This window comes from Colius striatus, chromosome 6 (assembly GCF_028858725.1).
Source record: "Colius striatus isolate bColStr4 chromosome 6, bColStr4.1.hap1, whole genome shotgun sequence".
Taxonomy (NCBI): Eukaryota; Metazoa; Chordata; class Aves; order Coliiformes; family Coliidae; genus Colius; species Colius striatus.
The window spans coordinates 21,428,354-21,496,919 of NC_084764.1; the positions used below are offsets into that span (position 1 = coordinate 21,428,354).

The window sequence follows — 68,566 nt, forward strand, 5'->3', positions numbered from 1 at the left end:
CAGTTTTTATTTGTTCTGCGTTTGTTCTTGTCATATTAGCATTATCACATCCTATATCCATCTACAGTGCAACATATGGTGGAAGGATAATGCGAAAATGCCCAGTTTCTCTGACTTCTATAGTTCACCAGTGCTACCCAAAGTTAAAGAACATAGCTAAAATAAAACCATACTGGGAGACACTTCTGTTCAAAGTGGTTTTCCCCATATGGGATTTGAAGGTACATAGACAGAAGCTGCATGAACGTAGGGAGGAGCTTCATAAACATAGGCAAGAGCTGTGTGGCCACTTCCATTGGGGGAACATGCACAGGAGACCAAGATGAGTGAGGTTGTGCTAGAAGGATCCATAAGCCATTGTGAAGGACATGGAAGAGCACAGGGACATCAAGTCTGTAACCTGTCAGCGTGAGTCCACTGAAGTTTGGCTAGACAAAGGGTAAGGCGGCTTTGAACCAGGTGCTGAAAGAAATTACACGCAGTATATTAATGTGATAGAAATGGAAAAGTGACCCTTCTCTGCAGACTAAGGGAGTGCTGGCAAACACTGCTTCTGCTGGGATTCAAGATGTCCATGGACACAGAAGGGAGCTGGGAGAAAGTCAAGACTGGATGAAGAACCAAGTCAGTATGTGGGCTCTGGATGAAGGACAGATTTATGAACAGCAATGGGAGAGGTGGAAAAGTTCAGCATCAAGGATGAGGCAGCAGAACAATGGAAGAAGGCATGGGATGGTCTGGATCAGGGAAATATGAGAGGATCTGAGGTTGCTGAGGTTCCTTTCCCCAGGAGAGCATCTGAGCCATTTAGCTGAGGAGAGCTCAGATAAAGTCAGAATTTCCTCTGGTCAAGAGAGGTTGAAAATGTTGCCAGAGATTGGCTACGGAGGTATTGAAATATAGATAACTATTGAAATATAAATTCAGTTTCCTAATCACAAAAGCATGCAGAGAGGCAAGGAGAAACGACAGAAGGCAGGAAAAAAACAGATAGCCAAGCACTGAGTTTTGCAGCTCAGTAACCAGAGACTCGCTAAGAACTTGGTAGAAGGGGGCAGAGCTGTCCTCACAGCTTTGGAGGCATGGTCAGGACAACAGAGGGCCCTCTGGCACCTCCAGGAGAAATGTGATATGCAGGGTGCTGTTGAGTGATATTCCACTGCAAAGTCAGCAGGACACCCCAGTGGGTGGCTGAATATTTTTTTGGAGCAAAGCAATGGAAACATCAAGAGGTTCCAGTGTATATCTGCAAGATCCTACATTTGGGTGGACCTGCTTCCGCAGGGGGGTTGGACTAGATGATCTCTAGAGGTCCCTTCCAACCCCTACCAAGGGGTTGGAATTCTATGATCTTAGCTTAGTGTGAGCTACAGTGCTTGCTTCAAATCACCAGCCAAGAAGGCACAGGAATATCAAGGTGACACATACTGTAGAGGGGACCACAAGCTGACAAGCTCTGATGAGCTTGTCAAGTTGAGCTCTGTGGCAGTACTGCTTGAGGCAGAAAATGTTGTGACACCCAAATAAACCACACCCTTGTCCCTGACCTTGTGTAGATCTTCAGAGCTAGGTCTGAAGGGGAAATGGGAGGAAGGATGGTGCTCAAAGAGCAATGAGAACACAGGCCCAACAAGAGGAGCACAGGTGCTGTGCATCTGTACACCATGTAGCCTTGGCTGATTCTTGAGTCAGAGCCACAGTGTGCTTGTACCAATGTTGAGACCAAACAGGTAGATGCAACGTTTCAGAGGGCTTCAGACATGGTGGTCTTGTTCTACAGCAGACTGTAGCCTGGAGCCCCGTAACCCAGATAATGCAGTGCTGCATCACATATGTGGGGAGAAGCTGCTTCTGTGTAAATATGAATCAGTTCCTGGAGGACTGGAGAATTAGTGTAATCATAATTCTAAATAGTTCTAAATAGTTAACTGCAACCTGGCAGCTTGAATTTTTACCCTAACAGACCCAGTTGTGCTGAGGTAGTGCTTGTGTAACTCCAGGATGAATGCTGGGGAAGGAAATTGTGTGCCATAGCCGGGGAGCCCCAGCGGGCTTGAACAGAGGGCAAACCATGCAACAGCTAGAGCAGACAAGACACTACAAAGATCTGAGGTGATCTGAGGCCTGTCATGGTTTATGCCCAGCCAGCAGCTAAGCTCCACACACTCAATCGCTCACTCCTCCTGCCTCGCAATGGGATGGGGAGGAGAATCATGAAAAATAACCAACATGGGTACAACTCATGGGTTGGGATAAGAACAGTTTAATAACTAGAATGAGATGAAATATAATAAAAACAGCAATAGGACAAGATATAATAATAATTGTAATGAAAAGGCAAATAACAAGAAAGAGAGAAATAAAACACAAAGTGATGCCCAATGCAATTGCTCATCATCCACTGACCCATATCTTAGCAGGGATCTGCCCCTCCTGGCCAACTCTCTCCAGTTTCTATTCTGGGAACGAAAACTATTGTATGGAATATCCCTTCGGCTTATTCGATTCAGCCGCCCTGGCCATGCTCCCTCCCAGCCCCTTGTGCACCTGCTTGCCAGCAGAGCACGGGAAACTGAAAAATCTTTAACTCAAGATAAGCACTAATTAGCAGCAACTGATAACCAAAACATCAGTGTGATAGCAACAGTATTTTCATGCTAAATCCAAAACACAATACTGTTCTGTCTACCAGGAATAAAATTAGCTTTAACCCAAATGAAACCAGGATATGTGGAGACCCTGTCAGAGCCCATAGTGGAACCTCTCCACCTTCTAGGAGCAAAGCTCAAGGTCAGCTCACTGATAGAGGCTGCTGTAGGACTTGGAGGGAGTCTCAGCAGGGGTTCCTCCCTCCTTTCCTTGGCAGCTGTTTTACGCTGTGGGTCTCCTTTCTGGCTCCTGCCTGAGCTCCACTGCAGCCACCCCTGTACCTGGCCATGTGCCTCACTCATCTGGACCTCAAAACGGGGACTTGACTACTCAGCTTGAACTCATACCTGCCTCACCCTCATCAGCTTGTCTGGTGATCTAGACTGGAGGCTGAGCCTGGCCACTGCCCACAGACTGCTCTGCTTGCCTTGCTCGGGTATGGTGGGACAGGGCCCTGGCTGAGGGGTCTTGGCCAGGTGGCTGTGTTATAAGTCTTGTCTCCCTTAGGGAGCAGATGACCCTCACCGTGCCCTGACAGACTTCATTCACCTCTCATGAATCATTTCCATCACTGTGGAGACAGTGATGTTGCTTTACAATCTTGGCTAAGAATATCTGAAACACTGAGTGAGTACATGACTCTCTCACAACTCTGACAGGAGGTGCCACTTTGGGTGCAGGTGTCCTCAATTTGCTCAGGGAAGGTGTGATATTCAACATCTGCAGCAGCCCAAAGCAGGACAAGACTATAAATCAGGATTCACAAAGCACACAGGAGATGGCCCATGGGCAATCCAAAACACCTGTGGCCATCCTGGACAGTTCTCAGTCCTTGCTCTGCCATCATGCACCAGGCACTGCAAGAGCTTCCTCCAGAGACCAGGAGAGCCTCCCATTCACTGGAAGGCAGCAGACATTTGGCCTGATGGACCACCCCAGAGACCTGCAAAGCTGGGAAGGGGAGGGATGGAGAGCTGCTTCCCATTGGAGCTGAGGTGGAAGATGGGCTTTTTATGTTGATCTGGAGCTGCAGTCCCAGCCCTAGCTTGGTGTTATGCTGATTAACAGACCCTCATGAACAGACTCTTAAAAGAACTCTTAAAAGAGCCACACTGTGGATTATTTACCACTGTCAGGGTACTGTGGTGGAGGTGCTGCCTCAAGTTGATTGAAACAGGGGGTGCCTTAGGCTTTCTCTAGTTGAATGTCTTTGGTTGGGGCAGGGCTGTCAGAGTTGTGGCATGTGGTATCTTGCCTGTCGCTGGTGAAAGACGTTCTCAGTCAAGAACCATGTGGCTCAGAAGCCATGCTGATGGGTACAGAGTCCAAGCAACTATTTCACCACCTCTGATGGTGTGAAGCCAGAAGTTTCTCCAATACATGATACTTCCAGCTCCCCATTTTGAAGGAAAGCTGGTTGGCTATAATACTTAGGTTTCCTCCATGCACCCCGATTTCCCTGCTGACTGCATACCTATTTCAGAACGTGTGATGAGCAAGAAAGCTGAGGAGCCCAGTGCTTTCCTGCACGGCTGCTTGGCGTGTTTCTCCTCCTGGGCCGGTGCCCCACGCTGTACACGGTCAGGCTGGAGCCGTGTTTCTGAAAGCTCGGATGCCTCCCTACATCCCTCCCTAACCCCACCTTCCGCGACAGCGCTGGAGGCGAAGCGGGGCCGGGAGCTGCCCCGCCGGGGCGGCCCTTCACGGCGCGGGGGTGGGCGGCGGCCGCAGCCCACCGCGGGCACCGGCCTCAGCCCGCCGAACAGCGGCCCCGCCGCCGCCGATGCCGGCTTTTTGGCATCCCTAATCGCGACTGGCCCCTGTGATTGGCTGCGCGGTTCTGACCCCGCTCGGGCTCCCGGCTGGGCGGATAAAAGGGGCCTGAGCCGGGGGCTCCCAGGCATTCCCGGAGCGGGCACCAGGGACCGCCGGCCGCAGGATGACGGGCAAAGCGGGCGCGGCGCTGGCCCCCAGCCTGCCCGGTAAGCCCAAGCCCGACGGCGCGGCCGCCGCCCCTGCCGCCCCGCCGCCTCCGCCGCCCCCCGTGGCGGGGGCCAAGCCCGGCTCCGGGCCCACCCCTCCCCGTTGCACCGGCTTCGGTATCCAGGAGATCCTGGGCTTGAACAAGGAGCCACCGTCGCACCCTCGGGCCGCCCTGGACTCGCTGCCCGCCGGGCACCTGCTAGCGGCCCGCTCCGTGCTCAGCCCCGCCGGGGTGGGCGGCGTGGGCATGGGGCTGCTGGGGGCGGGCGGCATCCCCGGCTTCTACACCCAGCCCACCTTCCTGGAGGTGCTCTCCGACCCCCAGAGCGTCCACTTGCAGCCCCTGGCCCGGGCCCCCGGGCAGCTGGACAGCAGCCAGACGGCCAGCTCAGGTAAGCACGTCCCCGGCCCCCGGGGACCCGCCGCGCCCCGCCAGCGCCGTGGTCCGCCCCGGCAGTCGCCGGCACCCCTGGGCCCGGGCGGGAGGCCTCGTGTCTGGCGGCGGGAAGGCAATTTCGTTTCGGTCCCGAAGAAGAGGAGTAGTCGGGCAGTTCCATATTCCGTCTCCGTCCGGGGCCGCGGTGGTGGTGTGATGGCGCGGTCGGAGACGCTCGGGCCGGAGATGCGCGGGGCCCCGGCAGAGCGGCCGTCCCGCGGTCCCAGCGGCCCCAACTCGTTGCCGGGGAATTAGGGGCCGCTCGGCATCCCTTTCCTAGACGGCAGCAGCCGCTCACAACCCTGGCGGCAGGCCTCGCTCTCAGGCCGCCGCGGGTTCCCACGGAGAGGCCGGCAACAGCACCCGGTCCCGGGGATGACCCCCAGTCTCCTCCCGGGCGCGGTCGGAGCCGTCCGACGTGGTGCCCGGCCCCGGCGGTGCCTACCGCTCTTGGCCGCAGCGGAGCCCGCCGGGCAGCACGGCGGTGGGGCCGAGCGGCTGGCGGGGGCCGCGGGCCGGAGAGGGCTCGGAATGGGGCCAGAAGGAGGCCGGAGCGCGGAGCCAGCCCCGGGCGCCGTGGGGCACAGCGACGCGTATAGAAATGCGGGTCCCGGTTGTGTCCCCCGGCGCCTCTCTGCCCTGAAACACCCCCGGCCAGAGCACCCCTGGGGAGCGGGGAGCTGCGGATAGGCACTGGCTCTGCCCGGGATTTTTTGTTTGTTTGTTTTTCTGGTAGCTTCATAAGGCTCATTTTTTCTCTCCCCGTTCCGAGGTTTTTGCAGAGAAGTCGGGATGCTGGGGCTGGGGCGGGCGGCCGCGGGTGCCCGGCCACGGGGAACGGGCTGCAGCTCCCCCATTTTCCAACCGTTTTGTTGCGCTTCCCGGGCTCTGCATTTTAACAGCGCGACAACAGCAGCCCTAGCAAACGACCCTGGGAGAAAGAGGAGAGAACGAGAGCCTGGTTCCGGCCTGGAGCCTCCCTTGACGAGGGCGGATCGCCCCGAGCCTCCTGGACCGGCACCGGCGTCGGGACCGGGAACAGCGGCGGGGCCGGAGCTGGGGAGTGCCGGGCTGGAGGGAGCGGCCGGCGGCGCGTCCCGACCGCGGCGTGATCGCAACGAAAGCTCCGGCCGGAGCCGCCGGCGAGAGCGGAGCCGCCGGGCCTGACCCTTCCCGGGGGTCCCCGGCGCGGAGAGAGCCCGAGCCCACGGCCGCTGCCTGTCTCTCCGCAGATTCCGAGGATGTCTCATCCAGCGACCGGAAAATGTCCAAATCCTCACTAAACCAGAGCAAGAAACGAAAGAAGAGGCGGCACAGGTAAGCGAGCGGCCGCCACCCCGCCGGCTCCCGCCACCCTCTTCCTCAGGGCACCGGGCGTCGGCGAGTCCCCTCGGGCCCGAGCCCTCCGGCCAGGGCCGAAATACTCGTTATGGCACCGGCCGACGGAGAGCCCCGGCGACTTCTCCACCGGCTCTTTTACTTTTTTCCCTACTCCTGGTCCAAAATAAATCAGATCTCGGGATGTGCCATTAGGGAGCGGGGCGATCGGCCACAGGTGTCGTTTTGTCTCGTTTTTCTGGCTGCGCCCCTGATATGCCGATTCTCAAACCCCAACGGCCCGCGAGCATCTGGGTGGAATCCGGATCACCGGCGTTCAGAGAGGGAAAAATCGTCAACCTATTCGAAGCTGGAGCAGTTAAACAATCAAAGCCGTTCCCTGTTCCACAGATAGCAAACTTAATATTAGCCGTCAACAGGGGACAGCTTCTAGCAACGATTTAAGTATTTTATTACTTATAAATAAACGTTTTACAATTAGATTAAGTGGTTTGGAATCGGATACAGCCTTCAGAGAAGTTGAAGAAGGCTAGAGAATTGGTTAAGGGAACGCAGATCCGCTGTGGGAGCTCTGGAGAGGACTTGGTTTCCCCTCGGGCACGGTCAGGGTAGCAGACTTTGCGTGACTTCTGCCACAGTTAAAATGCAGTTGGGCTGTCTGCGCCTTATAACCGGAAAGGCAAAATCCCGTGCTGGCATTGCTACAGCCAGAGAGCCAGGACAAAGGGAGACCAGGCACCATCCACCGAGGGTGATTTAGGAATAATTAAATCAATCCTGCCACGATGCAGGAAGGGTGGATTAAAAGATGTCCCAGTGAAAGCTCAGCAGGATGTGGGGTGGAAGGAGATGGACTGTCCCCGAGAGACATCCTGCAATGCGTGCAACTAGGCTTGGAGGGCTCATGCCAAACCCGTAGTCCTTCCCCAGGCAAATGCTCCCAGTTTGGGTGCTCTGGAGTAAATATGAGTTCTTCTGCTTTGTGGGGTCCGATCAGGAACGGGTGTACAGGTTGCAATTAAAACAAAATAAAACAAAATTCGGGGTGGGTTTTTTTCGGTTTGTTTTCAGATCTAGACAGAAACAGACTTGCAACATTTAGGTGTAGTTGTGTATTCTCTACCAAACGGTTAAGACCTCTAATTGTACCAAGAAAAGATTGGGACCTGACAGGCCGATAGTCTGCAAACAGCTGCAGGATAGAAACGCCAAAAGGGACGGTGGATCGTGCATTGCAAAAGGGATAGGGGCTGCTCAGGGATGATTGCTAGAAAGAGAAAACTTCATCTGAGTGCCAGGCAGAAGGCTCCTGCCGGTGAGCCTTGCTGGGCTTCGATGCTCTTGGAGGAGGAGGATAGAGAGGAGTGCTTGAAACCTGAACTTGGTCAAAATAAGAATATTTTTTTCCTGTGGTCCCAGAGAGAAAAAATAATGTGCCTCTGCCATCTCTAGAGCTGAAGGGAAACTGTTTGAAAAGACAGTGCGTTTAGGAGTGAATTTAAACACGGGTCTGGTTGCAGGCAGACTCCTTGCATTTGCATGCTGCTTTTGTTAGTAATGTGATCGATCTGGTGGAATTCTTCCAATTCTGAATAGTGGAGGATATTTCTGAGATTTTCTGCTGCTGCTCTCTGCAGTTGTAGGGCTTCTCTGAAATTCAGATGTTTAGAAAAAGCCCTTTTCCCCTCCCTCCTCTTTCCTTCATTCTTCTGGGAGATATGTTTCTTAGTTTGACAGCATATTTATGTTTACTCTGAACAAAGGCTGTAATTCCTTGTTGAGTTTTGTTCGGATTTTTGGTTGGTTTTGTTTGTTTTTCCATTTTTGTGTGTTTGTTTTGTTTTTTTTAAAATCCAAAAATTCGTTTTGCCTGGAGGAGGGTTGTAAGGTGGGAGTTTTAACCCTCGGGGGAGTGGAGACCTCTCACCCCTCCTCTGGAAAAGGGCTTTCATCCATCTCAGCTTTCCAGCTGCTGATTTTTCAATCTGGTTGTCCCGAGCTGAGAACTGGCTGTGCAGAGGCAGGTTGGGCTGCTGCCCGCCCAGGGCGGTCCAGAAGGATTTCCAGAGGATAATGGGGTAATGCAAACTGGCAGGGAGCAGCTAATGGGATATCAGAATGGAAGCAATCAGGGTAAAGGCAGAGGAAGGGAGCTGGCACTGTCTCTCTGGGTGAAAAGCAGTGGAGAGCAGAGTGGATAAAACCTTTGGAAGATCCAGACAAGGATTGAGACTTCAGGAGAGGATTATTTGGTCACGTAGACTGAAGAGGCTAAGGATCAGTGGCTGAGGCAAAATTCATCATCTCTCCAGACGGGATGCTGAGGGAATGCTGCATTAACTCAGCCTGACTATCAAAGAGTTAAGAAACATCTGGATGTAAGAGAAAGAGGAGGGTGGTTTTAAGCCAGACTAGGGGTGAATGTGATGTTTTAGGGGGCTGAGGGATAGGGACACCCCCAAGATCTGCACAAGACGCAGCAGAGTCTGAGATATAAGGGCAGCTTTCATTGCTGCTGGCTGCAGGTGCACTGTTGAGGGACAGTGAGAAGGTGATTTGTAACAAAGGGAAGGTGATTTGTATCTGTTTCAAGCGCTGTCTTCTGACATTTTCTAGTTCTCCTTTCACCCTGGCACCTGACCTTTTGTGCACAGAAGCACAGGAGATGGGGGAAAAGCTATGTGTTAGCAGGTTACCCATGTTTCTGTGGCTTCTGTGTCCATTTCTCTGATTCTTCATCATATTTGCTTCTTCTTATGTTTTTTGATCAAAGAGTTTTACTCCCTTCAGGACAATCTTCACATCCTACCAACTGGAGGAGCTGGAAAAGGCCTTCAATGAGGCCCACTATCCTGACGTATATGCTAGAGAGATGTTGGCCATGAAAACAGAGTTGCCAGAAGACAGGATACAGGTAATCACATCTCATGGACCCTCTTATCCTGCACATCTCAGACACGTTCATCCTTCTCTGAAGAAAAGGTAGTGGCGTGGGAAAGCTGGCATTGCTCTGAATAAGCCTCCCCAGGCTGTCCACTTCCCTGCTCTCTATGGGTAGGGAGCCAGATCAGTTGTTCTTGGCAGATGTTTATTTGGTGTTTGTGTGTCAAGATGTGCTGTATGTGGCGTGTTGTACTAGTGGCTTGGGGTGTGTGTCAGAGAGGAAATCCTTAATCATTGAAAGGGAACTTGTGTGCAAAGAAGGCCGTGGTGTTTTGAGGTCTTGGTGGTACAGGCAAGAAGAGAGTCCCTGGAGACCAGGTCCGGGTGGGCAGTGTGGGAAGGAAAGAGTGATCTCTGCTACTTTGGGCACAGGAGGATGTACATGGATGTTGTAGGCAGCTAGTGCCACTGTAGAACTGCAATGTGGGAATGGTGTGTGAGTCTCAAGAAGGTGTTTTTACCATCTCTGCTCTTTTCACTGCATTCATCTCTTCAAGTGAGGCTTCCCTGAAAGTTTCTGGGGATAATTTTTTGTTATGCTTTTTAATGTTTGGGATTTAGCTGCATGCCAGTGCTGTTGTGCCACTGTGAGGTGGAACAAGGTTGTGTGGAGTATTGTTGTTGTGAGGGGAATCCTCTGGTGGTAAAGAGCAGCCTGAGCCACAGGACTGGGCCGGCACCAGCCCTCACCATGCATGGCAGCCAGTGTGCAAGCACTCACCACAGCCCCAAAAGCTGAAGACTCACAGCCAGTGTGTACAGCATGGGAGGCACAATGTGCTCGGCCAGATCAAACGTGACCTTCACAAGGGTGGGCTCCAGCAGCTTAAGCTGCCTCAGTCCTTTCTGTGCCTGCTCCCAAGGTTGCTACACAAGGCACAGGGCTCTAATGGCCAAGCCTTGAACCCATTTTTGCTGGTACAGGTGATATTTCTTGGCTGTCTGGGGGTTAAACTGGCCTGGTCCCCCACACAGTGGCAGTGGCTGCCTCTGTATCTGATGCATGGCAGTTTCTACAAGAATTATTGGCCTGAGTGCTATGTGGTGTTGGGAGAGTCCTGGTTTCCCTCATGCATGCCCAGCACCATCCAATCTCTTCCTTCATCCTGTGCTGTCTCTTTGCTGGAGAAACAGTTCAGGAGACTGTTCCCTTGTGTGTCTGGAAGGTAGTTCAGAGGGCAGTTAGCAAGATAACACTGATGCTGGAAGCTGCAGAGGCATGATGCTGTGCAGAGTCAGGGACATTCTCCCAGACAAAAATGCATCCCCCTTTCCCTCAGTCTTGAGCCTCCCTCACTGCTCTTATTTTGCGATGTTTTTATTAAAGTGAGTTGCACTTCTTATCCTGGTTGTGCTGTCAGATCTCCTGCTGACTCAACAGCTTGTAGATAACCTGTCTCCTGATAGAATTCCCACTCAAATAATGGTGTATCATCTGAAATCCTACCCGACACATTAGGATTTTGCTCTGAGCAACAGGCCCTGATGCTTTGCCTCCAGAGAGAGTGAGCTGGATGGAAAGTCATTTCTCTATTTGTGACCCAGTAGGACACCAAGACAAGAGAAGAGAGACATGTCAGGAGTGTAGTGTTGTCTGCAGTTACCATCTGACGCTGACCTGGGAAAAGACCCCTTGATTTCCCAGAAAGGGCCTTTTCAAGGAAGAGATTCATCTGTTGGCACAGTGTATGTTGAACTGCAGAGACATCATTTCTCTGGCTGGAGCTTTGCTGTGGATGAGGCAGAGGGAAATGTATTGGTAGTGCAGAGTTGGACACTTCAGCATCTGGAGCATCCTTCTAGTGCTGAGACTCAGTGGTTTATCTGATAAAAAGGTGAAACAGTGGCTAACATATCTTAGCTATCACTGACTTGCTGCCAGCAGGTCATTCTGAGGCTGGCTAATGAACAACTGCCTACTCCTGTACTACAGAGTTTTTGAACCTAGGGGAGCTCCACACTGTGACCCCTGTGCTCTAGACAATAGGTTAACTTGGACAGCAGAAGCACCCCTTCATACAGCTCTTCTGTACATCAAGTGTTGCTAATGGCATGTGTACTCCAGGAGAAAGTGCTTGTGAGTAAAAGAAGCCATAATAAGAAGATTCCCAGTCCTGGTCATTCTTCATGATGTTTCACCTCATGTTCCTTTTCAATTTTAGCCCCTTTTGTAAGAGCCTAATTCTTTCCCTCTTGTTGTGACGTTCACACTCTCTAAATAAATCTAATTCTTCTCCTGGCTGCCACTTTTGGTTGTCATCATCGCTTAAACAAGCTGTGAAGATCTTTTCTTAAACCATTCTTCATGAATCACACACTAGTCTCTTAATCACGTAGCTGCTCTTTGAAGCCTGTGCTGCCTGTTGGTCTTCCCGGAGATGAGGGTTCATATGGCTGCAGCTGCACACTGGGTGCATGCATGTCAATTCAGCTGGACTTCTGAGTCCTTGCAGAAACAGTTTCCCATTACCACTGATCTGCTTGCTTCCTACTGCAGTCACTTCAAGTTTTCTTTAGACAGGATTTTCCCTTCAGTGTTCTAGGTTTCACATGGCATTTTTTCAAAACTCTGACTAGCAATAACAGCCCTAACCAGCTGTGACACTGGCAAGAGGCGGAGCATGAGAGCAGAGCAGCTATCTAGTGATACTCACTGAGTACTTTGACAGCCTCCTGGGATTTTGAGCACATGTCAATATCTTCATATCCTGCAGCAAGAGGTTCTGCTACAGAGTGAAGTAAATCCTCTTTTGAATCTATTAGCATCATTTAATGACCCTTGGAAGAGAAAGCTGACAATGAATCTTATTCCCTTCTTCATAATATTTGTAATTATATGTCATATTTTTTGCCTTGCATGGGATTCTAACTGCTCAAGGCAGCTCTATATTTTTGCATTTTCATTGTAGCTTGCAGTTTCTCCCATCTCTCAACATTGTTCTCTTCCTCTTGTAGGTCATTAATGAGAGTGTTTTCTAAGATTGTTGTGAGCATCACATGCTGTGGACTTTCAGAGCGTTTCATGTGGATTCCCACTGGATCCACACCTAAGAGTGATATCTACCCCTTATTTTCATTCATGGAATTATTTCTCAGGAGGTAGTAGTCAAACAGAAAGTAAATCACCTATGAAATTCAATATGAAAGTGAAATTCAAAGCATACAATTGAGAGAACAATATATAGGAACCACTTGCATGTGAAACCTTCAGCAGCACACCTACAAATAACCATCAGAGGCCAAGAGAGATATTGGTTTAAGAGAACATGGAATTCAGCAAAAAAAGGGTTCAAATCCTCCATTTAAAGTGAAGATGAATGTGTACTGTTTTTCAAGGCAGCACTCTTTCACATTTCATGCATCTTCCTCCCATATCAATCTGGCCGCTCCTAGAAGGAATGTGAGCATCCTCCTGACAAGCAACATGTGAAAATAATGTAGTTTTCCTAGTGAGATGCTTTGCACAAGTCAGACCAGATGCCACTGTGACCATTTTGCATGTTACTTGAAAAAGAAGTCAAGCTGAAAGATACTCTGACGCCTGACTTAAATCAACATGTTTTTGGTAATATATTCTCTTAAATGTAAGGTGTAGATTTTTAGATAAGTTATCCATATTGAATTTATTAATATGTGACAGTTCCAAGCCTTAAACAGCAGTATCTACAATATTAAAGTTCAGTAACAGTTGGAATTGGGATTATTGAAATGACCATGTATATTTATCATTACAGCATGTCTCTTAATGAACAAACAAATTGATTAATCAGTTCAGTATTTCCAAAAAAGAACACCCTGACTGCCATTGTGGAGACACCAGATTCACCTCTTAAGGAGAAATAATTACAGTGAGAATAAAGTGCTAAAAGTTGTCAGTTCTTGTTATGAAATTACTGTACGGTAGTTACACAGATGGAAAAAATGTGGACAAATAAAATTGCCCATGTAAGCAAAAGAATCCCCAAGGGGAAACTGGTGGCATGTGTGAGGAGCGGGGATTGTCTGTGCATCCAGCAAGCTTTGCCAGGCAGCTATGGGGTCAATTTTGTCCAAAACAAAACCAAAGCCAACTAAAACGCTAAATGAAAATGTATTGTTTCAGCTGCTATCAGATTACCACATTTCAGTATCACTGTGTAGCTCTTTTTGAATGCAGATGGAGGAATCAGGAGAGGTAGTAATTTGAAGAGAAGTATTTATAGCAAGAGTATTTTGCCAGAACAAGAGCCTTACCTTGCTTAAGTTTTGCAAAAACACTCTGTATTTAGAGATGAGCATAATTTGGAAAGGTCTGAAAAACATGCCTTGTATTGGGCAGGAGTTCAGGAGTGAGCCCATGGAGTCCTCTCAAGAAACATCATGGAAATTGTGAAGGGAAAATTGGCTTTATGTACCTTGAGCAGCTCTGGCTTCTCCTTCTCCCACCAGCTTTTCCTGCTTGCTGCAAAGCGTTGAATTGCAGTCCTCATCACATGGTGGAAGTGTGGAGTGAGGATGATTGCTCCACGCAGGCGCTGACCTCTCCTGAAGCTGTGCCTGGAATGGCCACCAAGGGATTACTTAGTGCTGCAGAAAGCAGTGGTGGTGTTGGTTTCTCCAAGCTTATGCTTGTCACCATTGCTATTGATAAATGAGGACTTTTCTCACTAAAACTTCAGGTGCCTCTCTACACTCAGAAAGTAGAAAGGCCAGCATGAGACACAGTGACAGTAGCATCCTACCTTTATCTCTCTCTCGACAGCATGGTCATGGAGATCAGGTAGCTGGAGGGAAATTGCCAAAGCAATTAGAGTGATTGGAGATAGATTATGAAGGTAATGGAGAAGCTGAAAGTGTTGCTGCTATGTGAGCCAAACATTTCAATATCTTAATTTTTTTAAGAACCCTGCAATCTCTGCAAGAAGTTAATCATGAAACAGGGCTGAACAGCTAGTGCTGGCTACCTTTGCCAATAATTCCTGAACACTGGGGCAAGCCACAGCAGTGTGATACCAGATAAGGGTCATTAACTTCCCTCATGCTTTTAGAAATGTAGGAAGTGTACAAGTGAGAGTAATAAAACTCATCAAACTTACTAGCTTGGCGAGAATATTATTATGATTGTTTCTCATGGCGTATGGTGCATTGCTGCCTCCATGTCTTTAATTGGTGTGTGAGGAGTTCATCCACTTTGCTGCCTCTTCAATAACATGCTTGTTTGGTTGATCTAAATTTATATTAATTTCCATTTTTCAATTAAGGGTTGTTTAATTTGGCCCTTTCTGTAATGGAGCGTTTTCATTACCCTTTATCTATGGACCGTTTTCAGTCCATGTGCTAGAACTTCGTTTACAAGTTAATTACCAAAGCTGCAAACAGAGAGGCTGGGTGATAGGCAGGAGCTGGGGCCCAGGCAAGCCTTCCCAAAGGGATTACTGCCTGAAAAGTCTTACACTGCATGCCCTTGGTCAGAATAAGACAATGTGGCAGGAGACAGGAAGGAAAATAGAAGGCCTGGGAACATCTCTTCCTCTTACTGTGAAGTGTGGACTATCCTGCTTGTTGGAGACCATGCAAGTCACCTGCCCAGCTTGTGGGATTTAACCCGCTGCTGTAGGTGCACTTTAAAAGGTGTGGTTTTTTTGCCTGGAGATGGAGATGTAAAATTAGGAATATTTTGCATACTCACATACTGCTTTATCCCTCTATGTTCTGTCCCTGAATGACTTCAGCCTCTGATTATTTCTCCAAATGGGACTGAAAAACAAATAAAACTCAAACTTGCCTGTCCTTGGCTTCTGCTCTATTCCTTGCAAGATGTTCATGGCTGTCACGGCATAAGGGACAGTGTGGTCTGTTGTGCTCCTCCACAGTACCGGGAGGGAAATCAGGCTTTGCAGTGACAGGCCCTTCCTTGTATTCTCCATGCTTTGGAGATACCATCACAAGAATCAGATACCTTCAATTGCTGGGACATTTAAGCTCCCTGCAAGAGGACAGACAGAGAGGCAACAAAATGTTCTGTAGCCCGTTGCTGTCGAGTGCCTTGGCAAGGACCTTCCCAGTTGTGGCTAGGACAATGAGGAATGGCTCTGCAGGCTTAATGTCAGGCAGTGGCAGCTCAAGCTGTCTTCCCTGTGTTTATCCCTCTGTTTTCTGAACACCAGTAGTTTAAGAGTAACACTTCTCTGAGTTCGCCTAGGTTCCTTGGTCACTTCAGTTCTTCTGGAAATGCCACCTTAAATCTCTGTGCTGGGAACACTTTCAGGCACGCCTTCTTTTAATGATGAGCTTTCTTTTCTCTCCTCTGATACCAACACAGTTTTCCACAAGTGATTTATTAAAAAATAACTGGGCAGCCCAGCAAGGTCAATAGTTAATTCCCTTCCAGCCTTAAGATGCTTGGCAGAGGGATCAGCTGATGGCTGTGTTTTCAGGATTTCCTTTAATGACCCTTTATCATAAAGTTTTCCTCCTTTCCCGACTTTGAATAGAGATTTTTTTAACAGTTCAATAACACAGGCACTTTAGAGACACAGTTAATTTACTCTCCCCTTTATTTCTTAATGGATCTATTTTTCTCTGTACTGTTTATCTTTTATCTTGAGAGATCTCAGTAAGTTCTACTCATTCTTCTCTGGCAGGGTGGACCTTCTCTGCCTTTTCATTGAGAGTGTTCTGTAAGCCAGGTTTTGCACAGGCCTGTGCAGAAATAGAAAAAAATACTTCCATTTGCCTTCTGCACCAAGTTGTTGAGAAATCTAGTCCACAACAGGCATATGAGTAACCCCCATCTCCCTGTGTGTGAAGCTGGCAGGTCCTTCTGTGGAGCAGAAAAGAGAAACTAAGTTGGAAGGCAAATTGTGCCTACAATATCCTACAGCAAAGGTGGCTTTCAGAGACCACCATCATCAGAGGCTGTGAGAAAGCATTAGGCACTCTTCTGTCTACCCCAAGCAGCACTGTCCTGAGAGCAGCAAGAGGTTTTCAGCTTAGGACCTGCCTGGTGTGAGAAGCACAGTTCTCTCCCTATTTTCTCTTTCTGTTAGACTCCTAACTGTCTGTACAAAGGCAGAGCTGGAATTTTGGCTTACAGTTAGGAGAGCTTTCAGCTGCAGCTTTCTTTCCAAATTCATAGCAAGGGAATGTAAGTGAAGCATTGCTTATACCTGGTCACCTTTCTGTAAGTTATATGAAGGCCCATGGTATGTATGTTACATATTCATAAATATAAGGATTATATCCCCCCTGTGGTCTAGAAGTAACTCACTGACTCCTGCCTGGCTGTTGGAGCTGGCCTGCTACAATGCAGATAAGCAGTAGCGCTTTGCCAGGCTGGGCTAGCTTGTACCCATGTTGTTTAGCCAGCTTGTCCATCTGTACCTCTGGGGACCTCTGGCGCAGCTGCAGGGCCCACAGACTGCAACACTAGGGAAAATACTTTCTCATCTTTGCTACCCTTTCCTCTCTTAAGGCACTGCTTGGCTCACCCAGAGGGAGGCTGGACTGTGAGTGTTGCTGGGAAACAACTCTCTGGAAGGATTTATCTAACCCCTCCATGAAAATGTGACTGATGAGTCCCTGTCCATTACTCTCAGTCAGACATGCTGCTGATGGCCATTCCAACACAACTTGTTTTATGTCTGTTGAGGTTTTTTTTTTTCTGATACCTCTAAGTCCCTTCATATCTTTGGCTTCACTGCTATCCTTCCAACTCAGAGTCTTCCATGATTGTCCTCACGGCACCCTGACACTTGTTAGTTGACTGGAGACACTCACTGAGGTTATATGATGGTCAAGAGGCTGAGGTCAAGGTTTCAGTAGCTATGTGACAACTGAGGGAGGGTCCCTGCCTGGGAAATCTTAGCTTGGGTGGGCTAAGCATGAGGCATATCTGGGAATGTCCTGGTGAGCTCAGATGTTCTGCCCTGTGTGAGCAGCATCCATGAGTGGGTTGCATATGGCCACTTGTGCAGGTCAAACCATTAGCCATACTGTGTGCTAGCCCAAGCTGACAATGTCAGCTGCAGGCGTCAGGGGCACAGCAGCAGCCAGCACCTGCAGCATGAGTCTTCTGCAGCTGTAAGGTGGCATGTGAAAACTCCTGGAGTTGTGAATTACTCAAAGGAGGTTAAGGGTACACAGAAATGAGAGAAACATAGAGCCAGGACAGACACTGGTAGGAGTGTTGAAGGGTCACCAAGTGCAGCCAGCAGGACTGCCCATCCTGCCCTCTTGGGTGGTGGGCAGGGGGCAGACTACTTCTTTGGCTCTGGTGATCCTTCTTCTTCCTCAGATTCAAGAGAGCACAGTGAAAGATTTGCTGAGGTTGGATGAATTGTTATCTCTTATTACACGGGGCAGGGACTTTAAAACATTGTCCTCAGCATGGATCTTCCTAAGCGAGGATTGTAAATAACTGCAACTTTTTCCCTGTGGTGTTCCCTCCAAACTACTGCATGGAAAATTCTATAATACAGAATATGGATGCATTGAGTGTGGCCAGCAGGTCAAGGGAGGTTCTTCTCCCCCTCTGCTCTGCCCTGGTGAGGCCTCATTTGGAGTCCTGTGTCCAGTCTGGGCTCTCCAGCTCAAGAGGCACAGGGAAGTGCTGGAGAGAGTCCAGCGCAGGGCCACCAAGATGATCAGGGGAATGGAACATCTTTCATACAAGGAAAGGCTGCGGGAACTGGGGCTGTTTAGTCTGGAGAAGAGGAGACTGAGGGGAGATCTTATTAACATTTACAAATATCTACAAGGTGGGTGTCAGGAGGTTGGGACGTCCCTTTTTTCTATTGTAGCTAGCAACAGGACAAGGGGTAATGGGATGAAGGAACACAAAAAGTTCAACTTAAAATATAAGAAAAAACTATTTCACCGTGAGGGTGACGGAGCCCTGGCACAGGCTGCCCAGAGGGGTTGTGGAGTCTCCTTCCTTGGAGGTCTTCAAGACCCGCCTGGACATGTTCCTATGCGACCTGATCTAGGTGAACCTGCTTCTGCAGGGGGGGTTGGACTAAGTGATCTCTAAAGGTCCCTTCCAACCCCTACCATTCTGTGGTTCTGTGAACATGTTTATGTAGATGTCATCCAGATAATGCTTCAATGCACCAAGAGTTTCCCTGCACTGGAGACCTCAGCAGGGGCTTTGGAGGCTGTCTCCACACATGCCAGGATGGGCTTGAGCCATATCTTGGGAAGCAGTGGGCACTAGGTAGTGCTGCAGACACCCCCTCCTGCTGGTGCATGGCCTCTGACTCCTATGGGATTTTTTTCTGGATCAGACCAGAGTGCAGCTTTGCACTGTGCTTTGTGTGTACTGATAAAGGAAAGGGCAACAAGGGCAGCTGCTGCTGACGTGTGAGAGGCAGCCCCAGAGCACAGGCAGTGCCCCACAGCCTCTGAGGAGGGCTGGCATCCCAAGCACTAGTTTTGGTGCCCACTGAAGGGCATCATGAAGGGGATGTAACATTTCCCCTCCAGTTGCCCTGGCTCACCTTGCTCTAACAGGAAGGTGATGATATGATGACCCCCTGTATGTTCACAGAGTACATTACTTACGGATTTTTGTGTTTATGAAGGCCTATGCCAGAGAACCTGCACAGCAATGTTAGTGGGGGAAAAGGAGGCAACATTAAATTATACAGGCTGGTTAACAGAGCCAGGCACTGTGAGCACCCAAAGGATGGATGTGCAGTATAAGCCTTTGTGATGATGACAAATATCTCCCCCGATTTGTGCAGACTGGGATGATGGCTGCACTCCTGCAAGCTTTCTTATGACTATCATGCATCCAGGGCACTGATGTTTTTCTTGTTTTTCATTCAGCTTGTTAGGAAAAGTGGAATTTGTGTGTTTATCTGCCATGTCCAGAATCTGGCAGCTTATATGGCCTGTAGGTGCAGCAAAGCTGCTGATCAGCTGGCATCATGGTCTGGCCACAATGAAGTCAATGTCTCAGGGATGCATTTGCTGTGCAGATCTGTTGCACAGATCAAGTGTGTGCTCAACCACTGATCTCATGATACCTACCATGCACATCATGTGCATGCTTGATATTTTTGACAGAAAATGGGAGGCCTGAACCTGATGAACATCTCCACTTCTTAAAGGTTAAAAGTGAGGAAACGTCACCACATCAAGTGGCAAGGCTAAGGTGAAACCTCCGAGTTTGCCAAGGGGACACAGCTTAAGGCATCTTTAATCTTGCTGTTAAGAGCAGGATTCAGAGGCAGGCCTGAATATTAATGCATACATTAAGCCTGTATTCAAATGTGTGCCCTGTGTCAGTTTAGCTCAGAGGATACCCAAGCTTGGATGAACTGTTGTGTCTTTGCTTGAGAGGGGTAAGTACTGTCTCACAGCTCATCTCAGTACGTCTGGTTGGACGTGTCAGCCAAGTGACATGACTCCAGATGTTACCAGGAAGGAGTCTTGCTATGCTGTGTGCAGGAATTGGTCTTTCTAATGTGAACTCAGAAAGTTCATTCCCAGCGTTTAGTAAGAGGAGGGATGATGAGCCCTGTGATCAGCCATGCAGCCCATGTGCAACCTTTACTGCTCTCATTTAACTTCATACTCACTTTATACCAGCCATAGAAAGTGATGTCATCATAAACTGTGACAATCATTTTGACATTACATTTGAAAAGACAGCAATAAACCGTTTCCAGGCTTACACAAGCGGTGCAGTCTCCACTAGCAGCCTGGGGATAGGATGCTTCCTTGGGGGAACGGCTAGAGGGGGGGGGTTTGGGAAAGTCCTAGAATTCAGTCAGATCTTACACTCTTGTGGTAATTCATTCTAAAGCCTCAGAGCCCATGAGTGTGGGTGAGAAAGATATGAGGCTGTTCTTTGCAGTTCTCACATCCACAGATTGAACCCAGCCAGGACCACAGTCCCTGTCTGATCCAAGGGGGAGTATGTCCCTGTTTTCTCAGAAGAGGTTTTCATTTTGACTACTCTCATTGTAGAGTCTTGGGTTGGAAAAGAAGAAAGTAGGAAGGCAGATGCATTGTTAGCAGGAGGAACTGAGTGCTGGTATGGCAGCAGGGCCTTGGCATGGGGGTGAGACAGAGGTGTTCTCTGTCTGCTGCTGGACCCAGAAAAGGGCTTCCAGTGGGAAGTGACAGATGTGTCGCTGGGCATGACTTTGGGACCAGCATTCTGCTGTGAGAGGGATAGCAGACCTGACCAGCTTTTTCTAGCCCAGAAGAGGTGAAACCAGTAGGCAGGCAGAGGCGTGAAGACCTTGCACCAAGAAACAGAGCTTCTCTCTGTCAATGCTTTGCTGTGCATACAGTGAGGTGATGGGATCAGTCCAGAGTAGCATGGTGGTGAAAGGAACATAAGCAACTACTGGGTGTTGGTGTAGACGGCAGGATGTTTCTCATGACAGTAAGTGCCACAGATGGAAGAGATCTAGTGGATGGGTGTGAGGAAGCTGAGCTTCTGACCAGCTTAGTCTGAGATGGCTGCATCTCTGGGAGATGAGCGTGGCACTGGATGCACACGAGTGTGTTGGGTGAGAAGGCCTCAGCACCATCACGTCAGGTGGGACTGTGACAGCAGTTTACAACCCAAGGCAATGTCATAGAAGTCCAGAAACCTCCCAGGCTGCCTGGCTGGGCAGGACAAGGTTTCCCTGACTCATCCTCATTTGAAGAGCTCAGTATCAGAAATTACTTCTTTGCAGGTGTCTTACACAGCAACTGTTTGGCTCCCTGGGGCTGAAGGTTTGTGCCAGCATTAATCGTCAGAGAGCAGAGGCAAAGAAGATGGTCTCAGCATTGCTGCTGGGGGTACTTAGCATTTTGTCCCTTGCCTTCGTTGCTGGTTTGCCAACAGGCATGTGCGGGCGCTTCCTGCAGCCCGGCCCAAGCCCGGGCCGGTGGGACGGGTGCCGGTGTGTCTGTCTGTGCTGTGTCTGTCCGGCTGGTGTCTGCGGCGGGCGTTTGCTGGTGGCCATCTAGTGGCCGTTCCAGCCTGCGCTGCCCTGGGCTGGGACCATCTTGTGCTCCATACAGCTCCTTAATTGAAATAGTCCTAGTAAAATGCTGTGACCAAGGTAGTATGTGAGATTTGGTGAAGCAAAACTTCCCCATTATCTAACCTGGAATTTCCTTTAAGAGATGAGGAATACTTGGGCAGGGAAAATAACATTTCTTTATTAGAAAAACAAAAAAGGCCACCACCAATTTTCCTTTCTGTGTGCCTCAGCTTGGAAAGTAGCAGGGAAGAAAATGAGTGTAGCCAGTGAAAATTTTAGGTTGAAAATATGCAGAACAAATACATAGTAACCCTAGATGCCTTAAAATATCCCTTTGCTAATTCGGATTCCTGGCTCATGGCCAGCCTCAGGGAGATTTCTCTCTTTAGCAGACGGTGTTTCAGGAGCTGATTAGGTAAACAAACTAACTAATATGATGAATGCGGATAACAAGGACACATCGAGCCTCACATCCCTTTGCAAAATGAGCAATTCCTCCTACTACAATTTGCTTTTCTACATCATCAATAATCTGAGAAGTATCAGTCATCATTTGTGATTCAGAAGAGGAAACTTGGCAAGAATAACCTTGCCAGTCTTGACTCCGAAACACTGCAACCCTCTGGACAAGCACAGAGTGCCTTAGCTTTTACTGCTTTGGGCAGTGGGCACTGAGGGTGAGATTTGGATGGTGTTTAAGTTAGAAAAATCACCATTTGTAAGGCTTTGCATTATTTTGCTGATTTTTGGATCCAGGACATGATAGTGAAGGTGCTGGCATTCGCTGCTATCTTGGTTTGTAGGCTGTGGATACTCTTGGAGAAGCTGTGTTGGTGTGATGTACCCAGTGGGGTTAGAGAGTGTGTGATGCTCAGCTGTGACCAAATGGTAAGGATTGAATTGATGTGCAGATCCTCTCTGAACAAGGTGTTATGTCACCACCCTCTAATTGCCTGCTTCGTATTGAAAGCAGGTTTTGCAAGGTGGTGGGTTTGGTCTTGCATCTTTCCTACGCCTAGAGGATCAAACCCCATGGATATGGAAGAGCCTGCAGCTTCTGCAGGGTGTGAAGCTATACCCAACCTGCAGCATGCAATAAGCAGCCATCACCATCATCTCCTGCTGCCAGTGCACGGAGGGTGTCTGCAGCTTTGTCACACATACATGCTGAGGGCAGCACTTGTGGAGCCTCAAGAGCAGCCCAAGAGAGGGCTTTGGGCTGCTAAACTTTAAATGTGCATTGCATGGGCTGAGCTTAGGTACTAATGTGTCTGGTTGGCAAGACAAACCTGCCCTCTTTACTCTGTTATCTACTCTTTGAGGATACAGTTCCTGGAACAAGCTTCCAGTGTTTCACAGAGGGTGCTTGTGTATAAATTATCTTAAGGTGTAGCACATTGGTCCAAAGGACACCTCTGTGCATCAGATTGTGATGGCTTTGCACAAGCATCTGCCATGCTTCAGCTGAAAATTAATGAGAGGTTTTCACCACTGCTCATGAAGTGTGGAAGCACAAACCCAGCCTTTTCACCATGCCCTGAGCTGTGCAACAGAGAACCAGGTGGAAGAGAGAAGGAAGGTTTGTGGTGCACAGCCATGTCAACAAAATGTTTCACAAAGCTGCATGTGATGGGAAGAGACAAAGAGGAAATGTGGACAAACTTAAATATTGCTTGAACAAGATTTAAACTTACAGAGCTGGAGGAAGTTGCAGATTAGATATGTCCAAGTAAAGACAATAAACAGCCAAAGAAGAGAGGGAATAGCAAAACCGCGAGTAAATTTAAGGGTGGAACTCCCTAGGAACAGAGGTGCCAATAACTGCATATTTGGAAGCTGTGGCTGATGTAGCAACGTGGCTGAAAATACCACAGAATTATGAAAACTGGTGCATAATTCAGCTCAGAAACAACACACAGGAAAATGTCAGTAATATATCAAGAAATGTAAGGCAGGCAGTGAGATTTTCTCCCAGAAGAAATCCCACTGATGAAGCCATCTGAATAAGGGTAAAATCCCAAGAATATGCCATGGGGAATAATTCTGCTGATCTGTAATCACCAGTGCCATGTACCACCAGTACCATGCCAGAGATCTTCCCTCTGTGTCCCTTGGGATGGGTGTGTGGCAGAGGGGCTGGGCTGCGTTCTGCTCCCAGAGGTATTCCTTATTGAGCACAATTGGTTTTACTCGACTTCATGCCTGAGATGAAGATATGGCTCCTAGTATTGCAGCAAGATAGTCCTTTCAATTTGTTTTCTGCTAGAAATGCAGGGATTTCAAACTTTCCTTTTCCTACTCAAAACCAGAAGTAAATTCCCATCAAATGACAAACATTGGTTTGGGAAATCTCAGAATGATCTTACTGAGATGTTTTGATTTTTCTGTTCAGCTTTAAAGCATACATTTTGCATGTCTTAGGTGGCTGAGATTAAAATACAGCGTTCAGAAGGCGGCCATAGATAAATCTGATTACACTTCCCTGGCCGATGCAGTTCCCGTGTGATTGAATCAGCATCTTTTGATTGAAAGTTTTCCACCATTTTTAGTCAAAACTGAGCTGCCAGCTGCCAAACTTGTGCTGGCTCTGGCATTTGCATGGCCCTGCCATGGGAAAGGGATGCTCCAGGGTAACAGGTTTGGTGGCAGTGGGTAGCACTGGGGCAGTCAGACGTTGCCAGGGAGAAGGGCAGGGGAGCATGAAGTATGGAGGAAGATATCTGGGGCATCAAGAGAGGAGAGAAGCGAAAGGGAGAGGTGGTAAAATCATCAGTGAAGAGTCACCTGGATAAAAGAGGATTGAGGAGAGTTTAAAAAGTTGCCCACTTGGTACTTGATCTGTTCCTGGCTGAGATCCCAGGTGAGGCAATTGGTGACAAGAATAGCTGTGCACAGCAGAGCCCTGCAAGCTGCTCTGGATACAGGGAAAGACGTCACTGCAGCCCCAAATTAAGGCAGGTTTGCAGGCTGTGTGGGAATTTCTCCCTGAAGCCATGGGAGATAGAGAGGAGCTCTGTTGCAAGGGCTGTAATTGTACTGGTTTGCCCAGGGCAGAAAAGGCAGGACCCCTGTGATTCCAGTAGGTCGAGCTGCCTCCTCACAGCACAGAGGTGTCGGGAGTGGCTGCCCCCTGCCCTGGTCTGGTGGGTGAGAAGGAACCACAAGCTTTGTGCTGAAGCTGGAGAGGGAGGGAGTGTGTGCCTTTCAGCTCTGCCCTTCAGGCCCTGGGAATAGAAGTTGCATGTGAAGCAAGAGAGACTCTGCCATCATCCTGCACCACTGAGCAAAGCCGTGTGACACGCAGGCATGGATGCCTCCTCCGCAGGGAGCTGGGTGCTCCTGAGGGTCCTTGCTCAGGCGCCCGTGGATTCACAGCCATCCATGGTCCAGGAGTTACATATTGGCAGTACAAAAGTGTAAATCAGCCTGTTTATCATGCAGAGGAGATGACGTGTGGTGTAACAGCCCGGCTGTAAAATCCCCTCTGACACGCACAGAGTGTCTTCTGCTGGGAGACGCTGGGATCACCGCCGCTGGGACCACCCCGCACCCTGATGAGCGGGGCCGGGCCGGGGCCGGCCGTCACCAAGGGCCACCGAGCCATCTGCCTGCCCTGCAGCCCCGTTCTGGCAAGGCTTCGGTGCCGGGCAGTTCCCCTCGGCACGGGGAGGGGAGGTGAGCTTGCCTTGCCAGCTGAGCGCAGGACCTTGCTGGCAGCATCCCTCCCGTGGTGCTCACGGCAGAGCTGGGGGTCTGCCCCAGGACCCCCAGCTCTGCCCACCGCAGCCTGAGCTCCCCCACCGCTACGGGGACAAGAGAGGGTTAAGCTGTCAGCTCTGTAATGTTAAACAGGTGTCAAAGGCACCTCCATATATCTGCAGATTGAAATCAAATTCTTTGCAGTATAAAAAGATAAATTACCCAGGCGATTCCCGCCTCATCCCACTCATCAGGCCAGCGCCAGACGGCAAGCAATTTTTTTTTTTAATGTGCTAACGACCTAATCAAGCAATCAAGTCGGAGAAGATTGCGGAGTGACCCCGAGCATCCATCTGCCAGCGAGACCCCGCCATTCATTTCCATTCTGCCGCGCGCTTTCCGGCAAAGGGAGGGGAAAAATAGATAAGAAGAAAAAAAAAAATCCTAAACAAATTAACACCCAATTTTCTGTGAGTCTAATTAGTTAAATGAGGAGGTGTTCGGGGTGTCCGCGGGGAGGGAGGGGCTGCCTCTCGGAGAGGGGCCCGGTAACTCCATGGCATTAATTAGCGCAGGTCAATGGCGTGGTTCCCTGGGGACCAGCTGCTTTAATTTCCCGTGATATTTCAGTGCCTGAGGCCCATCGATTCAAACTGAAATTAACTTATTTTTCAATCAGGCCTGGGTTGCCCCTGGGGCTGACTCTTCCTTTGCCTCCTTCTGAATAGACCTCGAGCAATTTTTCATCTAAAGCTGATGCTTCTTCTCGGAGGGAAGGGAGGGGAGCCGGGGAGGGAGCAGGGTGAGGGAGACAAGAGGAATGGAAATCAGAGAGAGCGCGCTAATAGATTTCTGTGAGCACCCCCCTCCCCTTTTCCCCCTAGCCATCGCCACCCGCCTCTCTGCTCGCTGCCCCCCAGGTCACAGCTCAGAGATTATTCTGCCAATTTTCTGAGAAGATGAGGGGCTTTTCAAACTGGGAATTCAGGGCGAAGCACACAGATAAAGCTTCCCCCTCTGCCGAGCACCCGCCCCCATCGCAGCCCTGCCTGCAGGCACCGCCGCCCGCAGCCGCAGCCCAGACACCCGGGAAATAATGAAACAAAATCCCGGGCACGAGAGCCAAAAGCCGCTAGAAAAAGATGCCGCAATGGCAAATTAATTACATCCTGCCGAGAGGGATATGACCTGCTCTGAGGCTTGGCCCTCGCTGCTTCTGCAAGTGGGAGGAGGGAGGGAGAGAGGGGGATACCCAGCGGCTGCTGCACGGAGGGAAGAGCTCGCAGTGCTCTCAGGAAGAGCATCCACGTGCCTGCCTTCACACGCTGCACAAGCGTGTGTGTTCCTGCGCGGGAAGGGGACTGACGTGCCTCTCCACTCAAAAAACACATGTCCCCCCTTGTGTCCCGCTCCAGGTTTGGTTCCAGAACCGCCGGGCCAAATGGCGGAAGAGGGAGAAGTGCTGGGGCAGGAGCAGCGTGATGGCTGAGTACGGGCTCTATGGTGCCATGGTGCGTCACTCCATCCCGCTGCCCGAGTCCATCCTCAAGTCTGCCAAGGACGGCATCATGGAGTCCTGCGCCCCTTGGCTCCTGGGTAAGAGAGCGGCCACTTTCGTGGGGGATGGTGAGTGGGTCGAGATGAAGGGGGTGAGGGTGTAAGGAAGAAATTGGAGCCATGTCAAAAATATGGTTGGAGGGTGGTGGAGTGAGGTTCCCCCTCCTACCACCCTCCACCACCCTGTCTCCTAAAGCCCTTGTCAACAGAGTCTGACTGCTCATCCCAAATCCCTGCTGGTCCATCCTTGGGTCCTGACCTACAGGATCTATCCGGTGCAGTAGTTTGTCTCCCATGCTCAGGCTCGTGTTAGCCTTCAACTCCTGGGGAGTAAGCATGCCTCATGCAGCAGGTGCTCCATTCCTTGCCCAGGGCAGAAGTTTGATGCCCTCTAGCCCCGTTATGCTGTGTGGAGTGCTGGGACCCCCAAATGGCTTCTCCTTGACTCACGTCCCAGTGGGGATGCGCTGCTGCCTCCTCCTGGTCTCAGCACCTGAGGGAGCTGCATTTCAGCCTGGTTTTGCTTGGTTTTCTGTGCAGACAACAGAGGTAGTGGCTACCCTGCCATGCTCCTGCTCTTTGCTTCCCACTTTCTGACCTTTCAGGCTGGTTCTGCCCCAAACCTAGTGTCTGGCATCTTGATGACAGGCTGTCCTGTCTTTCTGTTCTGTGTGAAACTGAGAGAGGCAGAGGGGTGGGTTGTATGAAGAGCAGGTTGATACAGGAGTAGACAATGGGGGATCTTTCTCCCCAGACTCACTGAGTCAGTGCTACTGTCTGAGACCCTTGTCTCCATGCGGGGACAAGTTAGCTTTAGGTTCACACGCAGAAGCAAAGGGGACTGTAATTGTAAATCTTTGGGGGCACCCTGAGGTCAGGAACGCCAGGGCTGGGCTGCCCCAGCAGGCAGCTGCCCTGCCTGGGCTGCCCTTGCACGGGGGCCAGAGCAAGGGACTCACCATGACTGCTGCATGAAGTGAGGGTTTCTGCTTTTCCTTAATTCTGGACTCTCTTTATCTTTGCTGTTTTCAGTTCAAGATGGCTTTCCCATGCCCAGACGCTTTTCTAAACCCGAATACCAACAATTCTTTTTAGGGATGCACAAAAAGTCTCTGGAGGCAGCGGCTGAGGCCGGGAGGAAGACGGAGGTGGAGCGCCAGGCCTTGCCCAAGCTTGACAAGGGGGACAAGGAAGAGAGGGGCCTGGATCCCAAAACCACCATTTCCCAGGAGGAACTGAGAGAAAACAGTATTGCTGCCCTCAGGGCCAAAGCTCAGGAGCACAGCACCAAAGTCCTGGGGACCATCACTGGGGACACCCCGGCCTCGGGCAGGAAACCGGAGACCAGGGAGGAGGCAGCAGTGGTGGAGGATGAGAGACAGACGGAGAAGTTGAATTTGTCGCAGAAGGAGGAGAAGCTGATCTGATCAGCGGAAGAAGAGGAGGTGGAAGCCAGCCCCACCTGACACTGTGTCCTCGAGGGGTGATATTGCCCCTTGGATTCCCAGCCCCCCGGTTGCCCCTGCCCAGTGAGCGGGGTCCTGATCTCCATCTTTGAGGCTGCCTGCCAGGGGTGCCCCCCACCTGCTCCCCTTGAGCATACCCCTGGCCCTCACCCCTCTGCCCTGACAGGCCTTTGTCTCCCCTCACCCCTTCCTTTTAGGGGACCAGGAAGTGTCCCATCATCATTGCCACCTGAGAGGATTCGGAGGCTCTGGGTTCCTCTGGCCTCACAACCAGCTCTGAGGCTCTCTCCTCCTGCTCCAGCCCCAGACCTCATTCGCCATCTGGAGCGAGCCTGTCCTCTGTGGCCATGCCCCTCCTTAGTGCCCATCTCTCTCCAGTGCTGCCTGAGCCCCTCCCTTCCTCTGGCACCCCATCCTGCTGTGCGCCAGGCAGACCCACCACCTTCTCCTAGCCCCCATCTCTGCCCCTGGCCCAGGTTGCAGCAGGACAAGCCCATGGCAAGTGTTTGCATGAAGTGGCGACTCTCCATCCAGGGTGGTTTGCACCTTCCACCAGTCTCTTCCCACCCAGTGCCGGAGTCTGCCAGGAAGGGGCTGCAGCTTTAAAGCGGTGGAGTTTGGCCTCTGTTTGGCAGAGAGAAGCAGGTTCAGCCCATCGGTGCAATGCCCTGGTCCCTCGTGGCACCTGGAGGTCTCCCTGCTCCCACAGGGCTGGCCACCACCGCCGGGCCTGGCTGCCCCAGATGCCAAAGCCCTGCGCCTCTGCGGAGGGGCCATGCCGCCAGTGCATCATTCCAGGCGAGACAACAACACCCGCCCAATGTAGGTAGCGAATTCAATTTGCCCAGCTCGCCCTCTGAGTGTTAAAGGGAATGACAGCCATGCATATTCACCCCAATCCACCCCATAACATGAACATACGTCTCCCAGCTGGCCTCACATGAGCACACGCAGCCAAATCTGCTCCGTGGTACCAGCACCTTCCCATCCCAATAAGGCACTATTCCCCTCTGAAAGCTGTAGGACAGTAACTTCCAGGCAACCCATTCTGTCCTGCTGTCAGCTGTGAGCACCCTTTCCCCAGAGCTACTGCTTTTGTTCCATCAAAGGTTAAGCCCCTCCATCCAGCCCCTGTTTGTCTTTGTCTCCTGGTCGTTTGACGTGTTAGATGGTAGCCCATGGTGTGTAAATAATGTATATACAGAATTCAGTATTGAAGTGTTTGAGATATGGAGCTGTAACAACTTCTAGTCATCCAGCATCTGTGATTTATGTGCCATTTTCTGTAAAGATATGAACAAGAATAAAATGAAACGAGAATACTGTGTATGAGTCTGCTCACTGATCTTCAAGGAAGGTGAATGCAGCCAAAGCTTGGAGGAAGCTGGATGTCAGGCCATAGCCAGAGAGAGGGGGAAGCTCCAAAGAGCCGCAGAGAGGGATCTGCACCTTCCTCCCCACCCAGACATGGAGAAGATGGGGCTTCCATGCTGCTTCCCTCTGCAGTAAAAGACAAAACTGAAAGGACTGTGCTTGTACCTGGGGCAGAAGTTAGGTGTCATGGCATCCAACTTGTGAGAGAACAAGTCACTTCAGCATCCAGAACAGCCCTAGTGCTTTGAGTCACCCCATATCACACGTGTCTTGGCCTTATAGAGACAGGCAGAACTTTGTGCAGGCTCAGCCTCTGCCAGCAGCAGGCTGCACGGCCCAGCTGGCCTGAGTGGAGGCAGTAGTCAGAAGATGCAAGCCCAGGGGAGGGAAGAGCATTGACAGGGGTTTCCAGCAAGGTGAGCTCTGATCTGAGAGCAGTGGGAGCCCATACTGAGTTATCAGAGAAGGATCTGAGATTTGCCCGCCTTGCTAAGAGCATCTGGGGATGGTTTGATAGAAAAACCTGATGTCTAACAAGGCAAAAAACAGATGTGTGGTCTGGGATGAGTGCACCTGCATGAAATGGTGCCTGTCTCCTATACTGGAGTCTAGCCTGTTCACAAAACATACCAGTCCCGCAGACCAGGAGTGGTGTTGCACTATGAAGAGTAAAGAGCAGATCTACTACCCTGCTCATCTCTGCTGTTGATCCCCCCAGTGTGTATGGCTGAGAACTGCCCTGCCTGCAGGGAGAGAATTTTTCTGCTCTTCTCTTGTGCCCTCTAGAAAAGGAGGGGAACTCCTGGTCAATGGAGTTAAGGAAACCTCCAAGTTTTGCCTTAACAAACACTACCTACATAGGTCCTAAAGGAAAGGAAAGCAGAAAAAAGGCTCTTTGAAGGCAAAGAGGCAGCTCAGCTCTGCTGTCATGGGTGGTGAAAAGTCTCGGTTTGAGGACGTGGAGTGCAGTGCTTCATGCCAGACCACCACCCCATGCCCCCAGTGCTGAGTGCTCCCAGCCCACCCTGCAGTACAGACAGTTCTGAAGTGTTTGAGAGGAGAACAGCTGTGTTGGTTGGAGGGGTCAGCTCTGAGAGCTGCCCAGCAGTGAGGTGGGATGGGCTGTGGTATCCCCCTCCTGCAGCAGACGGGCACAGCAGAAAACCTTTCCCTGTCCTGCTGGAGACAGTACAGCCTGGTGCTCCGCAGGGAATGGGCCTTAATTCTGGGAAGGGGATGGGCCCATCACCCACAGCTAGCACGGAGGGGACCCGAACTTTTACAGGTGAGCTGTGTCAGTCTGCCCTCAATGCCAGAGGAGTACCGGGGAGCTGCAGCAGAGGGGCTGTGGGCAGCAAGGGGATGGGGATGAGGAGAGGAGGGTGGGGGGGAGGTGAGTGGGGGTGAAGCAGTACAGGGTATAGGGAAGCAGTGGAGCCCAGGAGGGTGTCAGCAGGAGCGGGCTGGTAGAGCCTGGCACAGGCACCTCATCCCTCATGGGGAGGCCAGGCATCTGCTGAACCTGGCTCTCATTCAAGAGCTGCTGTCAAGGACTTGGATTAGCATGAAGGTTATTTTCAGCCTACCCCTTTCCCCTCCCCTAAAGGGATTGAATTTCTTTTTTCCCTTACTGTTCTGGGAGAGAGAAGAGAAACAAAGCTGGGGAGAAGGTGCGCCCGGGCTGCCCGCACAGGAGAGCTGCTTAGTGTCCAGTCAGCCCAGGGCCACATAGCCCGAGCTCTCACAGGGGCCCGTCTTGCTTGGGCTGGGTGGCCCAGGCAGCAGTGAGGGCTCTCAGCACTGACCTCCTCGGTGAGAGGCTGGCACCCTGCAATGATGGCCAGGCTGCTGGCCAGGGCTTACTGCCTCAAAGCTCTTCCTCAGGCTCCCAGATGCGCCCCTGGGTTAGTGGCTGCCCGAGCTTGGAGCCACGGGCCCCTCACTGCCTACATGCCTGAAGCTGTTGCCTTCTCCAGACCCAAGGACCACCAAGGCTTGTACAAGGTGTCAGTGGAGCAGGGGGATGACTTCTGGGGAGCACTGGGGAGGAGTCGCCTCACCTGGATCAATCCTTTCCACGCTGTCCAGGACTGCGACCTGCGCCATGGCAGGGTCTCCTGGTTCCTGGGTGGGCAGCTGAACGTGGCAGGTAAGGAGGGAGGTGGGCATGGGAGCCCATCAAGTGCCTGCAGGTGCTTCTCTGTGAAGGGCTTTGGCCCTGGAAGCAGATGGAGAAGCACAGAGTTAAAGGGCTGGCGTGAGGGGCATCCTCAAAAGGTCCAGTTGGTCCTGCGGTGGCTGTAGTGTAATGATGTTGCTGGTCCTAATGGAGTAACTGGTCTTCACTGAAGGGGCTGCAGGTGGGTTGGGGTGTGCTGGGAGCTGGACTGCTGTTCATCAGCCTCCATGGATCCCACAGCACTGCAGTGACTCAATTCCACAGGACCACAGGCAGCAGCACCGAGCCCTCTGTGTTCTGTGAGCAGCACTGAGAAGGCAGCATGTATCTTCAGCAATCAAAATACAGGAGCAGCGAGCAATATTGGAAGTCTCCACAGCTGTGAGATGTTCTGTGGGCTCGGCCTACTGCCTTGGCAGGGTCTACCAGGGGAAGGCAAAAGGGCTGGCAACACCGTGTCCTTCTCACCCTGTTCAAAACAAGGCAGGCCTCTCAGGAATCAGGTCTTGCAGTGTCGGTTACAGCATGAGAGCAGGAGTTATTTGCCTTTGGGATTTGAGATCCTACTTTTGTGTGTGTGTTTTTCTCTACTGGAAAACTGCAAATGGTCAGGAGAAAAGTATTTTGGTATGCAAACGAGCTGCAGCATCATCCCATGACCTCAGCAGCAGCTTTAAGGAAAACACAGAGTGGAACAAGGCTTCTGAAGAAACTGCAGTTGCCAGTAACGTAGGAAACTTTTCTCAGAAGAATTGCAGCCAAAGCCTCAGCCTGCCATGTCCCTGGAAAGCCAGGGTTTTGCACTGCTGGCCCTGGCTCTCTGGCATCCTCGACAAATGCACCCTGCAATCTTCCTGTAAAGAGCTTCGCTTCATCCTACGGGTTTTTTTCAGGAGCATGGCCATTAAAAAGCTGCCTTAGTCCACCCCAGAGGCAGCTGCAAGGAGGTGCTGGGTGGAGTGACGGCTGAGTTAATGTTTACCAGGCCTTCTGAGGGCACTGGGGACGAGGGGTGGGTTTTGAGGCAGTTTCTGCTTTGGACTGCATTAGGTTGTAATTAAGAGGTTAGCTGATAGTGGGGTAGTGAGCAGTGAGTGGTGTAACAGGCTTTGGATGGTGCTTGTGATCTGCTGGCTGGTATCCACAAAGGTTGTTTTAGTGGCTGCCCATGGCCAATGCTGAGAAAACTCAGATGTAGCCCTGACTCTGATCTGAAAAGGGAACTGCCAATGCTGGCTTTATGGGAGTTAAGAGATCCTGAGTGTTGATCTGGCAGTGAGACTGGTCATCTTTTCCAGTGAATTGTCTGGACCGACACGTCCATGTAGCCCCAGACAAAGTGGCCTTAATCTGGGAGAAGGATGAACCAGGAGAGGAGGTGCAGGTCACATACAGGTCAGTACTTAGCATACAAGAGACATTGCAGTGCACACAAACACTGCATAGGGCTAATCTGCTGATGTGCATCAGGTGAGGGTGACAGTTGGCTTGCCTGTGTTTATCTGAGACTTCAGCCTACCTCCTGATCAACCCTCTGTGCCCCAAGGGGTCCCTACCCAGCTGAGGAGACAGATGTAAGTCCCTCATGGCGGCACTGCAATGCTTGTAGGTAAGATCACATAGGGAAATCACACACGCACCTTCTCAGCAATGTTCCTAGTGTCTACACTTTCAGGTGAATGGTTTGCAGGAGAGGCTGGATTCACAGCCACATGGGCGTTGGGAAATCCTATGCTCATCTATGTGGCAGCAATGCTGCTGGGGTTGGCTCTCCAGGGAGACTGCCTGTCCAGCCCTGCTAGGTCGATCTGGAGCTGTGCCCCCCCCCACCCCTTCCAGCTCAATTTGCCTGCTCTGAGTCTCTGCTGCAGAATCCACTTACATCCCTCTGCACACAGAACAAGTCCCTTTGTCCTCTCTGGCCCCAGACCTCACATGATAAACACAACCATCCATCCTTGCCAATCTCTCTGCATGGCAAGCCTGTTCATGAGATGAGTCACTGACAGCCAAGTGGGAGGGTGGCTTCTCTGGAAAGGTATTGCTTTGCTCATTGCTTTGCTACAGCTCTTGTTCTCCCTGGCAGGCACAAGCTCTGGAAACTTGACCTTCCCAGCTTTAGCAAAGCACGAGGCCCTGTTTGCACTGGGGGAGATACTTAACTGCTCACATGCAGCCTCCAGCCCTGCAGGGTAGTGTGTTGCTCCAGTTGTGTGAGCTGGTAAGAAATGTGAAGACTGTGATTGATTAGGTCAGCTGAGGTGGTGAGAGTCTGCTGAGCCAGAGGAGTTGCCGCTGGCTGTCACTGCCCCTTCATGCTGGTCAGTGAGAGTGTTAGGCTCTCAGAGGCCATTCTGATTTATTTCTTTTCCATAATAACAGCCCATATTAGTGTCTGTCTTCTCCTTTCCTTCTCACTGATATTTGACAGCTCTGCCATGCACTACTAGCACAAGGGGGTCAGGGTGTGTGGGGATATAAGCTGTGTACCTGCGACTCCGAGGCTCCCTCCCGCCATCTTTATCCACACAGGTAAGATCTGCAAGAAAGGCTGTAACCGTGCCGTGGCTTCTTTGGGCAGGGAATTGCTGGAGCTGACGTGCCGCCTGGCAAACACCTTGAAACGGCGAGGGGTGAAGCGTGGTGACAGGGTGACGATCTACATGCCGCCGTGCCCGCTGGCGGTGGCTGGCATGCTGGCCTGTGCCCGCATTGGCGCCGTGCACGCCGTTGTCTTCGCCGGCTTCAGCGCTGAGTCCCTCGCTGACAGGATCCGGGACGGTAGGAGCCAGTGGGTTGCAGGGACATGTATTTCTCATGGGACACATGCTGAGTCTGTTGGTTTGGTAGCTGGGGGTCTCAGGACTGTGCTGATGACAAAGATCTTCTGAATAAAGGCTGCTTGGGCTAACTGAGGGTGTCCTGCCATGACATATGGCCATGGAGCAGACCACGAAATGGCACAGGGTCGCTAAATATCTTCTGTCCCGTGGGATGGTCCGATTCTCTGCTTCTCATACAGTGTCTCCTCTGAGGGATGCGACACAGGCAGGAATGAACAGGAAACAAAAATGCAAAGCTACTGGTTTTGCTAAATGAAGGAGATGAGTAATGGGCAGGGAAAGGTGCAGAGTCGTAGTAGAGTCAAACTGCTGTGTGACTGACAGAGGGAGGCAGAGATTCTTATGTGGCTTTTCTGCCTTCTGCAGCCCACTCAGAGACAGTGATCACAGTGAACCAGGGGCTGAGAGGTGGCAAGGTTATTGATCTAAAGAAGACAGTGGACCAGGCTGTGAAGCAGTGCCCGGGAGTGAAACAGGTTCTGGTTTCCATGAGGACTGACAACAAGGTTCCCATGACAGCCCTGGATGTGTTGCTGGAGGAGGTGAGAGGCTGACCAGCACTACTACCACTTCCCCTGGGCAGCATGCCCACTCTGGGAGCAGGGATAGGCTGTGCAGAGAGGGTCCTGGCCAGCATGACAGTTTTTCTGGCATTGACACAATGTAAGGACATTGTCCTGCAGCAGCAGTGGCAGCTGAAACTTCACATGAAGTCAGGACCACCCCAGGAACCATCAGGAAGGGTTAACTGGTGGCTTTTCCCATAGCAGCAGCCCTGTACTGTCAGGGGCAGGCAGGGTGGAGCAGGGGCTAGAAACCCCCTGGACTTAGGCTGGCATGCTGCGAGCCCAGCCACAGGTCTGCCACACATCACTGTGTTGGCAGAGCCTCTGAGAGTGCTGGCAGCCTGTGTGGCAGGAAGTAGGCAGTGAGGTGGCTCGTGTGCCCCTTATTCGTGGCATGCGGGATGGCCAGGTTGGCAGTGTGCACCACTACATCTGCAGAGGTGAGATGCATTTTTGTGAGCTCCCTGCAGCTGCACAGAGGTCTCCTCGTCTCTATTCATCCCATCTGCAAGCAATTAGTGATAGAAAGGCTTCCTGGAAGACTTCTGTGCTGGTCAGAGCAGCAGCAGCATCAAACTAGCTGCCTCTTCCCCAGCAGGTCTGCCCTGGCTGAGGAGAGTGTTTGCCAGCTCAGCAAGGCAAGCGGGAGCTCGGGCTGGCGAGCACAAGGAGCTGCAGAGGGATGCCATGGGCAAGCAGGGTGGTCACAGGGAGGCCCAGGGAAACGGTGAATGGTGCTGTAGGGACAGCACAGGGAAGGCTGTGAGACCCAGAAAGAGAACTGTTTGGCTCTCCTGCAGGAGATGATGAAGGAAGACGCATGCTGTGAGCCTGCTGCCATGGACAGTGAAGACATGTTGTTCCTCCTCTACACATCAGGCAGTACCAGCAAACCCAAGGGTCTGGTGCATTCCCAAGCTGGTTACTTGCTGTTTGCTGCTCTCACACACAAGGTAATGGACCCCAGGCACAGAGCACCAGCATCTCTCACACAGTGCTGCCATGTTGCACCATGACCTCATCTTTATCCAGAGCAAAGCCTGTGGGTAGTCCTCCTTGGGCTTTAGCCCAGTAGAGCACATCTGCCTACAGAGAGTGAGGAGCAGCAGCACATGCTCCAGAGCAGGGTCTCCCAAACGCATGCTCCTCTCAGCTACCCTCTTGGATTTCATCTTTCTTTCACTGCCTTATCCTAGACCAAATCATTGGGTGGGATGCTCAGCCCCGCAAGGGCAATTTTATATCACTGGTGAGGAGGAAGAAGCCAATTTGCTCCTAAAAATTCTGGCTTGCTTTTCCTAACTACCTCAACTCAGATGGAGATCAAAGGCATTGCTTCTGGAAGGGGCACATTTGAGAGTATCTATATAAGCTGATGCATGTCCTCAGGACAAAGATGCTATACCTGAAGCGTGTGGGTCATCTTTGGGAAGACAACAGCTAGCATGCCCAAAGCAGGCTCTAAAAGAGCTGGGTAAGAGGGCACTGAGCAGAGCATGGAGCTGCAGTTGGCTGCAGGAATGGTTGTGAGGGTCATTTCTTCAGACTATATAGACTCCTCTGGAAGAGGGAGCTCCTCTCTGAACAGTCCCTTAGCTTTGGGTCTGTCTCTCCCTGTCCATGACTGAAGTTCCAGTGGTGCCTCAGACTATGCACCCTATGAGACAGCAAGTTTAGAGTTAGCTAGGCCTTCTCTGTTAACCATGAGTGCTGGGAGAGTGTGGAAGCCCTTGGTTTTCCTCGGAGCTAAGCTGTCTGTACAGCTGTGCCCAGCATGATATATGGTTCTCAAGACCATTGGAGCTGGTTGCCAGAGCTATGGCTGCCATCTCAGAATAGCGGCACAGGGAGCGAGCAGCATGTGGCCACGTTAGCACTCAGAAACATGGGGAACCACAACACAGGTCTGGCAGACTCAGATCTCTCAGCTGGATAGGGCAGAGCGCTGCTGTTGTAACCCAGTGCTCAGTTCAGAGGAGTCAGAGCGAGCAGGGGAAGTCTCCATTATGAGCGCGCTGAAGCACTTGGGGCCCCAGAGTCCCCAGCTGGCAGCCTGCAGCCAGGGAGCTGCAAGAAGAGGTAGAAAGGCCAAAATAGCCCATGCTGGAGTAGAAGGCAAGAACTGGGAGACCAGCCCCTGGGGAGCTTTCCTGGCAAAAACAAAACAAATGGAGGAGACTGCTTGAGAAAGCTGGATGTGTTGGTGCCAGTCTGATGGCGCTCAGTTCTGACTGGCACAGGGCAGGCATCATTCCCTCACACTCCTCCCTGCGACCAAGAGCCTCCTGTAGAATGAATGAGGCTGTGGGAAGAAGAGCTGCCTGTCTGCCTGTAGGCACTGGGCTTTGGCCACCCAGCTGGGCAGAGCGCTGACAGCTCCTGTGGGCAAGCTGGGACAGCCCTGCGCCAAGGCATTTCACTGTCTCTCTGCTTGTTGCCTCAATGCTCCTACAGTGAGCTCCTTGCTATGCTCAGGGTTTTCCTTGCCTTTGCCTATAACTCTTTTTACTCTATATGGTCCTGTAGGTGTGGAGGTGAGAGTTCTGTTTTTATTCTACAGGATACTTGAACACCAGCAGAAGGAAGGAAAGTCTGTAGTGCTCTCCTTTGGGAACAAACAAAATGACTGTGGTGGCGGTGGTGGTTAGGGGTTTTATTGCAGTGTCTCTCTCCTCCTGTACCTTCATTCAGCACCTGACATTTTACTTTTTTCTGATGATGTTTTCTGATAATAGGAAACTCTCTGCAGGAAGAAGGTGTGCCTGAATGGCTGGTGGAAACACAGAAGGATGTGATAATTTTAAGACTGAGAGAAGGTACACTGCTCTCAGTTCTGCCCCTTGCTGGGAGGACAGGTGCTCATTGCCTCTCCTCTCTCTTGCAGTATGTGTTTGACTACCAGGACAGGGATGTCTTTGGGTGCATGGCAGACATTGGCTGGATCACGGGGCACACCTATGTGGTCTACGGCCCCCTCTGCAACGGTGGCACCACAGTCCTGTTTGAGAGCACTCCCGTCCATCCTAACCCTGGTGAGTGAGAAGGTTTCTCAGGGGAGCTGGGATATGCCACAGCCACTCTGCAGTATCCACAGCAGGCAGGGAGCTGGTGGCTTGATGCCAAGACACCAGCAGCAGTGGTTCCGCTGCCACAGAGGGAGACCATGGGCCGTACCCAGAGGACAGCTGCAAGGTGAGGAGTCTTTTTCTCTGGCTTCTCCAGGGGCAAAGCTGTTTCTCCCATCCTGCCTTGCAGCAGAGAGGGTAGCAGAGCTAGGTGATGTGGAGGAAGAGGAGCCACTGCTGCTCCTGGACTGCTTCAGTCCTTCCCAGTGTGGGATTAGCTTGGCTGAGAGTCCAGGCCTTGCCAGAGAGCCCTTGCTCTCACCTCCTCTAGCCCTATCTTGAACTGGTCTGGGAGGATCTGCCTAGATGGTTACTGGCCCTGTTTCCATTTCAGGCCGCTACTGGGAAACAGTGGAGAGGTTAAAAATTAACCAGTTCTACGGGGCACCCACTGCCATCCGCCTGCTCCTGCAGTACGGTGACGAGTGGGTGAAGAGATACGACCGCTCCTCCCTCAAAGTGCTCGGCTCAGGTGACTGCTGGTGGCATGGGCTGGGACAGCAAACCCTCGGGCAGCAAGCTGTACCTCCTTCCCCAAAGGCCAAAAGCAGCGGCACACGAGAGTGGGAAGCTGGGAGACTGAGCTACTTGGGGGTGGCTCTGCAAGGAGGCCCTGGGAAGTTGCCTTTGACCTGCTCTTTCAGCTCTGTCCCCTCGCCTTTCTCCTCACAGTGGGAGAACCCATCAACAAGGAGGCGTGGGAGTGGTACTTCCACGTGGTCGGTGAGGCACGTTGCCCAGTCGTGGACACGTGGTGGCAAACTGGTGAGATGTGTGTGACCCTTGTAGCTTCTGTTCCCTCAAGCTTTAGGAGGGACCTGCTCCTTTGTTGGCCCAGCAGGAATGGTTGTTACTGGCACTGCTGTATGAACAATGCCTTAAGGGGCCATGGGCACCAGAACATGAGAAATGGCCTTTAAAGCTAACCCAGATAAACACAGGGATCTGATGGTAGGGAGCAGATGTCTACTGAACTAACCGAGCAGCATCATCCCTCTACAAATAGCCTTCCCCAGTTCTCTGGCAAACCCAGTCCCAGGTCATGGTCCAGCAGGGTTCAGTGAGGGCTAGGGCAGAGGCTGTTGGCCAAGCAGTGCTACCTGGCTTTCCTCTTGTCCCTGACTTTGATGAGCATTACAATTTCTTTTGCTTCAGAAACAGGAGGCATCTGTATTTCACCCCGTCCTTCTAATCCTGGAGCTGAAATCCTTCCAGGCATGGCTATGAGACCCTTTTTTGGGATCAGCCCCTCTCTCCTGGATGACAAGGTACTTTCCCAGCCCAGGCCCTGGCTCAGGTCGCTCGTCTCCAGGCACTTGCAGCATGTACTTGCTGATGGAGTGGAGATCCATAAGTGTGCCTGTCTGCTCACCTCTGCCAGAAGGCAACCTTCTTTACCTGAAAGGGACTAATGCTGAAGCTGTTCTTCCAACTCGTGCAGAAGCTGGACTGTTTTCTGCCTTTCTGTGCCCTGCCAAGACGGGCTGTGCTTCGGCTCCCTCACACACGTCTTTCCAAGGCGAGGCAGCTGGGCAGGGGCAAGCAGCCTCCCTGTTGTACCCGCTCTGGCAGGCAGCTGCCTGCAGACACCTCCTGGGAGACTGAGCCTTTCCTGGTGGAGTGAGGCCACAGAACTCTCCTCACTGCCTTCCCTGACATGTCCATCACAGGGCTGTTAAACAGGCAAGGACTCGATATCCCAAGTGCCCTCAGCCATTGTTACTAAAAGGTAACTATTTTACAGGGAAATGTCCTTCTAGAAAACAACATCTCTGGAGCCCTTTGCATCTCACAAGCCTGGCCAGGTATGGCACGAACCATTTACAATGACCACAAGAGATTTCTGGAAACCTACCTGACTCCTTATCCAGGTAAGAATGCATGGCAGGTCACTGCAGAGGTGTTTGGTTGGGTACAGTTGGGTCTGCCTGCAGGTTTTCTGCATGGGAGCAGAACTCAGGAGAGCTGGTACCACTGCTTCCCTCCTCCACAGCTCATCCACAGTGCCGAGGCCCTTTTTCTCCCCTTGCCTAATCCCACACCGCCCTGGGATTGGGTCTTTCTCACCAGCCTTCCCTATTGGATCACTTGTGGGTTTAAGGCAGCAGATTAGTCCTTCTGCCCTCTGCCCTCAGTCCTCTTGAGCACAGAAAAGCCTCCAGGGATCCCTTGCAAAAACGCTGTTAGCTTCTGACACTCCTCCAGAGCAAGTCCATGAGTGTGTTTATCTTGTTGTGAAGCAAAAGGGAGAAGCAAGCAGGATCAAAGGCACTTGCAGTAGAGCAAAGTGTTCCTGGCTTGTGGCAATGATGCAGGCTGGGTATTAGCCAGGGCACTGAAGAATGAGGGAAGCAACCCAATGATAGCAGGTGGCAACAGCAGCAGAAGACTAACGGGGAAGTCTGCCACTTTCACCCTGAGCAGCTAAGGAAGGAGAAGGGCACACAAGCCTTGGTGCCAACAGAGAGGAGGAGGCAAGGTGTGAGGGCAGCACGCTCACTGCAACAAGTGACCATGGCATGGTTCTGGCCACTGCAGGGTTCTTCTTCACTGGGGATGGTGTTTATCGCACCAAGGAAGGCTACTACCAGCTGACAGGACGGCTGGACGACATCATTAACATCAGCGGCCATCGGCTGGGCACTGCCGAGGTGGAGGATGTTGTGGTAAGAGGTGTGGGTGGGAGGCAAGGCCATCGAGGGGACAGTGAAGGCACAAGGATGGTGCTCAGGGAAGCCTCCTCAAAATACTTGAACAGAAAAATGTGGCTGCTGTAGCAGCAGGGAAGTGTTGGACCCAAACCCTGCCTGTGGGAATAGCTTCCCACCTACTCCCATTCCACTCTGGCTTTCTGCAGCAAGGGAGGGATAAAGCCTGATGAGGCTGATACTGTAAGTGGGTGAATCCCAAAGTGACAGCTGGGCATGTTAAGAAAGGCCACTTGTAGGACCTGGTGGAGCAACCTGGAGGCACAGAACAGCATCTAGAAGGTGCAAGCCTAAAGCAGCCAGGGGAAGACTTGTGTTTGCTAGGGCAAAAAGGAAAAAAGGCAGAGGCCATCTAAGGCCCTTCCTTACCTGTCTGCACTCCCGTGGGCTGCCACAACCCCATCGGACCAGGGCAGCTGCTGGGTGGCCGCCAGCCTGCACAAAGCAGAGAGCCAACCCCCTGCTCTGCTATCCTCCAGAACCACCACACGGCAGTGGCAGAGTCTGCTGTCATCGGCTGCCCACACGAGATCAAGGGAGAAGGTAAGACACTTTCCTGCCCCTGCAACATCTCTGCCAAGGCCACTGCGCCACAGTAGGAAGTGGCACCGCCACCCCATGCCCCGGCAGCAAGGCTGTGCCAATGCTGCACCGCACGGGCACCAGGGAGCTTGGCACAGCCAGGAGACCACCTGGGCTTTGCCTAAGGCAGCAGCAGCACCACTGTAGCCCTCTTGGCCACTTACAGCTCAGGCTGCAGAGCATGGCCTGAGGCTATCAGCATTGAGGGAACTCCCTTGGGACTAGGTTGAGTCCAAGGGGAGCAGGAGGCAGGCAGTGCTCAGTGGTCCTTCTGCCAGGAGCCTACGCCTTTGTTGTGCTGAAGAAGGACAGTGGCTACACACAGGAGGCTCTCACAGCTGAGCTGCAGGAGCTGATCTCAGAGAAGATAGCCAAGTACGCGGCCCCCGAGTACGTTCAGGTACAGGCATACGCTGGTCCTACACCCACCCCAGCACCCCGGGCAACCCCGTTCCTGCAGCCTCAGCTCTACTCCTGCCCATCACAGGTCACACCCCGGCTGCCCAAGACACGCTCGGGGAAGATTATGCGCCGGGTACTGAGGAAGATTGTTGAGAACAAGGCTGGTGAGCTCGGGGACCTGACCACCCTGGATGACCATGAAACCGTGCAGCAGATCATCGACGGTCACAAGCGCATGCTGGAGGGACAGAAGAGCTGCTAGCTCGGCTCTGCCACCGCCTGCCCCTCACTGCACAACGCACCAAAACAGTGCTCAGAGACCACACCTCCACTGCAGCCTGAGTGACCTCTCCACAACACAGAGACCCTCCAAATCCCCACCTCCACACACCTATGGGAGGCAGGGGAGACAGCGTGACTCATCATGGGCAGAACAGTAAGGGGAGGTGAGCTCTGTTGCTCTCCTAAAAGCAAAGGGCCAAAAGGCTTTCTTGGTGTCCCTTGTACCTTGCAGTGGCTGTGGAGGGAGCAGCAGAGCAGGACGCCCAGCCCCCCATAACATACCTGTTACTCCTATCCCTGCTCTGCTCTTCAGCAATAGCCTAGTCCAGGACTATTACCAACATACAAACGTCTCCTCGAAAGCAAACCCCAGAAGGAAACGATACAGCTGTCTGGTCAACAAATACTGATGCTTCTCCATAAAAATCATTGGAAAACAGGCCCCAAATTTTAATATAAAAATGTTCATTTGATATGTAGCCCTGTGTCATAAGGAGAGCAGAGACACATCCCTTATCTGTGCCAGCTTCCCCGCCCCTTACAGTGCATCCCTTGGCTCCTGCTGGGGAACACAATCCTCAACAGAGACACAGGTACAGAAGTCTGCTCTGGAGAGCTGTGTATCAAAGAGACAGAGGCCCCAGTAAGGCACAGAAGGCAGAACAGGAGGCTGCATCCTAGCCTTGCACCACTGCATCCTGGAAGAGTGGAAATTCCTCCAGCTACTGCTTTTACAAAGCCCATGAGGCAGCACCTTCTCTTTGGGCAGCCTAGCAGCTCAGCCCTTACCCCCCTGACAGTGAGACATGAGAAGGGGACTGGGAGAAGGATGGCATAGATGCATCTGTTCCTTGCAGAACCCCACGAGTTCAGACCTGGCTACGTGTCCATCAGCAAAATCTGTAACTGGTCTTGCATCAGATGAATGACTTGTTGAGAGCTGCTGGTTTGTCTGCTGTTGAGAGCTGTCCCATATGTGTGTAGGGTCGGTGGCAGGCCAGACAAGGGCATGCTTCTCAGAAACCTTCCCCATCTGGGAGATGCTTCATCTTCTCACATCGAGTTAGCTCCCATCTTCCCTCCCCATGAAGCTTCAAAATCCAGCTGTGGAACTGTAATTCAGTAACATAGCGATTGAGGGTTGTCTCTACGAGGGTGCTGTCATCCCTGTGAGGCTCTCCAGCCTCAGTCACTCCCCTCTGCTCCTCAGGGACTCTCTCCACCTCCCTTGTCTTGCCACCACCAGGAAGGTGTGGAGCGCTGTCTCCCATCTCACCTTTTCCAGGCTGGCCCTGTGTCCCACGCTGATCAGTGTCATTCCCAGCTGAAGGCACACACGGTATAGCTCATGCTCCACCTCTTCTGTCAGGGCACTAGTGGCTTCATCTAGTACTGAGAGAAAAGTGGTAAGCATATTCACCTGAAATCACCAAGAGCATCTGCAGAAAGCAAGTGAGGAGAAGCCCAAGAACCCTGATTTTCCTGTCAAAGCTGGTGTAAGTCAACTGGGGAAGTTGCCCTTCCCCACAAGGCTTTGAATCCACCCAGACAGTGCCATTCACCTCATTCCTCTTCCTCAACAGGCATTGGGCACCACCTCATTCCCCTAATGCCACCCCAGGGCAGGCCCTGTGCCTGCACCGCCCCCCTCCAAGTCCAAATCCCACCTCAGGGGTCCAGCACGGACTGAGCTACCTTCCTCTCACTTAAAGGTAAATACCACAGATCCGGAGCAGATACATTCAACTCGGTTTACCTCATCTCTACAGCTTTTAGTTTGCAATCTGCAGGTTCCTCTGCCCAGACAGCACTGATCCGTGCCACAGGCTTCAGGGGCAGCAAAATATGCATGGCTACTTGCTACTGATGCTGTCTCTGTTCACCCACACCTACCCTGGCTCTTGTGACAAATTCTCCAACAGCCCCCTCAGTCACTAGCAACCTAGTGGTGCAAAGGAATTAGACCCATCTGCTCATGGGAGCAGCTTCTATGATCTCAGAACCATTTCTCCCACCACTCATCTTCCGTTGCTGTGTTCCAGATAAAATTCCCACCTTGCTTCCAAAACCATAGAGGAGTTCACAGGCCTCAGACCTGGCAGCTGATGCCATGTTCCCCAGTGCACACCTCTTTACACAGCAACTGGCAAACATGCTCAGAGGGGGCTTCCTCAGGTGCCATTGGACCTGGACCAAGAACATTAACCACTAGTTTCCTAAGGAGAGATTGTCTCTTGACAATGCCTCTTGATTCACCACCCTCCATAGAGACAGATTAGATGATCTTTCAAGGTCCTTTCCAACACTTAAGATTCTGTGATTCCTCTGTGCACTATGGCTGCTGAAATAACAGCCAAGACGAAGCATATTCCTAGCAAAGAAGGGGTCTCATGAGCTGTCTCTGTACCAGCTTCTCTTTACAAAGAGGGTCCTGCCTTTTTTTTTCCACACCTCTTTTCTTTCACACTCACTCACCTGCATATTTTGGCTGGAGGTAGAAGAGCCGTGCAAACGAGAGCCTCTGCATCTCGCCTGGGGACAGGATGTCATACCTGCAGCAGGGTCAAGATTCAAAACGTCCCACAGCAAAAGAGCCTGTTTGCTGGTTGTCGGTATCAGAGACTCCAGCAAGCAACTTTCCCTGTGTGTTTCTCATGCCCTACTCCACGCTAGGACTGGCTCTGCAGCTCCTGAGGCTGATGATTGTTGGTAATGATGCCTATAAAGGTCTTCCTCCTGTACACTGCCCACCTCCCACACAACGTGCCCACCTCTCACACAACACAGCTGAACACAGACGTTCCTAGGTCCAGCAGCAATGGCATCTGGTCCCTAGCCACAGGGACCACCCAGATTCACGCCCTTACCAGTTCCAGTCCACCTGTTCATCCAGTCCTCCAGCCCTGGCCAGCAGATCGGTCTGCAGGGAGCATAGCAGACTTGTGAACACAGATCCCAGCACTGTCAGCCCACGGCCCTGTACATAACCATCCCTTTCCTGCTACTCCCTCTTTTCCCACTTGAGCTGAAGTTGCTCCATATCCCTCCTCCCCAGCCTGTCCTACTACAGGCCACGTCCCCACATGTATCTGGCACAGAGCCATGCTGTGCTGCCACAAAACCTCATCCCTTCTTCCCTCACTGGCAGCACCAGAAAAGAAAGCAGCAGCACTCCTGGGACTCACCAGTCCAGTCAGCTCCAGGAATCGCACAATTCTCTCATCATCTGCAGACCCTTGAGGAGAAGGCAGTAAAGCATAAGCAGAGGGAATGTGTGCTGAGGCCACAGAAGGAAGGAGTTGGTGGGGCAGGACTAGAGGGTCTCCTGAGGTGCAGTGTAGCTGATGTGACACGACCACTTAATTATAAGGACCTGGGCTTTGGCAGAGAGCTCCCAAAGACTGACCTTCCTTCAAAATGTTATCCATGCCTGAGGTAGCTGGGCTCACAGACACACCTGAGGCTTGGCTCGGTTCCCGGTCACAGATGAACACAGCCAGGCCACAGGGATCAGCGGAAGATGGAAATGGGTGGAAAATGAGATGAAGGCAAACATAGTTTTCCCAAGGGCAGTTGTACCAGACAGATCAGACGTGTTCCAACAGCAAGATGCCTCCACACAGACCACACATATAGCAAAACATGCAGAGCATGGCCAGCTTGTCCTCGCTGCATCAACAGAATATGTTCCCTCTCTTTTGGGAGAGAGCACAGAGCTGACCTACACCAAGGTAAATTTTCCAGGGAAAAGCAGAGAGTAATGAAAGTGAAACGGATGAGTGCTGCTGATGGGGCATGGCAGGGGAGAACCTGCACTGGGTACAGGACAGGGAGCTGACACCACAGGGCTGGCTAATTGCTCTAATGAATTTCCACACACCTGAAACTGGATAGATCTCCTTCAGGGGATAGATCACCTGTTCAACAGAGCAAAAGAAGCCACATCAGAGGCAGCTGGACACAGTCCATCGGAGGAGCAACGGTAGTGGCATGAAGTGAGGCATGAGGGAAGGAGCGGCTACAGACATCCTCCCTCTTGCAGGCCTTTCTGCAGCACACAGGCTGCCAGGGCAGGAGCAGGGCTGGGAGCAGGGGCAGCCCTGGGGCTCACCTGTTCGCGCAGGCTGCCGTCGGTAAAGAAGGGCCGCTGGGGCAAGAACACCACTCCCCGGGGACCAAAGCACGTCTGCATCTTGATGCTCCCTGCACAGAGACATGTTACTGCCAAAGCTGCAAGGCCAGCCAGCAGCTTCCCACTGCCCCTGTGCACTTCTGCCCCATGAAGCAGCCAACAAATCCCAGAAAGGGTCTATTTGCAAGCCAGGGCAAAGACATGAGTGCCAGAGCAGAGTTATGTGCCAGAGATGAGCTGCTCCAAAGCATCAGTGTCACATTCACCCCCACATGGTGGCACAGGCCTCACAGCCCTACACTGCCACCATCCACATGCAGGGCATCCCAACATCAGGAAGGAGAAAGCTGTGGCGAGCAGCAGTGCTTACCCCGTGTGCTTTCCCAGAGGCCTCCAAGGGCTCTCAGGAGAGATGTCTTCCCTGTGCCAGTGTTCCCCACAATCATCACACTGTTTCCTTCTGAGATCCTGAGACTCAAGTCCTTGATGAGCAGCTTGCCAGAGGATGGCACTGAGAGTGTCACATGCTCCAGAAGGAAAGCTGTGTCCCTTGGCACCGAGTCCTCCTCAGAATGGCTGCTGGTCCAACACCAAGACAAAGGAGGAGAGATCTGGGAGTAAGCGATAATGCTGAGACTGGTAAAAGTCAGGCACTTTAGACCTCCTGTGCCTCTGTGACTGTGGCCCTGCTCAACGCACCCCAGGAACGACAAATCAGTGTGATGAGCACTGCCTGCTCCAATCAACTGCTTACAATAGGCTGTGGCACCAAGGGCTACCTCCATCCCGTGACAGGCCCACACTCTGGCATGTAAGCAAGCCAGAGAGTTGCTGAGAGGAGACTCACCCATCCAAATCCCAGCTGGCTTTGGCTTCTGAGCTTTCTTTTTTCCTTCTGCCAAGGCTCAGCAAGGTCTCTTGCAGTTCACCAATCCTAGTCAAACAAAAGGTTGCATAGATGCCAGGGACAACTCCAGTAGCCTCCTCCTAATATGCAAAATTGTTTGTGTTTGCTCTCAAGCAACTGTTTCTTATTTACTTAGCACAGACCTGGGCAGAGTCTTGATCCATACTTCACTTCCCTACAGAGACTTGCCCACAGAGACTTGCCCACAGAGCAGCTCACCTATGTGTGTAGCCAGCTACATCAGTCATAGTGCTGGAGAGATCTATGAGCTGGCTGAAGCAGCTGATGAGGTAGATGGAAACAAAGGCATTCTGGGGAGAAATCACATGCCAGAGCAACAGTCAGTGCTGAGCTGGGGCACTGCCCCTTCCCCAGTGGCTGCAAGGAGGCAGCCAAGGAGTCCAGACATTTGGACACATCAGCAGACCCAGCAGGATGGGATGAAGTCACCCAAGGCAATGGGAGCGAAGGAAAAGATGCCTATGTTTGGATGCAGCGGGACTTCCTTGCTCAGTACAGCAGTTTTTGCTGAGTGGATGCATCTCCTGGCAGCCAGGGACAGTGTTTGGAGAGTGCCTGCTGGCCAGCCCGCGGCCCAGCACGCCTGCCCAGGGAGACCCACGCCACCAGCCCAGCCCCAGTGCCCAGCATGGCTCAGGGCAGCATGGCTCAACCTGCAGCAACAACTGAGCTGCTCTGAGCTCTGCTCTCCCTACCACTGGCCAGTCTGAGTATGGGGCAATGAGCTGCATCAGGAAGAACTCAAGCACCCTGCAGGCAGCAGCCCAGTGCAGCTCTGCATAGATCCAGTCCCCACTCACACTGCTGAAAGCCAGACGCCTTCTGACCTGCTTTTTTCAGATGCAGAGGTCTGAGTTAGGAAACACTTACATAGATGTGTCCTTGACAACTCCCACCCCCAGGTTAATCATACACCAGCTGGCTCCAAGCTCCTCTTTCCACGCCAGTATGGGCAAGGACAGTCTAACCTGCGGTTACTGAGCCCCAGTGCCACCAGCACAGATGCATCCTCCACCCTCAGTGCTCACTCACTCTCCACAACAGGCTCTGGGAGATCACCCTCAGCTCACCTTGCTGACGAGGGCACTGAGTTCTGATGGGCTCAGGTCACTGTAGACACCAGAAAAGATGGGAATGGCAATGACCACGTAGCTCAGAATGCTGCCCAGGTAGTCAAAGGTGTTGATCCCAACTGAGCAGAACCACATTGAGAGAAGACAGTGAGTTAGGGTGGGGATCTCTGTCCCAGCCAGGCTCCAGTGCAGCTCATGAGCCCAGTCAGAGGAAAACCTATGGTCTTGTCTCAGCCCTTCACAATGTGCCACAGTGGCAGAACCCATTTAGCAGGACAGCACAAGCACAAGGGTGAAAATACATTTGCCAAGCAAAGAGCACTTTGGGGCAAGTCCCTGAGCAGAGAAACATCCTTCAGACACCTAACTCAGGGACCACCGTGGCACAAAAACCCACTTTGCTTGCTTATTTCTACTCTTCAGTGGCCTGGCTGACTCACAAGAATCAGAAGCAAGGGTAAAAAGGAAGCTCGGGAGTGAGATGGCTGGCCATAAAGTCTGTATTGGAGCACAGGACAGGCAGAAAAGCCTCAAACTCCCAGAGAGACACCTGTGTTCAGGGCTATCCCTCCCTTACGTTGCCCAGAAGCTCACTATGCTAGTGAGATGAGGAAGAGCTGTCTTAATAGTGGGCACTTAATGTTCAAACCTGGACCCAGTGACAATAGGAGAAAGGAGATTTTCATAAGAAACTATGCTCAAGGGACAGGCTCTGTAGGAAACAATTTTCCACAGCCCCCCAATCACATATAAGTCTTCTTCCCCAAAACTCAAGCGCTTCACTCTCCCTGGCCCACGAACAGGTCCCACAAAGAGATTCCTGCAGATTCCCCTTTTGAGGCTTGCATTCTCTGATTTAGATGAGTCCTCCACAATTTTTGTCTCTGGGGCCTTTTCACAATAGGATTCCCATTTAGGACTGTGGGAGGTGCAGAAGGGACCCCCATTCACCCTCAGGGCTTTCAGACACCAGAAAAAGGTGGAAGAAGAAAACTCAGCACTGCTGCTCTTGCAGGAAGGCTCCTAAACCTATGGGCTACTGCAATGGATCTACCACACAGCTCACTTTGCACCCCCAAACTCCCCACTCACTGTATAGCCACAGTTCCTTGCTGATCAGCTCCTTCTGGGTCTGCAGCAGGCTCTGCAGCCGTCGGTCTGTGCGCATGTGCTCCACTCGCCCGGCCCTGTGAAGGGAAACTGTAACATGCCACAGACATCCCGGGAGCATCACAATGAGGGTAAAGCTTGGGCCTTAGGATTGAGGCTTGGAAAGGGTCTGGCACCTTAGCCTCCAAACAAGAAGCTTTCTCTTGTGCAGGAAGTGAACAGCCAAGAACACCTTCCTGAAAAAGCTTCATCAAGAAACTCTGGCTGAAACAAGCAACCCTGCAAGTCTCTCCCAGAGCCCATGGATGCTGCTGTTGTGTACAAGAGGAGCTGAGACAAGGTCTGACACTGTCAGCGAGACCCCAGCCTGGAGCAATGCATATCCAAGGTCAAACACCCTTTCCAAACACAGCCTGGTTGGAAGAGAGAGATGGTTCCACTACATAGCTGGAGGCAGAAAGGAAAGGGAAGAGGCGAGGCCAGGTGATAGGAAGCCAACATGTCCTGTACAGCCAGCAGCCCAGTGCCCCGCTGCCCACTCCCCACTGGGGAGGAGTGGAACATGGACAAGCCCCGAGCAGCACAGTCCCAGTGCAGCCACATCTTGCCCCACAGTCCATCTGTCCCAGGGCGATCTCTGCAGCATCAGGGCTCATTGGCCAGGCTGAGCCAGCAGCAAGGAGGTAGATCCCAGCTGTAACCCGTCAGGCTCAACAAATGAGGAGGCTTCTGCTGCTCCTTTGCAAAGGCTGCGCTGCCCTCAGGTGGCAAAATGCAGACAGGGCTTCGCTTCTGCCGCCCAGCTCAGCCTGGGCCCTGTGCACACCCACAGGCCACGCAACAGAGAGGGTCATGAGGGCCCGAGCAGACAGTGATGCACAAAAAGTACTAAGATTTTTGAAGAATCTCAGTTCTAAAGATTCTCAGTTCTTAGAAAAATACATTTTCTTTCTCAAAAATACATTATTATAATTCAGATTGGCATTACTGCCCTACAACCTATCTCAGACAGTTCCCGAGCTGCAATCTTTGCTGCTGAGTATTCATAGAGGAACAAACCTTGGACACGAGGACTTATATCCAAGAAAGGCACCAGGGACCAGAATCATTATTTCTTTTCCAGATGAGATTGCTATACTGGTTTCAGCTTTTCCTTCCATTCAGTTCACTTTTAAAGCAAATTTCCCAAAGGCTTAAAAACCAAAGAAGTAAAAAGGTGGCAGTGCTCAGGTTTTGTTTCTTCTTTTACCAAATCATTTGCTAGGCAGGTGCAAGATGACAAGATCCAACAGCTTCTATGAGCTAGAGAAGTCCGGCAATCAAAACCAGCCACTTGCCACGTGTTCCACCTCTTGGAGGATTCTAGGAATGCAACCTTTGTTAAAAAAACCTTTTAAATCAAGATTGATATCCTGAAAATGCCTGGTTTTGTGCAATTCAATTACATTCTACTTTCCCAAGAACTGAAGCTTTTCTACTAATGAATTGTGCCAAAGTAAGACACTGTTTGCTGGTATAATAATTCACTTCTTATTTTCTACTTAGTAATAGAATAAGAAAAATCAGAATAGTGAGCAAAAGTACTGCAGCTTAAATAAGAACATATCATTAGTCTATCTTCTCCATTGAGAAAAATTACCATCAAGCAAGAGAAGTCCAACAGCCCACAAAGAAATAACTCAAACTTGTCAAGACTTGTCAACTTGCAAACCAAGACTGGTTTCTGTTATTTAAATCAGTTTCACACCTGTTGATATAAATCTTCATAAAAATAGGTGATTTTGAATTAAAGCGCTTTGAGGACAGCACCACAACACCTGAAATGCTGTCATTGCAGCACGAAGGAGCCAAATACAGATCACAGCTAGGGAAGGTCAGAGACAGGACAGCTGCTGCTTGCTTAAATTCCTGGAAGAAGTGTGATTTCACAACACACAGGGCAAAGGAAGACACGTGATGAGAGGGGAGCAATAACCTCCTGCCACCAACCAGGCACCCCAGCAAAAGCTATAGTAAAATTGTGGCACTTTTCCTGGTTTCTAGCCACTTCTCAGAAACACCTTAAAGGCTCCAAGCAGCAGCTCAACAAACTTCAGGGCATCACTAAGTGGGGAGGTGTTGCCAGGCTGCCGACTGTCTGCTCCGCTCTGGCGTAAATGGCACTGAGCAAACTCAGAGAGCAGAGTATAGCACTGGAAGGGCTGGGGCACAGGCTGAGATGGAGGAGCAGAGGTAAGGGGGGCAGGCAGTAGCTAGCATACCCACAGAAGGCACACAGGTGAACAGCAGCAGCATGAGACCAGAAGCAACCTGCAAGAACAGCCCAGAGGAATATCCTGACAAGATGCAGTGAGACCTCAAGCAATCTTCCAGGGAAGGCCTGGGCAAAACAGCAATGGTCTCTAACCCAGCACCAAATCTGTATCAGACCTCTGGGATGTGTCCTGGTTTCAGCTGGGAGAGAGCTAATTTTCTTCCTAGTAGCTGGAACAGGGCTGTGTTCTGGATTTGTGCTGAGAACAGCACTGGTAACAAAGGAATGTTTTGGTTGTTGCCGAGCAGTGCTCACACAGCATCGAGGCCTTTGCTGCTTCTCACCCTGCCCTGCCAGTGAGTGGGCTGGGGGGCACAAGGAGGTGGGAGGGAACACAGCCAGGACAGCTGATCTCATCTCAACTAGCCAAAGAGCTATTCCATACCACAGAATGTCATGCCCAGTACAGAAACTGGGGAGGAGCTGGTGGGGAGGAGTGGATCGTTGCTCGGGCGTCAGTCAGCGGCTGCTCAGCGATTGCATTGGGCAGCACTTCTTGGTTTGTTTTTTAATTATTTCTCTCTCTCTTTTTGGTTCTATTCCTTCTCATTACAATTATTACTATTACATATTTTATTATTGTTGTTGCTATTATTATCTTTTATTTCATTTTAGTTAGTTAACTGTTATTATCCCAACCCATGAGTTTTACTTTTTCTTCCCGACTCTCCTCCCCACCTGAGCAGGGCAGGGAGCAAGTGAGCGGCTGCATGCTGCTCAGCTGCTGCCTGGGCTTAAACCACCACAGGATGTTAGAAGGGAGGCAGATTAAAAATAGTTGTCTCCAGCTGCTGTACAGCATTTCTGCAGACAATGTGCAGAATGCAAAGGAGAAGGGCGTCAGGGCTCTGTGACACTGCAGCAGGACGGAAGGGACAGAAAGCTCCAGCTGCAACAGCATTTGGACTCCACTGTGATACATGAGTACAAGGATGCCCCAAGCTGGGGGGATCCTTATAACAATGTAGCAAGATGATGCTACTAACCTGTAGAAAGCAGCTGGTTCTGCATTGACACGGATCTGCATATGCTTGAACCTGGACAACACAAAAAAAACCCCATCAGGATTGTGCACAAATGCCCATTGACTTACATAGCCAACATCCTTGCTAAAGGAAACTCATCTTGCATCTGTCAGAGCACTCATCTGAAGCATCTCTTGACAGAAATACTCAATAGGCTCAAAAAGGCACAAGAAATCAAGGCTTAGCACAAGGTGACATCATTCTGGGCCAGCTCAGTGGCCCGTATGCTCAGTGTCCCACTCTCTGTGCACATCATCTCAGCTCTGGGGCCTCCTGTTTGCTAGCCCAGCATCTTCACCATAGAGAATCACTACAACCAAATGCTCTGTTCTGTGCTCTCTGTGCTGAAGCAGCTTCTGCTGATGTCCCTGGATGCCCTGAGGCCCATGGAAAGCTGCAAAGCTCCTGCCACACACCCAGCCAACCGTGCAGGAGAAGCGGAGAAGACGAGTTACAGAGCATATGGAAAGACTGGGCTGATTTGGATACTTCATGAAAGTGGCAGTGAAGCAGAAACCTGATTTTTATCGCTAGATGCCGTTCACTGAACGTGCATCTCCACACAAGGAAGTTCCACGTGCAGTTTTCTTCAACACATTCAATGCCCTGGCAGAGGCACCAGCACAAAGAGGCACAAAGCAAGCAAAGCAGCCTGGAGACCAAACCAGGAGACTGAACCAATGGCAGTGCTGCTGCGACACAGGGCAGGGAAAGGGGTGTGAAGGCCTAGGGGCAGCATGGCATGGGTCTCTCCAAGCGTAGGGACGTCAGGGCCAAGGGCAGCAGCTGCTCCTTCAGCATTGCTCAGGGACAGAACCACAGCTTTCACAGGCGCTGATAAGAGGCACTGAAAATGCTGCTGTGCCAGGACTCACCTGAAATCCCCTTCCAGTTTTTCCTGCTGCACAAGTTTAGACACAATTGGGCTCATCAATACTTTGTTGATCATTGTTCCAATGATGAAATACCCAAAGATGCTCACTGGGCCCAGCCAGCCTGTGCTAGAGGAGAAGAAAGAGAACTCAGCTAATAATCCAAGCAAAAGGACACCCCAGCACCCTTGGGTCAAGCAGCCAGTGCCCTCAACTGTCACTTCTCATGGTGTTGAGAGAGGTTTGGGGCCCAGCACTGCACACTTCAGCATTCCCAAGGCAGAATTCCCTTTGGAGTGCAGCAACTGCTCACCCACATGTACATGCATGCCTGGGAGTGGTAACGTGGGTGGCTGGCTCCAGAAACAGAGCAAAAGGAAGAGGTGTGAAAGCAGGGCTGGGTCAGGCCCTTACCTGTAGAAGCACTGGTATGTGTAGTAGGCCAGTGTGAAGGGCGAGATGATGAGCTTGCTGGCCATGGAGCTGAGTTGCTTGCAGAACCTCTCCACATCCTGGCTGATGCGCTGGTCACTGCTCAACACAAACAGCCATTGACACGGTCAATGTCCACGAGCAAGAATTAGTACTCACTCCCTAACAGGGCCCAAGCCAGGCTGTTTCACTGTCTGAACTTAGGACTGAGTGCAGCTGAACAACTCCCATTCCTCCTGAGGAGACAACTTTCATGCGCTATCAGGCCAAAGGGCCTTTCCATGAACCCAGGAAGATCACCTCCTGCTGTTACTTTCACTCTCTTACTTGTATTAATCCCTTGCTCCATTTTCGACAACATTGTCCAACTTTGTGCTACAGATCTCTGCATCCTTATCCTTTATTGCTCTGCTGGACTCACCCCTGTGCTACCAAAATCTACTGACTCTTCCCCAAACCTTCAGCACTGGTGCTGCATCTCAGGCTGCCAGGACACTGCCAGGCACAGGCAAGGCTCTGACTACTGTATTTGCAAACACTTCAATCACAGCCACCTTTCCACAGCAGTTGGTCCCTTTGGGAGGGAGAGAGGGCTTCTACCCATCACCATGTCACAAGAGCAGGCAGCAGAGCAGCAAGCCTCCTCACCCCACCATCAGCAGGCATGCAGATGACAAACCCCCAAGTCCCACTCATTCCACTGCTGAGCAGGAGTTGCACTTGGGGTAATTAGAAAGGATGTCTGCACATTTCCTCCCTCAGCACCTCATCTGCTCAGAGCCCGTGGATGGGGGGTTTGGCCTGATGCAGTAATCACAGGGGAAAGGCTGCAACTGTGAATGCTGGAGTCCAGAAAGAAGAGCAAGGCTGGACTCCTGCTTAGCCAGCAGTGCACATACAACCACAAGGACATTCATCTCTCAACTCTTTTGCAGCCCAGGAACAGCAACAAAATTAATTTGGGGGCAGCTCTCACCCTCACTGACCTTACAGTCATAATTTTCCCTTTCCTCTGACTGTAACTGTTCCCATAAAATTATAATTTAAGTCATGCTATAGACTCATAGCAGGATATTGCTTTTTACAAGCTATTAAGCAACATGCAATAATAACACATCAACTCAGCACATCAACTCAAACGGCCTGCTAGGAGCCACAAGTGTTTGTATGTCACTCAAATCCCACTCTTCATTCCTTCTAGATGGATGACACCATGCCTCTAACACACAGTTTGGTTTGCACCACATAATGGGAGGTCACTTCATCCCACTGATTCATTCTCTAAGTACCCAGTGCAGGGAAAAAAATCTCATCAGGGAGTTGCAAAATAAAGAGAATTTTGTTAGTGGCAGCAAACTAGACACTAAATAATAAGACTGGATGTTTGGGCAGAAGCCAGGTGGCAATGAGAAATGCTCTGCAGCAATCCCACACCTTGGGTGTGCTAAGGTCAGGAGAGCTGGCTCCGTGGCTGCAGGGCAGACTGACCCAGTTATCTCACACATTTCGCTCTAGAATGTGAACGCATTCCCTGGTTAAAAATAAACCTGAGGAGGACAGTCATGTGGTGAGGGGCCTCTGGCCTCCCTCTTCCTCTGCTCCTCAAAGGAAAAGACAGGTGTGGAGGAGCTTCTGGCCACAATGTGTTATACTGCCTGGAAAGCACTGGTGACACACACAGCTTTTTAACCTCTTCCTGCAACTCCACATCACTGCAAAGCACTAATATAAATGAACACTTAATGGTGGGGGAAGCAATGCTGACAGTGGCTGGAAAGTCCGTCAGCATCATGAAGCTGTAACTTCCTGTTTGTTAGTAGGGCTATTTGACCTAAGCTAAGACCCCTCCTGGTCTGCAGCTCCCCCTGTGCATAGCTGGTTGCTCTTACTTAGGCTGTTTCTTAGCACTGGACCAGCAGAAACCACCAGGGAATAGGTAAGGCTGAGAAACAATATAGACAGAAAACATGTGACACATCCAGCACAATTTCACTGTGCAGCCACACAGCCCCACATACTGTGCAACCAAGGGGCAACGACAAGCAGCCAGGGGCACTGGGCAGCAAAAGTACAGAGGCTGCTTCAGTTCCTTGAAGTCATCACTATTAATAGTTAGGAGTCCCTGCAAGACAGTCTTTTCTCACAGGGACACTGGGCTTGTCTCCTCTGGTGCCATCAACGTGGAAGATGGCACACCAGTGCAGTGACCAGACCAGAGATGCCCCTTCCTGGTGTGAAGAGCTTAAGGTCTCAAAACAACTCTGTAAAGCCACACAATTTGGAAGAAGTTATCCTCTGCTTTCTAGTTTTTCAGCAACTGTTTAATAATGAATTCTTTAAGCTCTGCAGGGGGTAAAAAAAAAAGCCTCTACCTCTCACATGATGTCTAAAGTAGGATCTTTAGCTCTTCAAAGTGTGGAAGTATGACAGCAGTGTCCTGTGTGTAAGGACAGGCCGGAAGGGCAGGGTCAGCAGGCAGTCGTGAGAAAGGGAGGTGTTCAGCCTTTGCTGTACAGCCCAGGCAGATCAGGAGCTCTGCAGTGAGCAGGACAGTGCACAAAGCAAACTGGAAGGGGATCTCAGGGTGGGCTCCAATAAGCAACAAGGAACAGAATGTACACCCTTCTCTCATATTTGAAGTCACAGCTGATATTCCCTTCCTAGGAACAGGAAAGGGGAAATGCAGCTCTCATGCAGTGCAAAACAAAGCCCTTCCTGAATGTAGCTCCCATGGGTTAGCACAACCATTAAAAACCCAGCTTAGCAACTAAACTTTGTACTTGGAGACTCTGGTAGCTGAAGTTCAACAAGAACACCAGGGACCACCCTAAGGCTCTGGCTGCATGAAGGCAGGGAGCAGCAGTGCTCTCTATGACTCCAGACAGGCCCTTTGGAACATCACACTCAGTGTCAAAGGTTGAGCTCAACTTGTTTTAAAGCGGCACCAGATCCCTGTTCTGCCAGACCTCCATTTTCCTCGCAACACAAACATCCTACCCCTAAAATCATCATGACCAGCAGTCACAGGAGCTCCCACCAACAGGTATCAGCTCCCACCCAGTGCAGATGAAGTTATTTGTGCCTAGATGTAAAAAGCTTCTAGGGCTCGAGCCCCTGTCCAGAGACACAGAGAAGTCAGGCAAAGGCATGGAGCAGCCCCCAAGAAGCCAAGCGCGCAGCAGAGAGAAGCGGCAGGCAGCCTACGGGTTATCGATGTCCTCGCGCAGCACATTCAGGCTGTAGTAGACCTGGCCCTGGAAGTAGCAGCTGTGGAGGTATTCGGTGAGGGACTTCCTCCAGCTCACATACATCATGTTGCAGATAAACTGGTCGAAGCTTTTTAGCTGGAATGAGGGCAAGGAGACAGACAGAAAGAGATGAGCGAGAAGAACAAGCACTTCCCAAAACGAAAAAAACCCCACCAGTTTGTAGCAGTGATCCCACACATAGGTAGCTAATGGGGCACAGGCAGACCTAGATTCTTTGTCACTAATATTGTGCCAGGAGTCGTGGGCAGTTTACCTTCCCCCTCCCAGGACATGGGCGCCTCTGGCCCGTCTTACCGTGGAGTTCACTACAATCAGAGTCAGGGCAACGGCAGTCAGTGTTTTGAACCCAGAGAAGTCCTTGTTCCCCAGGACCTCATAGTACTGGCTGGGGATGACACCGACCTGGTAAATAATCAGCTGCTCTGGAAGAAAGAGACAAACACGGGATGAAGGACAGTGGTGGCACAGCAAAGGCGGGAAAGGGGGCAGAGGGAAGGGAGCAGCGGTGGGCTGCAGCCCCCCATCCCCACCACCCCGGGCTCACCCAGCAAGGCCACACAGAGCAGCGTCAAGAACATGAGGGCGCTGGGGGCAGGCCAGCCAGGGAAGAGCACGGCCTGCAGCCGCAGGAACCGCCGCAGAAACAGCCCGTCGAGCCGGGCGCCGGGCCTGAAACACAGGGAGCCGCGGGGACCGCCGGTGAGCTCTCGGCGGGGGCCACCTCCCCCTCGCAGAGGCACCCCCGAGCCTGACCCTCCCGCCCCCCCCCCGGGCCGGGCCTCCCCTCACCGGCCGCCGGCCGCCGCGCCCCTCGCCCCGCCGCTGCACCCCGCCATCGGCGCACGGGGGAGCGGGCGGCCGCCGTCGGGACCCGCCCGGGCGAGGCCCCGCCCCCGCGGGTCCTACATCATGAATATTCATCACCTCTCCTGGGTGGGCATGTGCTCGGCGCCGCCCGCGCGGGCAGGCCGGGCCGGGGCAGGCCGGGCCGGGGCAGCGCCGCCGCAGCAGGGCCCCGTGCCGCCCGCCGCTTCCGGGCGCGGCGTGACGCGGAGCTGCCGCCCGCCCTGTCCAGGCGCCGCTCCTCCCGCGGGGCACCGCGCCCCCTGGCGGCGCCGGGCGGCTCGGCGGAGACCCCGCGGGGCTCGGCGCGGCCCCAGCTGCCGCACGGGCGGCACGGACGGGCAGAGCGCTCCTTGCCGCCTCTGCTCCAGAGGAACGAGCTGGGCAAGCGCGAGCTGCGCCCTCTGGGATGGTCCCCGGGGGCGGGGGGGTAATTGCCGCTTGCCACAGGGGCCGCGAGAAAGACGGAGCAGGGCCGGTTGCCGCACGTTTGGGTTACTTTGGGGCGGGCAGTGGAGTTTCGGGTTGCTCTGAAAGGATGCGCAGCTGGCGGCCGCCGCTGTGTGCGGCGATCGCTGATGGCAGGACCGCGGGACACGGCAACAGTGGCCGGCGCGATGGGGACCGGCAGCGTGTGCTCCCTGCCCCGGGGCGGCGGGGCGCTGCCGAGCCCCGGCCGAGGAGGGTGCAGAGGGGCTTCAGGAGCGCTGCAAGGGGCTGGGTCAGTGAACTGACTCTCTGGCTTCTCAGGGATCCCAAGTCTAATACGGAAACCAAGGTGGTGTTTGTTTTGGGGGTTTTTTTTTGGCAGATTCAGGTAGTCGCCCAAACTCTGGGTTATGAAATGTTTCAGCACGAGGAAATTTCTACATGAGTCTGATGATAAGATATGAGGGATCTGATGAGCTGGAGTCCTTTCGTTCCTCATCCATCCCTTACACCTACTGTCCTGTTGACACCATTTCTTCTGAAAGGCCTTTGAGCCTCTGCACATACCCTATGGGTCCCTTTTCCCATATGCTACATAGTTTCATTCTCCTACCAGATCCCTGCCTTCTAGCCCTCTTTCTCTTCTTTCATCCTTAGGCTGCCCAGGGAGGGTGTAGAGTCTCCTTCTCTGGAGGTTTTCAAAACCCACCTGGATGTGTTCCTGTGTGATCTGATGTAGGTGGACCTGCTTTGGCAGGGAGCTTGGACTAGATGATCTGTAAAGGTCCCTTCCAACTCCTAATATTCTGTGACTGGGTGATCCTTATCTCCCTCATCTTTGCTCTGCTGCTACCTGCTCAGAGGTCCAGACATTTTAAAACACAAAATCAGAGTATATGCACTCAGGGATGAAAGAAGACATATCAGTCTATTTTCTTGGCAAACGGCCCTGTCCCTAAGCAGTGTCTCTTTCTCTTTGCCCTCATCTCCCTTCTCTCCTCTCTTTTACTGCTGGAATTCACAATGCTATCAGTCATACCTAAAGGTTAAGCTCCAGGGAGCAGAGATCAGCCCTCTGAAAACCTGACCTCAGCGATGAGTAATTTTTATGTTAAAAGGATCAGGTTTTTTTCTCAGCTGTTGCATCAGACCTAGGTGATGGTTGCTCCTAGGCAGTCACATCCTTTCACAGTGCAGTATTACAGCTGTGGCAATTGTGTGTGTCACTTTGTCAGTGGTTACCAGGACTGAACTGACTCCTTTGCTTCCATGCGCACCTTATGCTGAGGGGGTATTCCTCTCCTTCCTTCCTCTGCTGATGAAATGGCTTCCCAGCACCAAGGGAACCAGGGGATCTGACACAGAGATGAGACAGCCACACTGTCTATTCCAAACCCTTCCTCTTCCTCCTCCCTGCTCTTTGTCCTGTGCCTGTCACTCCACGACCACCACCTAACAGAAGCACATGCTGTGAGCTCCCTTTAGTGAATCAGCTCTGGGAATTTTCCTGGGACGACTCCTAAGGCAGCCAAGATCAAGAACAAAAGAGAAGTGCCTTCTTGGTGCCTCTATATTCCCTCCCCCCCTCCCCCAAGGAGCCAAGGCTGCGCCCTAGACACTGGGAGCTGCTCTGAGCACTGAAACATTTACATCTTTTACAGCACTCGGGCTCCACTTCTCACATTTCTCCCCCAGCAAACACCATGGCCATTTCAGAGTGTGCCTGGGGGCAGGGCTTGGAAAAGGACCGGGGAATCACAACTTGAACAAGGTTGTATGGCTCTGTTTACACTGCAGAGCCATATCTCAGCTCCCTGACTAGCTACAGACCCAAGAGAAATCCCCTCTGCATTGGTAACCCATCACTAAACAGACTGCCCTGGATCCAGGGAAGGGAGAGCCTGACATGGCTTGCTAAATCCTGGGTTCTGTATGGCTATGCAAGTTAATTCCTTGTGGTGTTTAACCCCAACCCCATCTGCTCCTGCACCCTAGGTGTGAAACATCCCATCCCCCATCCTCCCCTGCCTGCCTTCTGATGCATTTTCTCTCCGTCCCGGACTTGTGGGGTGGAAACCCCTGTCTGGCCCTTCCTGCACCTCCAGCCTCCCAGCCCCTGCCTCCCACTGGTCCCTACCACCCCTCTCTGCTGCCATTTCCCTGTGGTCTTTCTCTGTCTGAGGGTATATTGCTGAGATGTAGAGAGCAGCCTGGTCCATCTTGCAGTGCCTTTGAGACGTAAAGTGGCTCTGGGTGCTCTCTGAAACAAGCAGCAGTTACCATGACTGCCAAAAGAAACATAGAACTGCAGCCTTGACTCTGCAGCTTGCTTTCCCTTGGGTTTCACATCCCGGGTCTTTCATAATGCTGCTGGGTTTGTGTGATGTTGTGTCAGGACACACCGCAAGAGAATACCACCTTCCCAGGTTTTCCAAACTGAATCCACTGTTTCCTACCTATTTCCAGTCTCCAGCTTCTTTGTATGTGCCTGTCTTCACTGGAGCTTGCAGCTTCTTCAGTTTGGGATCACCCGCAAGCTTAAGCTTTAGGCCTCTCTCTGATCATTAGTAAGGAAGGGGTAACAGAGACTCACTATCCTGAGTTTCAGCTCTGTCTGTATTAGGGTATGAATTAAAACAGCTGATTTTCACCTGGATCGGCAACATGTCAGAATCCCCCGCCTAGTCCCAAGCCAGCCTGAAGCAGAGAGTGGGAATACCGCTGAGCATGACTTAAACCTCCATAGAGGTGGGAGGGTGGGAATGGCCCTGAGCTGGCTTAAGCCTCCATGGAGCTGCATGACTGCCTCCTGCTGTGATATCTTAATTATTCTGCCTTTTCCTCCTCTACGCTATGTGTCTTAATTAGCCTTTCCCCCTCCTGTGGGCCAAACTGCTTTGCTTTCTTTTCAGTCCTCCTTCCTCCTGTTTTGCTTCTAACAGTGTCTTTCTCCTGTACACTTCAAAGGCTTTGCTTGCTGCATCTCCCCCGTGCTGGCATTGACTGGTAACACCCCAAAGCAGGCCAGGTCTGACTTGAGCTCACAGTCATTGAAATGGCTTTTGGCCCTTTGGATCTGGGCAAGAAGCAGGCATGGGGGAGGAGGGGTGGAAGGATTTTCACCATTTCACCTCTGAGAAGAGTTACTAGTAACACAGGAAAAGCGAGGGGGGGAAGCAGCCCCCTCCTCCACCCACTCTCCCCATGGGAGAGCCTGCTGAGGGCAGAGTGCTTTTATGTGCAAGTGGGAGGGAAGGAGAGTGTTAGGGCTCCAGAGGAAAATGCTTTGATCTTGACTTTGAATCTCCCGTGGTTCCCGGCTTTCCCTCACCTCTCCCACCTATGGCCTAGACCCCAGGATGCGGCCAAGACTTCTGGTCCTTGCCCAGCACTGTGGTACTGCTCTTGGTGATTCACATTTAATTCCCTCTTGTATGCCTGGGAGCCTTGAGGAACATTGAGAGGCAAGGGCACAGTGCTGACATCAAGTTCAAACCTTCCCTCGCACCTCTCAGAGCAAGAAGGAAGAGCTGGACAGAAGCCAGAAGGGAAAAGAGCCCTGAGCTGAGCAGTGGACAATTAGGGATGGGACCTACTGTCAGAGCTCCACTACCACAGGGCAGGGGACAGGAAGACCTGTCTCTCCTGTACACTCCTGATACGTTAGGCTGGTAAGTCCTGAACTTCACCCAGAAGATGAACTGGGAGGCAGATACCATTAGGAGGGGGACAGTGTACTCTGGATGACTCTCAGGAGACAGCACAGTGGTGCCCTGGTTCCACAAGGACCCAGGATGTTCTCTTACAGCAGGGAAAGAAGGCGGCACTGAGAGGTGCTGGAGGAAGTGAGATGACCCTGAGCAGAGTGTGGGAGAGCCTTATGGGCTTCCAGTCCCTTGTCTAAGATGGGACCTAGTGACCAGGCCAGCTCCCTGCATCCCTTGGGAGGTGAAACTCCTGGCTGGGCCTTGCCACCAAGCTGTCTGAAAGTTCAGGCCACATTCTTCTGCCCTCTGTGCTTCTACCCTCAGTCAGGCAACCTGTGCCTGTTAACTGCTCGGGCTCACTGAGGTTGATGTCCCTGCCCACTAGTTCTCACTTCAGCACCATTGAATAGATTTTGCACCTCACATCTTCTCCTGTAATTCAATCACTCCGGCTCCATTGCTCCTGGCTGAAAGCTTCTTGTAGTTTGTCACTCTGACTCTCAGTGTGATGTGAGCAGAACTGAAAAAAAATCCTCTGTCTGCTGGTGTCCAGCATCATCCTGGGGCATGCACAGACAGGAGGGTGTCTCACAGGACCTCTCCTTGGAGTCCAGCAGTCTGTTTATCTGAGCATCCCTTCAAGGGCTACAGCACAAACACAAGGCAATGGGTTCAGAGACAGTTTCAGGGCTGTGAATGAGAAGTACCAGACTATATGGACACCAGAACACACCATCTGTCATTCAGTTGGAACGAGTTACTACAAAAATTGGGGTGGACTCCATGTTTTCCAGGTCCCTGTTTGGTACAGTCATACCAGAACCACTTGGCCTTCCTTCCCTCTAAGACTAGTGAGCAGATTGCAGCTGCAGCAACCCTAGTTCTTTTGCCAACCCAGGCTGCAAACTCTGGCCATTGCTCTTTACTCGTGGAGCAATGCCAGACACAGGGGAGAAACCCAGCCAAGACAGACAACATTTAAGAACCTCTTGGAAGCCCCCATGCTCTCAGCCCTACCAGCCTCTTAGTCCCAGCTCTCCTGACTCCCCAGAGGGATGACAGCACTTGAAGTCATACTCTGCAGCACTCTGGAGGGTGAAATACGGGGAAAAATACTCCAGAAGACAGGGCATCAACAATAGCTTTAAGGGGATGGACACATCAATTTAGCCCATTTACAGATTGTAGGTGGATGACAGAATGGTTTGGGATAACTAGTTCCAGTGGTGACTTTGGAGACTGGTCCACAGTCTGGCCTGTCCCAGTTGGCATTTGGCTGTTCCAGCCACATCCCATCATTTCTGAGTGGTGTCCTTTGGTCCAGCCATGGACAGCACTGCAGTGGGTAGGGTGTTCTGATTCCTTCCCTCTGGAGGTCCACTAAGAAGGAGTGGAGTTGGGACTGGGGACCTTTCCTGCTGGGGAGGATAACTGACCATTCGGATATTGTCCCCATGTGTGGCATTGTCACATTACAGTGACAGAGTCAGAGGAAACTTCCATATACAAGAGTCCAGCACCAGGTCCTTGAGACACCGTTCCTCTTGATCTTCAAACCACTGAGAAATTTACCTGCTCAACATGGAGATTGCTCTTGACCTAGGAGAAGACTCCATGCCCCAACCTGGAGCAGTAAAACCTGCCCTCCAGTGTGGCTGGAAATGTAGTGCCCTGAGACCCACATCTGGACATCTTGATGCCTTTGCTCTGAGCCTTGTTTGAGGGAAGATGGGCTGCAGCAGGCAGGTTGGAAGCACAACAGGCAGAAAAGCTGCCGGCAGACAGAGCTAAACTGAAAAGGTCTGCACAGCTCACTATCATGGTGAAGCATCCTGCACCAAATCAGGAGGCACTCTTGTCCCCCACCAAGGAACAGAAAAATGCTAACTACTTGTTTATATGCTGGAAGCCGGTGTGTGCAGTCATCTGCATAACAGAACTGCCCAGGCTGTCTCTTTGTGTGTTTTCCAGCTCCTATGTTAATCACTGACCCTGCTGACTCCGGCATTTACCAGTGTCTCACTGCCTTGTGAGCACCGTTTTGCATTTGCAACCAAAGAAGTTAAAAGGATGAAGGATGAGAAGGGCAGCTCAACAGCTGTGGATATGAACACCAGCCTGCTGGGGAAAAAATCCAGGACTGGCCATATTGATAGTGACAGTGGAGCTGGCATTAGAGAGAGAAAGATTGCCTGAAGGAGAAAAAAGCTCCTGGGGTAGGGTGGGGGGAATAATTTAAATATTTCTTCCTTCTTGCACTGTAGCTTTTCTGTGTCCAGTGAAGTGACCCCTGTGAGCACTGAAGACTGGGGTTCAGTGTCAGATGGGGTGCTGTCTCCCAGCCTAGGCTGGGAGGACTCACAAGCAGCCAGTCCACAGCTTCCAGGAAGCCCATACCTCCCACCAGGCCTGGGCTCAAATGTGAGACAAGGGAAGTGGGAAAAAATGCTCTGGGGTATGTGCTTCTAGGGGAGGTAGGGTGCAGGGCACTGAAGGTGTGCCTTGATTGTGCACTGCAAGGATTGTGTTACCAGCCTAATGTGAAAGAGAGGACAGCAGGAGAGGGAGCTGGGCACATTTTTCGTGTTTGAAAGGTCCATGTTTACTTTTCTTCCCAAATTGCACAAGAATCCCATATATGGTACCCCCAAGAGCCCGCTTGCCCTCTCGTTGCCAAATGTGGCAGCAGAAATGAGTGCCGCAGTGGGGTTCCCCATGAGTGGTGGCATGCAGGGAAGGAAGCCCTTGCCCTCTCTGATAATGAGAGTTACTTTGTGCCTCTTACTAGATGGGGGGGAGGTTGTGGCGGTTTTAGGCTGGTCTCCAAGGTAGGCTAGACAGTAGGAAACAAGATACTGCCTGCAACTGGAGCTACACAACCCAGGGGACATAAAGCACCGAGATCAATTGGCAAAGAGACCAACTTTTCCCTGTTGACCAAGCTGTGTCCAGTCATTAAAACACACCCAGCCCTCAAAACCAAGAGCAGATGACCTCTGGAACTCGTTTTGGAGTGGTGTAGCTTGGGATGAGGCAGGTTCTGGAGAAAGCTCTAGGGGTTCTGGGCTTGTGAAGAGGACATGGTGGTGGCAGCTCAGCGACACTGGAGTGAGGTGCCTGGCGTGAGGGCTGTTTGCACAGCTTCACGTGACGCCCGAGGGATGGGATGAACCCATTGTGTGAGTGGGAGTTAAGGAGAGGGACCTCGGCCCCAAGATTAGGCTGGGGAGGCAGGAGGGCAGATAGCTGGTCTCTGCAGGGCCCAGGCATGGGAAGGTGGATGCAAGCCTGTCCAGGAGGCTGCCCAGAGCTGAGGGCAGGGAAAAGGCCGTGGTCATTTGGGTGCATGACACAGAACATTTTGAAGGGCAGCACAGCCAAGTTCATAGGCCAAACATAAGCCCTATGAGCCCAGGGGTCCCAGCAGCTTTGCATTGCTGGCGGAAGGATGGGTGCCACTTAGGGAGGGATGAGGAAAGCATAACTATCCCTTAGTTACAGCTGCAGAGAGCAAAGACCGTGGCTTCACCAGGAGCGAGTGGGAAGAGGTGGTGGAAATGCACCCAGGTGTGCCAATCCTGCGGGCTGCAGCAACACCCACTCGGGACCTACCTGCTCCCCGTGGGACGCAAGAGGTGCACCACGCGGGCACCCGGCTCCCACCCGCAGCCCTAGTGGGCTCCGGTACCCGCTGCGGGGCTGCAGGCCCGGGCAGCGTACAGGCTGGGGGCTGCGGTGTGGCGCCGGGAGCACCGGGGCACAGCGGGGCACAGCGGGACAGGGCGGAGGGAGGCGGCGGGCCCTTTAAGTGCAGCGGCAGCGGGACAATGGCCATTATCACTTTAGCTTTGGAAGTGACCCCCGGCCCGCTCCGCTTTCATCTGGGCCGGGGCCGCGGGGATGGTCCGCTTCCTGGCGGGGGAGGGGAGGGACGGGGCAAGCGGGGAGGGGCGGCCCGGCCCGGCTCGGCCCGGCGCCGCACGCGGCCGCCCGTTCCCGAGGGTCACTGCGGGGCTGGCACCGGGGCGGCGGCGGCGGCGGGTCCGCGCCGCTTCCTGCTGCCGTCCTTAAAGGTGTGGGGCGGCTGGGGGCGCGGGCGGGCTGTGACCCGACCCGCCGAGCCAGGTGAGTGCGCAGCCGGGCCGGGCGCCGTCGGGGCCGTGGCTCCCGTCGACCCTCCCTAACCCCGACCCTGCGGGCTGCTCCGCCGGGCCGAACGCCTCTCCCCGACGGGCGGCTCGGCCCGTCCATCCCGCCCTGCCTTCGGCTCCCGCTGGGCGGCTGCCCGGGCACCGGCGACCTCCCCCGCCCCGGGGCTGCTCGACCCTTTATCTCCTCCCGGGCAAGGCGGAGCGGCCGCCCGTGCTCCCACCCGGTACTACGGGTAGCCGCCCGGAGCCGCCTCCGCCGCGGCCGGGAGAGGCGGGGGCGGCCGCGGGGACGCGCTGGCGGGCGGCCGGGAGGGACCAGAGGCGGCTGTCAGGCGCCGTTAGCACTCGGGCGGCCGGTGCCTCTGTCCGAGGGACGGCTGAAGCCGGGCTTAGCTCCGGCGCTTTGGCCGCCGTTGAGGCGGCCCCACGGCTTTTCTCCCTCCGGGCGAGAGCGTTGCCTCGTTTGTGCGCTTCGGTGGGGATGCGGGTGTTGGCGGGCAGAGCAGCCTCCCCCCGCTGCCTGTGCTGCTCCCCCGCCACAGCTGCTAGTGAGACTGCTCGTGTGGTGATATTTGTAGCCTAGACAGCTACTTGAGATGACTGTTTCTGTTGCGCGGTTACGGTGGCTCAGACCTGCCCTAGATGAGAGCCTTCCCTGGCGGGCTGGGCTGCGCCCGCAGCTGGGGCTGGGAAGGGCGCTGGCTAAGCTGTTGGGGCTGGGCGCACAGGCAGCCCTGCTCTCGCCAGGCACCCACCGCCCCCAGCAGTCGGGCCGGCAGGGACCCACGTCTCCCGGATTCCTGCTGGCGGGAGCTTTTTTGGGGCTGGCTCTGGGAACTTGTACTACTGGATGCCACCAGCGCATCGTTTTAGTTGGGGGAACGTGATCTGCAAGTGCTTGCTTATCTGTTATAATGCAAAAGCGGCCAGGTTAGGTAAAGCCTCCTTTATCAGTGGTGAAAAGCTCCCCCGGTCGACTTTTGGCGCTGAAGGCAATTTAGGGAGCACTTGTCTATCGTGTTCAGCTGGCTTCCCTGCGGGGGCGGGTGTGGAAAATATTCCCTTTGCAGCAGGTCGTTTGTGCTGAGAGCTGCTGGGTTTTGTCTGATGGTGAATCCAAGTTCCCAGTTTGGTTGACTTTGGCTTCTGGCTTACCCAAGCTCCTCTCCACCCTGCCCTGGGTCTTGCCTTAGGATTGCTTTTGAGGTCTTGTTGCCCTAGGCAGCAGGAGCTGGCAGTGACATTGAGGCTGTGGGGTTAACAGTGAAGGAAAGGATTAAATCCTCTGCCTCCAGCTCTCCCTCTCACCCTCTGTCTTCCCCGTCCCACCATCAAGTTATGAGGGGATGGGAAATGCCCACCAGGCTATAAAGACCAGGGTTGTTGCTGATGTTCTTTAGCCTGTGTCAGCTCCTCAACCCCTCCAGGGGAAAAACTTGTCTTGCCTTTCCAGGCTCCACTGGTGGGTGAGTGCTCAGCCAGGCTGTGGGGCTGCAGGGGGGGGTGGCCAGCCCTGAAAGGGTTTCTCAGGACATGAAGGACTTGGGCTCTGCACACTTTGCAGCTCTCCCAAGGGATACTTTTGCTTCAGCTTTCTCAAATGTGTTGTTACCACAGGCTTAGTCAAAACTTCATAAAATTTCCCGGAACTTCTAGGAGAACAGCAATACAGACGTGGCCCAAAGTCACAACTCCATACTTGCTCAGATCAGGATTTTAGGGCAACTTTATTTCCCCTGCTTCACAGCTGTGTACATTTGCTTGTGTTGCCTCTGATACCTGATGCCCCACAGCTGTGAGAACAGCTGTAAAGAGAGGGCTCTGGCCCCTGACATGCAGGAGATGGTGAAAGAGCTTGGAGCGGCGGGAGTTGATTTGGTGACTAGCTGTGGCCTGATTAAAGGCAAAGGGCAGCAGCAGGGAGGCTCCTTGTGGTGAAGTAGCTAGGATGTGGCTGTGTCATTCTATAGCACCTCATTTCATTTGCTGTTTGATCATTGCCAGGACCTGTAGATGGTCCAGCAATAATAATAATATCTGCAGCAGGACACAGGGCTGAGAACTAGGGGAGGTCAGGAGGGCTTTACGGCAGGCCTGCTGCTTTTCCTGTTCCCCACCTCCCTGGTAACCTGCAAGTGCATACATAGTGATACTTGTGAAGTGTTGCCAGAAGGTGGGTC

The 68,566-nt window shown here is 52.2% G+C and overlaps 3 protein-coding genes across 7 annotated transcripts; 2 read left to right on the top strand and 1 right to left on the bottom strand.

Moving 5' to 3' along the window:
* The first annotated feature begins 4,588 nt into the window (after positions 1-4,588).
* Positions 4,589-28,001, top strand: VSX2 (visual system homeobox 2). The gene is made up of 5 exons (XM_061998781.1): positions 4,589-5,024; positions 6,301-6,385; positions 9,197-9,320; positions 26,433-26,613; positions 27,670-28,001. The coding sequence occupies exons 1-5, from the start codon at positions 4,589-4,591 to the stop codon at positions 27,999-28,001; spliced, it is 1,158 nt and encodes a 385-aa protein (XP_061854765.1).
* A 3,249-nt stretch (positions 28,002-31,250) lies between these two features.
* On the top strand, positions 31,251-42,081 carry LOC104558871 (acyl-CoA synthetase short chain family member 1). The gene is made up of 14 exons (XM_010203618.2): positions 31,251-31,563; positions 32,892-32,988; positions 34,175-34,374; positions 34,803-34,978; positions 35,803-35,955; positions 37,887-38,034; positions 38,462-38,599; positions 38,800-38,892; positions 39,283-39,395; positions 39,872-39,998; positions 40,666-40,793; positions 41,315-41,378; positions 41,696-41,817; positions 41,905-42,081. The coding sequence occupies exons 1-14, from the start codon at positions 31,251-31,253 to the stop codon at positions 42,079-42,081; spliced, it is 2,049 nt and encodes a 682-aa protein (XP_010201920.2).
* A 462-nt stretch (positions 42,082-42,543) lies between these two features.
* Positions 42,544-58,242, bottom strand: ABCD4 (ATP binding cassette subfamily D member 4). 5 transcript variants are annotated; one of them, XM_061998445.1, is made up of 19 exons: positions 58,181-58,242; positions 57,801-57,925; positions 57,551-57,678; positions 57,192-57,331; positions 53,970-54,086; positions 53,559-53,684; positions 52,645-52,695; positions 49,327-49,421; positions 48,232-48,353; positions 47,360-47,451; positions 47,081-47,167; positions 46,604-46,809; positions 46,213-46,304; positions 45,982-46,018; positions 45,287-45,336; positions 44,969-45,021; positions 44,577-44,653; positions 43,378-43,493; positions 42,544-43,213 (listed from the first exon to the last, which is right to left on the bottom strand). In XM_061998445.1, the coding sequence occupies exons 1-19, from the start codon at positions 58,195-58,197 to the stop codon at positions 43,118-43,120; spliced, it is 1,827 nt and encodes a 608-aa protein (XP_061854429.1). In that variant the 5' UTR covers positions 58,198-58,242; the 3' UTR covers positions 42,544-43,117. The 5 variants fall into 5 exon arrangements, with proteins under 5 accessions (XP_061854429.1, XP_061854430.1, XP_061854428.1 ...); XM_061998446.1 differs by having other exon boundaries at positions 43,378-43,487; positions 46,604-46,812; XM_061998444.1 differs by having other exon boundaries at positions 46,604-46,812.
* Between the last annotated feature and the right edge of the window lie 10,324 nt (positions 58,243-68,566).

What these genes read in the sequence shown, in the direction of transcription:
- VSX2 (XM_061998781.1), top strand. Translation starts at nt 4,589, where the DNA reads ATGACGGGCAAAGCGGGCGCGGCGCTGGCCCCCAGCCTGCCCGGTAAG. An exon ending in TGCCAGAAGACAGGATACAG is followed by an intron (nt 9,321 to 26,432) that starts GTAATCACATCT and finishes GTCCCGCTCCAG; the next exon opens with GTTTGGTTCCAGAACCGCCG. An exon ending in CTGCGCCCCTTGGCTCCTGG is followed by an intron (nt 26,614 to 27,669) that starts GTAAGAGAGCGG and finishes AATTCTTTTTAG; the next exon opens with GGATGCACAAAAAGTCTCTG.
- LOC104558871 (XM_010203618.2), top strand. Translation starts at nt 31,251, where the DNA reads ATGGCCAGGCTGCTGGCCAGGGCTTACTGCCTCAAAGCTCTTCCTCAG. An exon ending in GGACACGTGGTGGCAAACTG is followed by an intron (nt 38,893 to 39,282) that starts GTGAGATGTGTG and finishes CTTTTGCTTCAG; the next exon opens with AAACAGGAGGCATCTGTATT. An exon ending in CGGCCCCCGAGTACGTTCAG is followed by an intron (nt 41,818 to 41,904) that starts GTACAGGCATAC and finishes TGCCCATCACAG; the next exon opens with GTCACACCCCGGCTGCCCAA.
- ABCD4 (XM_061998444.1), bottom strand. An exon ending in TGATTGTAGTGAACTCCACG is followed by an intron (nt 57,332 to 57,550) that starts GTAAGACGGGCC and finishes CCCTCATTCCAG; the next exon opens with CTAAAAAGCTTCGACCAGTT. An exon ending in GCCAGCTGGGATTTGGATGG is followed by an intron (nt 46,813 to 47,080) that starts GTGAGTCTCCTC and finishes GTGTTGGACCAG; the next exon opens with CAGCCATTCTGAGGAGGACT.